General features: G+C 45.4%; 2 protein-coding genes and 1 long non-coding RNA gene across 6 annotated transcripts; 1 reads left to right on the plus strand and 2 right to left on the minus strand.

Moving 5' to 3' along the window:
* Window positions 1-219: 219 nt before the first annotated feature.
* On the minus strand, window positions 220-18,633 carry COPB1 (coat protein complex I subunit beta 1). Of its 4 annotated transcripts, none has more exons than XM_021529507.3 (22): window positions 18,503-18,633; window positions 15,905-16,056; window positions 15,001-15,230; window positions 14,218-14,387; window positions 13,914-14,028; window positions 13,285-13,377; window positions 12,621-12,758; window positions 11,585-11,704; window positions 11,042-11,149; window positions 10,805-10,951; window positions 10,224-10,369; window positions 9,122-9,218; window positions 8,405-8,565; window positions 7,754-7,874; window positions 7,174-7,401; window positions 6,818-6,997; window positions 5,863-6,007; window positions 4,334-4,453; window positions 3,870-4,015; window positions 2,560-2,649; window positions 1,669-1,824; window positions 220-555 (listed from the first exon to the last, which is right to left on the minus strand). In XM_021529507.3, the coding sequence occupies exons 2-22, from the start codon at window positions 15,993-15,995 to the stop codon at window positions 496-498; spliced, it is 2,862 nt and encodes a 953-aa protein (XP_021385182.1). In that variant the 5' UTR covers window positions 15,996-16,056; window positions 18,503-18,633; the 3' UTR covers window positions 220-495. The 4 variants fall into 4 exon arrangements, with proteins under 4 accessions (XP_021385182.1, XP_021385183.1, XP_021385184.1 ...); XM_021529508.3 differs by having other exon boundaries at window positions 18,450-18,633; XM_021529509.3 differs by lacking the exon at window positions 18,503-18,633 and adding an exon at window positions 18,123-18,379.
* A 1,974-nt stretch (window positions 18,634-20,607) lies between these two features.
* PSMA1 (proteasome 20S subunit alpha 1) lies at window positions 20,608-29,022 on the minus strand. The gene is made up of 10 exons (XM_021529510.3): window positions 28,897-29,022; window positions 27,922-27,966; window positions 25,666-25,767; window positions 25,072-25,175; window positions 24,217-24,305; window positions 23,933-24,003; window positions 22,941-23,070; window positions 22,245-22,324; window positions 21,446-21,550; window positions 20,608-20,957 (listed from the first exon to the last, which is right to left on the minus strand). The coding sequence occupies exons 1-10, from the start codon at window positions 28,999-29,001 to the stop codon at window positions 20,901-20,903; spliced, it is 888 nt and encodes a 295-aa protein (XP_021385185.2). The 5' UTR covers window positions 29,002-29,022; the 3' UTR covers window positions 20,608-20,900.
* A 594-nt stretch (window positions 29,023-29,616) lies between these two features.
* On the plus strand, window positions 29,617-40,176 carry LOC146767302 (uncharacterized). Its single transcript, XR_014955951.1, has 2 exons — window positions 29,617-32,125; window positions 36,156-40,176. It is a non-coding gene; the product is annotated as an uncharacterized LOC146767302 (long non-coding RNA).
* The last annotated feature ends 30,209 nt before the right edge of the window (window positions 40,177-70,385 follow it).

Here is a 70,385-nt window from a genome sequence, read left to right on the forward strand (position 1 = left end):
AGAATATGCAGCCTTTAATTCAGTTGGCAAATTTATATTCTCCTAGGTATATCAGAGTATTTTAAGAACCAGGATCACACATTCACATATTTAGGCCTAGTCATTATTGTAAACATTTAAGCTATTACAGATTCTCACTTTCTCAGAGCATCAAAGTACCCCAGACAAATATTCAATGCTGATCAGATATTACAGAGATTATAATTTACAACAAAACAGTACTGGTATAACTTGTTTATTGTACTGTGAGCATCAGTATATATTAGAGACAAAGAAAATGACTTCCAGGACAAAGAAAAAAAAAAAAACCTGGAGATCTAAAATTTGCTCAATATCAATCATGGAGAACCTATAAATTATCTGCTGGAATGCTTTCAGCTCAAAAGCTTGGCTTCTACAATTACAGAACACTGAAGAATATAAGATGTTCTGGATCCCAAAAGCCACATACCTAAGGTTAAACTGTAAAAGACCTGAAAAGACGTTAGGTAAAATTTATAAACTTGTCTTCTTCTGAGACAGATTGATCTTATCTCCAAGGCTCAGGGCCATTCCCTGTAAGGAAAAGGAAAACAACAATCATGACACAAATACCTCACTTGAAAATAACTTTATCTCATCTATATTAAAATGGAAGCTCCACATATAGAAATCTATTGAATCAGTGGCATGGAAATTTCTAGCTGCTCACTTCTTTGTACATTTCATAGTACTCATTTCCTTATCACTAGGTAAAGGTTAGGTCTACATATATTATTGAGACAATGAAACTTAATTGAGCTGGCAACTGTTACATGTGTTATCAACATGAAAAACAGAATAATAAAACCTATTTTAACCTTTTGACCTCCTACCAATTGAAAGAGGACTGCCAGGGGAGAAATTACAACTGCCTGTCCAGTTACTGAAATTTAACTGTCAAAAGTCCCAGTACTGATACCAGCACACTCAGTGCACCACAGCTATGGAAAATTATTTAATCACAGAGCCAGATTAATGTTGCACAGAAACTGAGGAACATTCAAAATAAACTGCATTAATAAATCCACATATTCAATAGCACAGTGATTTCAAGATGAAACCATGCTGGCATATGTAAGTGAATGCAGTTCTATGTAAAAATAGCACTGTAACACATCAGAAACTTTAATTTAAACTAGTCCAAAATCTTTATAGTGACATCACATAAATGAAATGTTTTCTTTGAATATGAAAACTCTCAAGTACTCCTTTATTGTACACTGTTTAATATTTCTATTGTACACTGGTGTTTTTGCTTTATTTATTCCAAATCCCGGTCTTTTTTTTATCAGTTGGCAAGTAGAAACTCTAAAACCCAAAGCAGACACATATATCTACAGAAAATACTCCTACTAAAAAACCCTGAGGTTTTGTTTTGTTGTTTTTAAAAAGAATCAGTGAATAGCAATTACATGCATAAAATTTCCTTGTTGTGTGACACTGAAATGTGAAATTTGGTAAGAAAAACATCATGTAACCCTGGAGCATATTTGCTGTTTATTTAAAGGCAAATAAAATATAACATCCTATTTGCAGCACTATGGACAAAATTGGGAAATCTTGGCGCAAAGGCCTATTTTATGGCAACACACCAGGAGGAAAGACTGCCAAAAAGCTGTAAATTTTTAGGAGTGCTTGGTACGTTACCTGGCTCTTGGCCCGGATCCGTATGTGGCCTGTGACAGGCGCCTCTGGTCCCAGGTGAATCGGCTTCTCAATGCTCACGTTGGCCAGGGCGTCTTCTCCGAATATGGAACGGGCGTACAGATTGGCTGCCATAAAGCCACAGTAGCCTGAAAGGGCCTGTGGAAAGCACATGGAAACTCTTAAAAGACCAAAATCCTCGAAACACAGTTTAGTTCACCCCAAGTTCTCTAGGCAGTTATCAATGTATCATGTTTACACTTCTTTCTTCATGTGCAACGTTTTGTAACATGTGAGAATCGTGCACTGGGAAACAGTTGTGGCCTTTTTCTAGAATTCATATTGGGAATCATGCAGTCTACAGAATTCATCAAGACAAGGAAGGAAGGTATTTTATGGTTTGTTTCAACCAACAGCAAAATGGCAAAGAAACTAAATAGCTACTATACTTAAGTTTGGTTACTATACATGTAAATAGCTAATAGCTATCATACATGCTATACCTTAACAGCAAGTAGCTATTCTATATATTTATTCTACTTTACAACAAAAAGGCTAAACTGGCAAAAGAAAGGTAAATTTTGTCAGAGAAGGAAGAAATATGAAGCTACTAAAGAAACCCCTTTATGTAAACAGATGGTCCCATCAAGTCTATGCAAGCTTAGCTAGTATGAATCAAAACGGACATTCAGATTTTCCAGCTTGGGACAACAGAGAATTTTGGTAACGTTTATCAGCTTTTACTAATTTCAGGGTAAAAACTTTGAGGTATATGTACTACTTCATTTTGTAAGCAGGCATTTCTAAGAATATTAACAACAAATGTTGAACAAATTAAGTAACAAGGCACAAGCACTAAAAAAGGTATCCAAAACTCTCCAAGAAATAACTCACCTTCTCTGGAGTCAGGCATTTCATATTGGTTGACTTCAGTATGTGCTGTAAGTATTCGTTTAAATCAATGATATTTGTATTCACTGTTACCTTCAAGAAGGAAAAAAAAGGCAATTACTTTAATTAGCACCTCAGGCATTTCTGAAATATCTTCTTCAGGGCTTTATAAAGGAGATCACTTCCACATTCCTCCTCAAGGAACAGCACACTCACTAAGCTGCATGCACTTCCCACTATGTAGTGGCATCACAGGAAGTCTTCCCCTCCTGCCCTCCACTTGTTAAGATGCAAAATTTCATGCTATTACCATCGTTTCTAAAATCTAATGGGTGAATATGATACTCTGTTGAACATCTAGATTCTCTACAGCAAACAGTGGACTCCTTGTCTGAATACAGTTTACACATTGCCAGAACAAGGAAAAGCAATACCTAGTCCAAAGTTTGCTTTTAACTAGTGATAAATAGTCCTTTAATCTTCCCCTTCTAGAAACAAAGCTCTCTGGGCTGCCTTGGCTTTATCATATTGCATATTATGTGCCTTGTTTAAATTGTTTTTTAACATATCCCTTAAGAGGAGGTTGCAAACTACCAAGGCTTCATGTATCATGTATTACAATGTGTTGTGCACAAGCTCCCCCTGAGATATTTAAACCTAGTCTCAAGTAGGCACACCTAGGTACCAAAGCTACAGTTGATAAAAAGTATCTCCCATTCTGGTTTAATGTTTCTACTCCACTTTTATATTATGTCCCTTAAACCATTTTTTTAGGTTTTGGCACCTTCAGTTACTGTGAAGGGTACCCACGATCTTGCTGGTCATACACAGCACCCAGAATTTTATGCTACAGCTCTACAGCAAAGTAGCAAAGTGAAAGAAAGATGTTCCTGTCCCCCTGACTAAACAACCTTTAAAAGGTCCCTTGCAACCCACAACACAATATGATTAAGAATTGGCTGAGCAGCACGAGTAATTCTGCAGCCTCAGCATAAACTCACACTTGTTGCCATCTCACCTTTGAGCCAAAATACACAGCAATCACCAGTCATCTTGGACAGCTTCCATACAGGAGGTAAAGCTCAATGCACACAACCTCTTTTGCAAACCAAAAACCCAGTTATTGCATTGCTAAGCTTGTGAAAGAGGTAAGATAGCTGTAAGAGAATAAGCTACTTGAGGCAAACATCCAATGAGGATGAATGAGGTTTATGTGGCAATAGATAATGCTGCTGTAATGAGCTGCTGCAGAACAAGAGACAGAATTGTATCTCATCAACAAAGTAGCATACAAAAAACCCCCAAAAACTAACTTTGTTTTCCCATTCAAATTCTGCCCACATCTGTCTGAACTCAGCATCTGTACAGGAAGCAGGCTGGATGTAATCCATGATATCAATGTGAATGTCACTGAGAACCACACAGTTTCTGTCGCTGGCAGCTCCAGAGACATCATACACTGCAAGAGAACACACAAAACCATTTCTGAATATTCCAAAAAGTGCATTTGCACTTAATAAGGGTGCCAAGTTACCATCTGCCAACTGTCACCCCTTGCTCAATCTCATGCTGACAATCATCCTAAAGGTAGCACATTCTATGATGTTTTAAGTAACAGTGATACAGATTTTAAAAAAAGAATAATCACAAAATATTCCTACATTGTAATTTAATTTATTCTCCCAATGTGAAAGATTGTACTTCTTTCTGAGCTCATTAAGCAGTTAAAAATGCAACTCATTTATGTTAATTTTGCACACTGAAATTGCTTACTTACCAACATTACCAAAAATTATTCCATTTTCTGTTGAAGCGACTTTGACATTAGCTTTAATGTTTGCAAAATCATGTGGAGCAAGTGTCAGAGGAGATGGTTTTTCCACAAGTTTCAAGTCACCTGTGTAAAGAAATTGGGAGATGAAATCAGGGAACACTTAGCAGTATACAATGAGCTTAGCTTTTGGAACAACAGATTTTTATTTTCTCGTCATTCAATTTTTGCATCTATAGAGCTGCACTAAACACCACTATGAAGATACTCGTTGATTTGGAATTGGTTGTTCTTTTTTTTTATAGTTTCCTAATTGCAAGAGAAATTACATTACATAGAAATTTCAGTTAAAATATTGCCCCACTGAAAACAAATGCAAATACTGAATTAAATGAGATTTGGATGGAGTTTAGTAGTAATTTTTTAACATGGAAATGGTTAATTCTACCTTGTATTTTAATCACTGACATCATCATAAGTCCTAACCCTATAGTCAAGTGCCTCAAACCCAAAGTACAATGTCCAGCACTACACGCACTAAGCTATTTATAAACAGGTCAAAAAATATCCCCTTGATTCTGAATACAATTGCTCCAAGGAAACACTAAGGGATGCATTTTTACTAATCCTTCTGCAAGCAATTGGAAAGACTCCTTAGTTCTATTAAACTGCAATTTGAGAACACAGCATGAACAGCACGAGCTCCACATGGGAGTGATGCCTCAAGCCAGCTTCTGCAGTACATCAGCTGGGAAATACAGAATTCCACCTTACTGAGCTGACAAACAGAAAAATACAACCTATTAAATAATGCATCCATTTGATTTATATCCATCATTAGTCTCATCAAATGATTTACAAAATTTTAGGAGAAAGGTTATGCCCCTCCAGTCATATTCACAACAGTGAAAAGTATGTAATGTGAGTTCTCCTAGCATATTGCAAACGTATTTCAGCTCCTGACTGCCAAAGCAGAGGACAACGAGTAAGAAACTGGTTACTGTTCTTGAATTATCTGCTCCAGTGACTCCTCTAAGAGAAGTTAATGAAGCCTCAGTACTGTCCAAGCAAGACTCTGGTACAGCTGTTGGTACAGGGAATGGTTTCAGTTGAGTAAATGCAGTATTTAAGCACTTCAGGCTGAGTGCAAAAACCACCTAGGGCAGATGGCTTTCTGCTCCACTCCAGTTGGGATTTTGACCTATTTTTATTTTCCTGTCTATGGTAGCAGCACAATGAAAAATAAGTACATCAAAAAGCCTGTCTATATCTCAGGAAAAAAGGAGAAGAGGAAATGGAACACTGTGTTTTTAGTGATAAAATCTGACTATGGTTTATATCATCAGATTGCATTGTCAGTGTCAGTACATGCAAACTTCCACCAAATATTTAAAACATTATATTTTTAAAGGCATTCAAAAAGGCGACTAACTGGCATCACTGTGGAAGTGTTTCAGGAATTCCTTACAGCAGGGTAATGCCCAATTCCCAAAAGCTCAGAGCTGCTTTGTTGGCAGCAGTGCAGCCCTCCTTACCCAGCGTGGCCAGCTCCAGGGTGCAGTTCTGCAGGGTGTCACTGGTCTGGTTGACCACGAGCACATCCAGCACAATGTCATACTGATTGACATGGACATAGGCTTCTGCATACACAGGGTCTGAGAAACCTGTCAGCTGAGTGACCTGTGACACAAGCCAAGTGATTCACCTTCTCAGAAACCAGTTTAAAACACAGAATCATTCAAACAATGACAAAAAAAGAAGAATAAAGTACACTTAAATTGATTATTCTTTAATATGGGCCTCCAAAACAAGGAACCTTCTTTCACATGTGCCCCTGCATATACACTATATGTTTATATACAGATATAAACCCTCTCCAGATGAAATGAATTCTGAGCTAATAAGTTCCTAAATATGAACTGTAATGCCATTTATTCTTAAGATGACCACCAGGACAAAGAAATGTTGATTTAAAATGAAAAGGTAATTTTCAACATCAAAAAGAATTCATCCATTCTTTCAAAGTCTGGGGGTTTAACTCTTAACTAATGAATTACTCAAGTGATTTCTTCTCTTTAAACCTCCTCAGCAGGTTCTGCTAATCTATAGAAACAAACGCCTAAAGAGTGAAATAAGGAGGCATTGCACTTGGCCATAGGATACAGCAGCCAAAGTAAGAGGATCTTAATCACTTATGGCATCCTTGCTCACTTCACTTCCCTGTGAACTTTACTGGGATTTCAAAGAAGCAAACCCTAATTTCTTCTCCACATTCCACCAGCTCAGCACTGTCCAAGTGTCCTTCTTGTTCTTCCTCTTCCCATTTGAGAAGGTGACAACTATAGAGACAAGTGCATTTTCTTTCTCCTGATCCCAACCAGGATATAACTGGGTCTTCTCAATCAAGCAGCATAGTCTGGTTTATCAGTTCCAGTCTGCAATTCCCAAAGTGATCCCACGTATACAATTAAAACACTGATTTCCCACTACCTTATTAAGTTTGGAAGCAAGAGGATCAGCAGCCTCTTTCCTCTGTGTGTTTCCCATTGCTGCAAGAAGGCTAAGCTGGAACTGGTCTTCTTTTGAGCTCATTTCATTTTTAGCAGTTAGCTGCATGAAGGAAATGGGATCATCTGGCTGAATTGTCACATTCCTCTTCTCAGATTCTTTCTGCAGGAAGAGAATAATTCAAGAATTCACAATGAATTCCGTTCCTTAGCACAGAAAAACAGTCAAAGAATGGCTGACCTACACAGAGTCAAATGGTGACATTTCTGGGACCAGCCTGGATGTGAACACCTGTAAAAACTCAAAGTGTTTATGGTTACACACTTATAACAGCTCACCTTTTGGGAAAGTTTCTCCTCTTCTAGCTTGGCTGACAGCATGTGAGAGAGGGACTGCCTGCATTCTTTGTTGAAAATGTCATTCATGAGAGGAGAACATTCTGACAACACTTTCAGACACAACGAAATACGATCCACATCATCATCTGTAATTGGCTTCTTGGGAAGAGAAGACTTTCCCAAGTGGAGAATAGTGGCCATCAGCAGCATAGCTTCAGCATTAAAGGACTAAGAAGGAGCACAAAGAGAATGGAAGAAGGTTACTGCACTTTCCACAGCTTTAAAGAAATCTTGACTTCTGACCTTTTTAGGAAAAGGTGCATATTAATCAAATCATAGCATCTCTGAACAGATTACTTAGTTTTTTAGTACGTGTTATCTGAAACCAAGCAGAATGATTTAGAGACTGTCTAGATAGGATGGCTGGAAAGCAGCAGGTCCTGTTTGTGATTAAAACTACCATTATTATCCAATCACATAACTGGCACTTTACTTTGAGCTTAACCCATTCTGCATCTTTGTAAAAGAAGAGGCAAAAAGCAGCTCTTCCTTAAATGTGAAAACCCAAAAGATGACTCACATTTTGTTTCTTCTTTTCCTGAACTAGGGACACATAACGTAAAGCAATCTTGGTTAAAGTTGTAGCAAGGGAAGCTGCAACAAAGAAATCTCCATCCAGCAGGAATCCTCGTAAGGGAGGTCTGCAAAGACAAATGATCCTCAGAAAACTACTTTTGGATGACAATCTTCAGCCTACTTTTCTTGATACCTTAACTTCCACACTGTACAAGTTTGAAACTCCTCTCAAGGTTGGGGTTTTAACTTCTCAAAGTAATTTTCTAGATACAGAGATTTTAACAAGTCACACAGTCATTTCCACATGGACTAGGGGGAGAGAAGTGTAGGAGTGCAAGGTGACATAAAGGGAAGAAAATATTTTAATCTCTGTATCCAACTAAAAATGTGAGAGATATCTATCTATAAATAAATCAGCTAGAATTTAGAATATCATAATTAATAAAGCACTTATTTATACACTTTCATTACAAAGTGCACTTTGATTACAAATCCTAAGCAATCAGGCAGCTTCCTATACTATCTAGTTGGGATAATACCTTAAAACAGGAAATTCCCTCAACCACTGAACTCTGTATGACAGGTAACACCACTCAAATAAACAAAGATAAAAATTAACCAAGTCATTCCAGGGCAAGTAGGAAATCACAAATACCTGTCTTCTTCCTTTTTGGCAGGTCGGGAACTGCTAAGAGCGCTCTGTGTTGCATAAGTGCCCATCTCTGTCACTAATTTTTGGGCTGGACCCACAGGAACCTCTTCTTCAGGTTTGAGTTCACCAGCTTCTTTCTTGATTTCAGATTCTACTATTGGGATCTAGAAATGAGCAGGAGGCAACTGTTACAATAAAAATAAAAGATACTGTTTTGTTCTGCAGAAGGTTTTAATAAAAATTTTCTGCATTACTCAAATTTTTATAAGCCAAAGGTCAGCTACAGTGTGTCGGTTTGGGGAGAATTTGAGAAAATAAGCAGATATTGAAATACATACAGAAGCTTCCCACACATGCAATAAAGCTCTCATTGATGAATTAGATTTTGTCAGAGAAATCTTTCTCTCGGAACAACCAGACTAAAAGCACTTTTTCTTTGCTACTGGATATAATTAAATCATATCTTAAAGCTGCCATAATTTTCTGAAATAAGGAATTTCCCAACTCTTCTCTTAACAGGTATAACTTATTCTTAGCTCAAGTATGCTACTTGAAAAAAATGAGTAACGAATGCAAAACCCTGAGTGCTTTTTACTTAAGATTTCCTGTGTTGCATCTTACTTGATTTTTCCAAAATACCTTTTCTTAGAAAACCCACTGCAGAATGGCAGGAAAAACCACAAAGAGCCAGTAAACACAAAACCACCAAAACATACACACCTCTCCTAGTGATCTGCGAACCTCTGTCATTACACTTTGTATATCCTCCTTTGTGCTGCAATATTCTCCAAGGATCCATAATGCTCCTCGATAAATCCTAAGACAAGAACAATAATTTAAATAATGCTTTTGTGATATACTGAAACTGGCACCAAGAAAAGTAATTTATCAGGTAGTAAAGGCCAGTCTTGACAAATTCAAAAGGACACAACTGACAAAAACAGGTTAAATCAAAAGCAATTATCCTTTAAGCCTCAGTAAACTCACAAACAAGTACATCAAAATACATCAAATTAGATATATTCTCTGCTATATATTTATTCCCATCTGTGTTAAACCTAACATACGTAAAATTAAATTTCATTGTGATCATAATTAAATACTCCACTGCATGTGAATAAAGTCAGCTCTAAATTCTCCATTTAACTGAGGCAAACTATTTTTTCCATTCTACAGGAGAAAATGAAAAAAAATAATGAAGATTAGGAAAAGAATAACAAAGCTTCAGAGGGATTTTTTGCCCCCACTTAATGAGATTACAATGGAGATGGGATTCAGAGTTTTCTGTGTATTAGGAGAATGACAGAGTGCTCTTCTGATACAGAGAAGTTCTCATAAGAAGACTTAACCTTTACATATCCATCAGCAAGCAAAGTTTTTAGAGCCCTGAAAGGTGCTAAAATAGCTCTGTCGCTTGTAAAGCTCAGTCTGTGTTAGATTATGTTTTCTGATAAATGTACAAGTTTCCACTTGCCTACAAGTGCTAATTCCTTAGGAATTCTGTTTTAATAAACATATTACTTTATGTTTGGCCTTCATCAACAACACTATTTTCTAGCAAGTGGAAATACAATTATCAAGTGCATTATAGAAATTAAAATTGAATTTATTTTGTCTATTCAATGCAACAAACACCAAATTTATCTCTTGCACAAGTAGGCAAGAAGAAAGCTGTACATAGAAATCCTCTACTTCAAAATATCTCAGCTCAGAATCAGTCTGTGTGGGTAATGTGGATTTTTGTACATATTTAATGACAATATACATTCAATGCAAGTGAGCCACAGGTGCTCCCAAGTCTGATATCAGATTCTGGACTCACTTGACAGATTTAATAGCATGAAAGACTTCAAGCATCTTCTCAACAATAAGAGGTCTGAGGTTTTCAAATCTCTGGATCGCTTCCCGCACAAACTCCAGGACATCAGCAGCTGCCGCTTCATTGTTATCGCTAAGGAATTCCATCAGCTGCCACAAAACATTGAACATCAACACAAACAGCAGCACAGAGAAGTTTGTACAATAATATTTCCCTTTTATGTTCAGAAAAATAAAACTCTTTATGTATCTCCAGTGAAAAAAAACTGAAGTCAAACAATCTGAAGTACATTCCAAACAAGTAGCAATTATAACATTTCCAAACTGTTTTTCTAGTGATATAAATTACTGCACTTTAAAAGGTTCTCTTCAGCTCATGTTCTTCAAAAATATAATAATAGTCTCAGAAGACAAATAATTACAGCATCAAAAGTCCTAATGTTTCTTTAGGAATTAAAAATAGCATTGGTTCTTGTGAGGTGCATTATGAAGCCTCTATTAGGAACACCTCAGCTTCAGCAATTCTGCAGGTGCTGGGTATAGGTGTAAGACATGTAATGAGAATATAATGAAATATTTGCATACCACTGGAATAACATTTGCAGCCATGTCTGGGAAGCGAACACTACAGGAATGCAGTGTCCGAACCAGGAGCTGTCTGTACTTGTCTGTGTCTTCATGCTCTGTCACATTATTAGTTTTAATCACTTCCTTCTTCAGAACAATCACAAGCTGCAGAAAAGATCAAATCAATTTTTTAAAAAGTGACATTTTTCAAAAGAAAGAAAATAGTGTAATGAATCAAAAGCACATATAATTTACCTCCTCCACATTTCTTGAAGACACAAGATCCAGAGCCAGCTGAAGGGTTTTTTTGCGCACTTCTAGATCTGGGGTGCTCAACACTCTGAGGATGTCCATAACTAGATCCTGAAACAACAACAAAGCAAAGTATTTCGCCATTTTAAATTACTTCCTCTTCATACAATTCTGTTTTTCAGTCCTCAATGATCTTAAAAGCCTTTCTGGATACGTAAGATATGATCTACTGACAAGCAAGCAACAGGCATTAAAACTTCTCAGTGTTCATTTACTACATTCTACATTTACATAGAAGTCTCCTGTGCAGCTACACCATTAAACCTTACAACCAGGAAAGCATTTGTCATTATTAATTCTCATGCAGACAATAAAAGCAGCCAAGTCATAAACACAGAAGTCCATCCAATATGTTTTTACCAAAAACATACCAAAAGGAAATTGAACCTTAGAAGTTCTTCTCTCCATACATTGCAAAAACCTGGGAGCTTTGTTATAGAAGGCTTTTCTTTCCTAAGGCTTACAGAAAAATAGACAGCCACATACCTGCAACACTCGTTCGTGGGAAGGATGCTCCTTCAGCTCAATCAACCGATCCAAGACAATCAGTTTCACATTATTATCACTTTCTTTAATAATCAAATCTATGTAGCATTGGGCAGCAGCCTAAAATTAAAAGGATCAAAACCATTTTTTTTAGTCATGAAGAGAATAAACTGGAAAATTTCTGACACTGGGGAAAAGACTCAAGCAGCTACTCAGAATTGGCACAGATAAACAGATTTTAAATTTTTTTGTCCAGTTTTTTTCCATGTTACAAAAATCACACCTGAAGACTCACAATGGCATTGGCTTATAATATACAGACTTCAAATTGAAAGAAAGATATAAGATAGGTTATCTAACATGCTTTGGGTCAGCTGTGAAATATGCAACAGGGTGTGAAAACCAACTTAAAAGAGTTGGCAGTGTTAGCTTATCTATAAGAGGTTTTAATAACAACTTCTATGTACAGTGTGTCTACCTAACAAAATGAGTATGACAAACCAAGAATGCTAAAATTCCTACTCCCCCATGACCTTTAGAAACTGCTATTTACAATGCTCTAAATCTATGCACAACCTATCTTTTAAATTTCCATACAAATTCAAAATTTCATAGTGATCTTCAATAATCAGTGGTAGAAATATAAAACTAAGAACCCCAGGTCAATCAGTAATCAACATGAATCTTCACTGCTTTATGCTTCTACCCTTGTCTGAAATGAATAATATTCATGAGTAAAAAATTCCAACCAATCTCTGAAATCTTCAGCTGTAATCTGCTTAGCTAACTAGGCCAAGTAGATCATAGGTTGGTCTAACAGTCTGCACAGTATTCAAGCTTGTCCCTTACCAAAGTGACATGAAATCCACTATCTCCAGGTCTGCTCAGTCTTTTTTTGTGACCAGAGATACTTTAAAAGAGTATATCACAAGAGAAGTGTTACTAAAGCCTTCCCTCCTAAGTATCAACATGCAGCACACAGTGCTCACTTCAGTGCACTAGAAGCTACTAAGAGCTGAAAACATCACTTTCATACCTTGATTGCTGTGGGTGCACTGGAGAGTGTAACCAGAGTACCTGCAGCCTCATACTTCACTGCAGGACTTGAGGACTGCAGCAGGTTGTAGATGCAGCGAATGAACCGAGCTCTCTCCGATGGATTCGCGTGACAGACCTTGATAAAAGAATGATCCACAAGTTGGCACGCAAAGAAAAGAGCAACCCTACAGCTCACCTGCTCCACTACCTTACAGAGAGGAGAAAATTAACCAAAAGGTGATGACCTTTTCTGGTGACAGGAAGTGTCATTCATGGCTGTAAAAATCTAATTACAAAAGCTCTTCAAAAGCTGTTCTTAACAACTCTGAGCAATGCTACATGGTCTTAAAATCTCCCATCAAAAGAAAGGGCAGAGCCTCTAACAGTTTCTGTAAGAGATGCCCTGCTCATGCCCACAAAGATCACTCTTGATAATACAGTCCCCATCACAGCAAATCTGGTGAGACTTATTGCTCTGTACAGTGCACACTTGAGCTGTTTATGATTTCAAAAGACAAATCTTAGTCAGCTCTGTTAAGCAATGACATATTCCTGACACGGACAAGAAGCCCGCTAAATCCCCTTCCAGCAACATTCTATCCTTTTTAAAAAACAGCCTAATGTGCATTTATTTTAAATGTGCCACAACATTTCTCTTTTACCTTGTAAATTAGTTCAACAATAACCAACTGCAGTATGTCACCAAAGGTCTGCACTTGGTCAATACAGGTACTCAAATAATCCAAAGCTCGGTCCTACACAGAAGATAAATTATTTTATGTTATTCAGAGTTTGCTCATTCTGTTGAATTTTAAATCAAAACACATTCTAACAATCAAAATATCAAAAAGCCTTCATGCAATACTTCAACAATTTAGGAAAACGCTGTAGATCTAAACAGAAAAATAATCCATCCTGTCTATAGAGGGCAAAAAGAGAGACAAACTAATGGTAGTTAGGAACAAAAGGGAATTGCTTGTAGAACAAGTAATCCAAAACACTAAACAGAAACTGCTATTTCTTACTCATGCAACTACAAAAGCTTTAGAACAGCAGATAATGGAGTGCTTCTCAGTGTGGTTATGCTCACATTTTTCAGCACCTTCATCCAATAGAGTAGTTCTCCTTTAAAATAAAGGGAGCACTAAAGACCTACATTATCAGCCTTAACACTATCATACATGAGTTTTTTATAAATACAAGTAGTTTATACTAACAATAAACTACTGGCTAGTAACCCAGCATATTTACAATTATTAAACCAAATGACTTTGAGGGCAGGTACCCTTACCTGATCTGCATGAATAAGCATCATAAATGCGTTTCTTTTGCAGCTTGCATCTTTCTCATTCACCAAGAAATCATGGATCAGTTCAGGAGCATCAGGTATAAGATGTTCAAAGTTCCTTTACAAGAAAAGAAACACAATTAAGAGCTATTGGCATGGAGTAGAACCCAAGGATGCCCATTAAACAGAGGATAAAAGGCAAACAAACCTAAATATTCTAACCCCACCCTAGGGAGTGATAAATATTTGAGTTCTCAAAAACCTCAAGGCAGTCCTGGTGTTGATTGTGGCCTGTTTGTGCACGTACCTGTAGATGGTGTAAATGGCCAGCACGGCGTTGCGGCGCACGTAGCTGTGCCGGTGCTCCAGGCACGCACGGATGGCCGGCATCAAGGGCTCCAGCAGCTCTGCTTCCTTCAGCTTGCAGAGAAAGCGCAGGGTGGAGCCTCGGATAAACTCATTTGGGTGCTGGAGGTCCTAAAAGCAACAAGAAACATAACTGAAATGCCAGACTCTCCAGATGAATACACTTACCACCTGCTCCCACACTCAGCCCTCCCATGGTACAAGTTCCCAACATCCCCAAGAACACCTCACTGTTTTCTCAAGAAATGCTTTCCTAAAGCACTCCTATCTCAGAATATTTTAAAATATGCATTTATGCGCAATAAAACTTACAAAGCCTGTAGGATTTTTTCCTGGATTGTATTTTTCCAACCCATTCCCAAAGTTGAAGTTCCTTAACATCTTTAAGATGTTTCCCAATTAGTGTCCATTTACGACCCATGGCTTGTCCCAAGATATTTGGAAGATGGCAACTATGTTACCCCTCACCTTTAATGTTCACAGACAAGGAAACAGAGCTCTAAATTTTTGTTCAGTTGTATCAGCAAAAGAACACAAAACTCCTTGGTAGTAGGCCTGCTGCTTATCTGCAGTTACCAGCTCTGAAGCACTGAGACACAACTGATAGGAAGGAAATGCTGAGCATAAACAATGTTTGGTTATATTTATTCAGTAACACAAAATGCTACCCCTTCTACAAAGACCCAGCAGAGGAACATAACCAATGAAACGAACAAGAGGCTACCTTTCTGTATGCATCACACACGAGGATCATTTCCTGCAGGAGCCTGCCATCTGGAGTGGTCTTTGGCACGATCTCCCAAAAGACGAGCAGCAGCTTTTTGATGGTATGGTCTTGGAGAGGCAGCACAAAGCGTATGATGGTCATCAGGAGCCCAGGCAGCTTCTCACCATTCAGAATCATAATGATTACTTTCTTCAAGGCCTCTGTCTTCAACTTGACATCTCCTTTTTCTGCAGCAGGAAACGAAGTGAGGAAGGCTGACATGTCACAGCTACTTTAATACTGATCCTCAGTGTCAGAAGACACAAACTCCTCTGAAGGAGTGAAATACAGCATATCAATAAAATCTATACCTTTACTTCTATTAAAGGATAAAGAGGAAGCAAGAGATATTTAAAAATAAACATGGAATCCATGGAATTATCAGAAGATCAATATATTGGAATTAAAAGAGTTTAAATTCCAAGGCTGTTTTAATGCTTAAATTTGTACCAGTAAACTACAATGTGCTCTGGTGCTACACATATATCAGATACCAACACTGCTGTTTTGGCCAGCACATTCTACAGTGCACTGAACAAGTGACAACATAATTTGTTGCTTATTCCAAAAAAATCTGCTTAAATATGCCTTAGTCCAAGCAGGTATTACTTAAAACGCTCTCAAAAAGAAAAAAAAAAATCCGATTTTGCACAGACTGGGGAGTACACCAAAGAAATAAAATTATATAATGACATTTCTCTAAACACAGCAAACAGAGGAACATACATCTAGAGCTCAACAGAAAATAAACATGAAACAGACTTGTTTTAGCTTACAAAATGTAAACAATACTCTAGGAAAGGCACAATGAGTGACTAATTCAGGCAAAATGGAGTATCCTTCAATCACTGTCAATACTTGCCTAGGTCATTTTTTAAGCTGATTTCAGAAGGTGGCTCTGAATCCATGGGAACATTGATCAACGTGTAACACACGTTCTCTGCAGCAGTCATGGCTCTTGGTTACAGGAGTTCTCTCAAGGGAAGAATTATTTTCACACAAATGTCAGACAACCTAAAAACCAAGCAAACAAAGCCATCCCAAAGTTAAAAGATTTTATTAACAAACACAAATCATTATATTATTATAACTGACTTAATGGCTTGAAGGGATTGCTGTTTCTTGAGAAGCTACATGCAAAAGGCTTCTTGCTTTGCTACCACCCTGAAATATTCCTGTGAGCACCACAAAGATGAAGTGTATGACATTTTTCAGAGACAACAGAAAAAGAACAAAATCTTTCCAATATTTTGGGCAGTCAGGGATAACAGAAGTGTACAGGGCACCTGACTGAAGGCAAATGGATGCAGCTTCTCCCTTCTGAAGTCATACCCAGGTGTATACTCCCACTACCTTCCCTACACTCCTGTGCCCCTCCAGCTGAATCACTCAAGCTGCAAAATCAGCTGAAAAACTTCACAGAAGAAAGAGAAAATGAAAAGATAAAGTTCTGAGCTCAATTAACAAACCAAATCAGTCTATGCAGGAAGCTTTGAAGATGAGCATGAGATCCAAGAGAGCAGAAACCAAGGATGGGAGAGAAGACAAAGTGAAGGAGACAGAAGCATTTTATCTGCCAGGGATCATCAAATCAGCTCAACTCTACTGTCTCCACTAGACACTAATGAGGAAACCAAGCCTTTTTATGGTGAAAAAGGACAAGAAGGCTACAGATCTATCTAAGCTGCTGTGTGCCTGGCAGTCCAGGTAATGAAATCTGCTATTAAGCTCAATGCTCATTCTCAGATTTGTTTTTCCTTATGTAATAGATATCTAGGATCAAATCAACCTTTTTGTTGTATCAATCCTCATTCTCATGTTTATTTATTCTTTATATAATAGACATCTAGGATCAAATCAACCTGCTTATTCTATTTCTTAAGTAATGAAAAATGCTCAAGCTTGAGCTTGCTTGGCTAATGCTAATGCTGTGATACTACACTGACAAAGCACAGCAAAGAAAACAGTCACTATTTATTACATGAGCAATTTTGTACTTTCTACAGAAATTGTGTCAAAAATAAATCAGCTTTTATTGACATTAATTGTCTGGAAGTCTGAGACTCCCTTTTCTCATCAAATGGGCACCCAGAGAACGTCACCCTGAACAGGGAGCAGGGAAGTTGTGCTGAGCTGGGCTGCTGTCCCTTTCTCCACAGAGGAAAACAACTCGCATCAATCAGCGCCACAACAACCACCCCAAAAAATCCTAGCAATACAAACTTTTAAGGAAACAGTCCTCTTCCTGTTATGAATTCTGTATTTTAAGTCCTAGATCACTCAATCTTGTTGCTTACAAATATCTACATAAACCACCGATTCCTGAAATGACTGGATGTGGCACTTAGTGCCATGCTCCAGTTGACAAAGGTGGCGATCAAAGGTTGGATTTGATGATCTCAGAGGGCTTTCTCAACTCTTTTCTTGCCTCAGCAGCAGCTTTTTTGCTTACATTTCCCATGCTGTTACCCAGAATTCCTGCCTCAAAGCCCTGCAGCCAGCACCTTCACCTACAAGAACAACTCACACAGACCATAAAGTAGATCCTTGTGAAAGCAGGGCAGGTATCTTTACTCAAAGACCTCAGCTGCAGAAATTTCCAAAATTACAGTGAAACATATCTCTGAAGCATGATAAATGAGTGTACTTTGGGCTCTGAAAAGCAGCAATGAAAAACAACTCTCTTAAAACACAGAGCTGGGAGATTTGGCAGGGAGAACCTGTTTTCCTCCTTGCAAGGCACAAAGACTTGAAATCAGAGAAATTGAGAGCCCACAAGGACACAGACGTAGGTGCTGCTTTAACTCTCCAGCGGTAACATCTCTGTCACCTGTGGGTAGTCACTGAATGAATGGAGTCCGAAGGGACTTTAAAGAGGAATTCATTCCAAACCCTCTGCCATCACCAGAGCAGGTTGCTCAGAGCCCCATCCAACCTGGCCTGGAACACTTGCAGGGATGGGGCACCCAAGGAAATCGAAAGTTGCAGAGTTTACAGAGGCCAGAAGACAAAAAGCCACGCCTGCTCGCCACCTACATCCCCGGGGAGCCTTAGGAACGGGGGCACCTAATGAACCAAACCTTGAGAATGCAGCGCTCCACTGAGGCACAATTATAGCACAGAGCGTTCCAAATGTTTACTAAAAAATCCGATAAATTTCCAGCCGGCTGGGGGCTATTTCTCCCTTAATGTCCCCGCTCCTACTTCCCCTCCAAACCCGGGCATTTTAAGCTATGAGGCAAAACTTCCCGCAGCACCGCGGCCGCCTGCCATTCCCCTGAGCACACGCCGAGCGCCGCAAGCCCTCCCGCAGCCGCCCCGGGGCCCTGCCGGGGGACACCGGGAAGCTGCCGCCGGGGCCCCGAGGCCTCGGGCCTCGCGGCGCCCAGCGGAGCAGCGGCGCCCACCCGTTCCCCCCGGCCCCGCGAGGCCGGCGCGGGCGGGCCGCGCGGCTCCGTACAGCGGCGGGGTCGGGCCGGTCCCGGCGGTGTCCCGGCGGTGTCCCGGCGGTGTCCCGGCGCTCAGCCCGCGGCGCTGCCGCTCCGCCGATGGCTGACGTGGAGCCGCGCCCGCCCCCGCCACATCGCGCCTACGGCGGCCGCGCCGGGACACGCCTCCCGCCAGCGCGAACGGGGCGGCGCCGCCGCGCGGGAAAAGGGCGGGGCCGGGAGGGGCTGCGCGCGTGACGTCACGAGCCCGAGCGCGCGGCGGGGTTTTCCCGCGCGGGGGGATCCGGGAAAACAGCGGGAAAGAGCGGCCGAAACCGAGATTAAAAGCGCCGCATATATCGACAGAGATTTAGATATAGACAGACATAGATTTTGATATAGATTTTGATATTAGAGAATAGATATTAGATAGATATATAGAGATGATAGAGATGATAGATACATATAGAGATAGATATTGGATATAGTTATTAGCTATAGCTAATAGATATAGATGATAGAGAGAGATATTAGATAGCTATAGATCTAGCTATTAGATAGAGATGATAGATGGTGATAGATTATGATAGAGAGAAATAGAGAGAGATGATTGGAGAGAGATCAGAGAGACAGAGAGAGACAGACAGAGAGAGACAGACAGAGAGAGAGACAGAGAGAGAGACAGAGAGAGAGACAGAGAGAGAGAGACAGAAATATAGAGATAGAGATAGATATAGACAGATATAGATAGAAAGCAATTAGATAAGTAACAACCAAAAAAAAGACAATAAAAGGGGGGCTCGGAAATGGTAAAGGGAAAAATAAATAAGAACAAATAAATGGGTGGGGAGAAAAAGTAATTGGGGGAAATCAGTAATGAACTGGAAAAATAGATTACGGGAAATGAATAAAGAAGAGGGTATATAAATAAATAAGGGAAAAGCAAAGGGAGGGAAAATGTGGGGAGTAAGCAAAGGGAGAGAAAAAAAACAATGTGGGGAGAAGCAAAGGGAGAGAAAAAAATGGGGGGTGGAAAAACAAGGGGGAAGCAAGGGGAAGGAAAAGAAGGAAAAAACCAATGGGAAAATAAATAAAGTGGAAAACATAAATAATGGTGAAAAAGTAATTAAGGGGAAAAATGAAAATGAGTAAGAGAGGGAAAAATGAGTAAAAGGTGAAATAAGGGAGGAAAGAAATAGAAAAATAGAGAAAACGTAAAATAAAAATAAATTTAGGAAAAATAAAAGCAGCTTTTTCTAACACTTAAAAACCAAATATGCAGCCCTGGCACTGCTGTTCTGCTATTTTCATGACTGAACTATTTGTATGGATTCAAGACAGTATTGAAAGCCTGTTCAAAACAGCACCATGATTTATTAATTTTTGTTTAATTAAGAAATATTAATAAATTATTAATCTGAAGGTTCCAGGCTTTTTTTTTTTTTCAAGTACACTGAGCAGGCTATCAGGGCCTATGTGGGTCCACTCCAGAAGACTATTCCTTGCAATTTTCAATGCAATCACTGGGGAGAACAATTATATTAGTGATCCAACATAGAAAAACATGAACTCTTTCTTGCTTACAATACAGCATCCCGCCCAGGTAGCACCAATTCACTGGGCTTCCCTGGCAGATGACCCTGAGGAACTCACTGTTATTCCCAGACTTCGTGGCATTCAGCCCAAATCCAAAGAGTACCAGTTGCAGACCAAGCTGAAGAGACAAAGCCGTGGAGACCTCTAATGGGAACTTCTGGTGGGTTTTTGTTAACTCCAATTCAGCCCTCAGTGAGCTAAAAGCCCTGTTCTGCCCCCAAGACTGGCTGATGGCTCTAAAAAAGACACTGACAGTTCTAAAAAAGCTGGGGTTGAGCAAATTCCCCCAAAAAAACTGACCTTTTGACTGTCAGCTTCAAATGCCTTTTCAGTTGGGACAAGCTGACACAGGTAAACGCTGTTCCCTGTTTGCTCCATGACTATTTTATGGTTTCATAGGCATTTTAAGATCCCCTCAGTTCTACATGGTAAGCAAACACTCTAACAAATGGTCAAACACAGAATGGCAGCTTGGCATGACACTGCTATTTGTGAATAGCTGTTTTTTCAGACTGAAAAAAAACCCAAACTCACAGCAGAATCCGAGAAAGTGATTTATTTCCACTTGTCCTTATGAGTTAAAGACAGTATCTTTTCTTTATAAAACAGTATCGTGTACTATTTAGAAAATGATTACACCTTTCTTGTCCAAGTTACACCCAGATATGTCCTCCTGTCTATCTTTTAAGGATAGGTGGGTTGGTTGGTTTCTTTCTTTGCGAGCAATCCTCAGAATGTAGTATCATAAAACATATAGAGGTGAGGATAAAGTTACCAGCAAATGGATAAATGTTCCTGGATAATTATACATTAACAGAGGAACTCATCCACCAACTAGTGTTCCATCGGCTCCTCTGCCTTCTCCACAGTTTCTTCAACTGGCGGGACCAGCTTAGACAGAGGGAAAAGAAATATTTTAGGAAGGCAGAAGACAACACTTGACAAATCAGCTTTATCCCCATTGGAGCACCATGAGTGGTAAATGCAGCTTGTGTAAGCCAACAGCTCACAAATTACTGTTACCCACATTAAGCACAAGCAGGACACAGTTGGTAATTAGGAAACTAGAGAGGCATCTTGCAAAGGGCATGAGAAACATATGCAACCACTTCTGCTGTAAAACTCGAAAGCTCCTACTTGATCAGAGATGAGGAAAGAAGATGACATTGGAACAGCCTGGCATAAATCCAGAATAAACTGATTTAATAAGCATCTGAATTATCAGATGATGCAGTGTTCATATAGTAACTACATATTTTAAAAATTACCTTCCTAATACTCTGGTACAGTAGTAGAGTTAAATTTATGTTAAACATAATAGATCATCTCTAACTATTGTCTTTCAACCAAGCCTATTTATTCATAACTGAACCACTCACCTTTCTCTGTGGTCTCTCCTCAAGACCTTCTAGGAATGGTGCTACATCATCATCATCATAGATGGTAAACTCCATGTCTTTGCCCACAATTCCAATTGAAACATTCTGTCAAGCAAGTGGTCAGAAGCAGTGAGAAGCATTTTTCTGCAATTAACTTTGGCTTTACAGCTTTCATTTACAAAAGCTATCAAATTTCAAACTCTTCTAAGTAATGCCATTCAAGGGTTTAAATTTCTATCATTTTCTTTTTAATAACACACACAATTTCTCAAAACCACTTATTTTCAACTCATTTTGATTTTCAGTATTTTATGACCTCTAAAAAACATGGCAAGCTAAGAATAAAAAAACATGGAAAATGGTAGATAATTGGATATACTAAGAATTTTCTTCTTCAACAGGTCCTCAATTCATTGTCAAAAGTTTGTGCAGCTTTGTGATGCTGGATGCTCTAGAAACTGCTGGTGCATAACCTCCACTCACCGCCCAGGTGAATTACTGACTGTGCTTACAATGCAAAGCTGGGATTCTACAGCCGCAGGTGATGCATCTTAACCACTGATCAAAGCTTAAGATAGAGTGAAGCCACCAAGGAAACAGTGTTTTATTTAGTGAACGCATCGTTTTTGTGAAGAAACTTAAACCTGAGATGAACACAGAACAGTAGATAAACTGGCAACCTGAAATGAAGATATTATCTAGCAGTATTCAGCTTCAAAGTTTTGGTGCCAGCCATACTTCCAAGAATTTTGTCACAGTTACTTCAGAGTAACAATGGCAAAGGAAACCTAGTCCTTACCTTGGTGGTTAGATCCTGTTCAGCAGGAAGAGTCTCTCTCAGGGCTCGCAGTCCATGTTTAACTAGCTCATTTAGATTACCTTAAAATAGGATCAGAAAGACATTGACAACCTATATGGTATTACCTCTAGACACTCATTCCGCTTCTTCCTAATCCTAGCTGACAACTCCAAAATCAGCTTGACTCCCAGACTTCCTCTCATTTCTGAGCAGAGCTGGTTATAAAAGTTTTCCTTGAGAAACCAGCCTTCCCCTATATTTGAGGCCAAGTGCACCCATTTTTGACCCCTGCCTTGATTTAAGCTTTTTCCCCCCAAGCAGGTATTAAATGGTTCCTCATCATCATCCTGTAAGAAAAATAAATTCACCACTTTAAATGCAGCACCTAAATACTTGCCCTGACATACTAACCCTGCTCTGCTATGGAAACATTTTTCCTGAGTTAAAAAGGGCAGAGGCTCTTAACGTTTTTCACAGCTTTTCTTTCCATTAGATGAAATAAACACCCACATGTTAAGACATGAAAATCTCAGCCATATTCTCTAAAATTTTGTCTTTATGCAGATTTACAGTTATGCCAAACTTGGTTCACAATATTTATCTTCATCTCACTCAATGCAAAAGAATGGAGTGGCAGCAGGAGATAAACTGCAGAATTGATGAATACCAGTGGGTAGAGAGAGCTCCACTACTCACAGTCAGTGAACTCAGTCATGTGCCTCTCCAAGTAAGTTCGTGCTGACTGTGAACGAGCACCAATGGACATTGCCTTGCAGTCAAAATAGTTTGCAGAGGGACAAGTCTGGAAGATGTGAGGGCCCATATCCTTCAAAGAGAGAAGAAAACCCCCACAGAATGTTAAACAAATATATAAATTCACACCGACTGCTGCTAGAGCATAAAATTTTTTAAAAGAGTTTTGCTTCATGGTACATCACACCTACATGTGTGCACAGAAACATGTTTTATATATACTTTATATTGCTGATCATATCACTGTTCTTACACAATTCTTTCAAAAACTGTTGTTTAAAGAAACACAACAACTATTAAAAAAACCCCAAAAACCTCTTTTCCCCCACTTCTCCCATCTGCAGCTTTTAGATGGGCAGGATGGCTGGCACAAAAAAAGTGTTTCTTTCTCTGTTCTACAAATTGCACTGTGCATAAGTAAGTTCCCTACTTCATGGCTTGCAGCAGATATTTTATACACACCTCTCATCTACAAAAAAGTAAAAACTTGCTGTAGACTAAACCACGCCATCCAAAATTTCAGACAATATCAAAATTTCCTCCAACCATCCTCATGTAAACAATCCTGAGGACAGAGATTCCGTGTGTGCTGCATTAAGCAAAATGTTGTTGCTAAACAAGTGAGAGAGAGGCCAGCAGTGATTTCCACATCCATTTTTTTACTGGAAGTTTTTAAAATAATAGTTTGTAAGCATCCAAAATCAATTGCAAAATATTTACATAAATCCCATCTTTGCACCTTAAAATACTCAGTAAGTGTAGGAAGGATTAGCTATTAACACTGTTTTAGGGTAAGATACAGAAAATGATTTCCTTATGCAGAGAATTTTGATGAGTCTGCCTCTTCCATCTTTCCCTCTCAACATCTATTTGTTACATAGTTTCCCTGAGCACATTTTCCTGCAGATCAGTAGCAGCCAGAGCAGTTTACTCACATCATAGCCTGCGATGAGCAGTCCTACTCCATAGGGCCTCCTGCCGTAGCGCTGAGTTGGAATCTGGGTTTCTTAAGAAAGCTAAGGAAACAATCTCAAAATTATATGATAATTACCCAAAAGTTTTCCTAAACCAAGCAGAGATGAACCAAAATGCATCCTTATGGGTTGTTCTCCAAAAGTATACACATACAGTGTGAATGAAGAATTGTCCAAAAAACTTTTTCAACTTTTAAGCTGTGATAGATGAAATTCACTTTATGAAGTGTATAAAAAAAGGATACTGCTTCCAATTAGTGACACTAGGCGAGAAACTGGAAGAGGTCTATCAAACACAAATCTAGAATCCAAACACTCTTGACGCATGAAATTGCTAGGGAACAAAAATATTAAAAAAAAAAAAAATTCAAATCAGTGCATGGATCAAAGACATGATGAGGTTTTGTCTCAAGGCTTGTCTGTTAAGGTTATTTTTGTTTCAACTCTCTTCATGAGGAAAAGGGTCAAAGGCTTCCCAGAATTTCATTTCTACATGACCTATCATTGTTATTGAGAAAGTTGACCACAGGTTTGATGAAGTATAAACTGGGCATTTCAGCCATACAAATGCAAAGAAAGTAGAAGTTCATGCAGGCAACAGAAGGATCCTCTGGAGAAATGGCAAGGTTAAATGGTAACATTGCCTTGTGACACTGCAACAATTAAAACTTGTTTCAGAAATCCTCTCCAGCCCTTCTGATCAGAGCTGCTAAAAGCAAGCCCCCCTGAAGCCCACACAAACAGCACTGTATGTGTTTAATGACTTTCTCAAATGTGTGTACACAGAAGCAGCTGCCAGAGGAAAAGAAGCTATAGAGTTTCTCAGACTGCTTGGAAACCCTCTCACACTGAGAAAACCAGACAGGACTGTTTTACTTGTAACAAAACCAAAGAGCAAAATTTTTGGCCAAACAAATGAGGTTTCTGCCAACTAGTTAAAAACTTGCCAGAATTTCATGCTGAGGTCTTTGGCACAATACAACATTAAGCTGCAACTCAAGACAAATCCTCAGCAAAGCAGAAAATGCCATTTGCAATAGTCTGAATGAACTTTCCCTCATTATTGCAGCACTGTGTATGTCAACAAGCAGGATACTCACCACAAGAGTCTTGCATCGGCAGTAAGTCCAGCAATGGAGATACCAATATGGTTGTCAACGTACAGGATTTTTTTCTGATGAGCTGCCAGCTCAGACTGTGCTCTCTGTGCATAAAAGGAGAAAGCTATGTGGCAAACTGAACAGTCTGCCAAGCACTGTGGAGAAATCTGCTAACATTTATAGCAAGAACTGAGTATGTTCATGAAACAATAAAAAAAATTGAATTTATAAACTTGCAACAGGAGACAAGAAAAACCTAATTCCACTTCAATTCTCTCAGAACAAAAGAAAAGAACAGATTAAAGTTTTGGGAAAAGAAAGGAATGTATTTACTGCTTAATAACAAATTAAAAGAAAACAAAAAAAAAAGAACACATCTGTTAAAGGAAAAGAAAACTTCTCTTCATGTCTTTCACCATTTTGTGCAGATCTACTTTGCATAGGTACTGGAAGTATTTCAGTCCTCATGCAAAGGGAATCTGCAATTGCATTTACATTTCATGTCTAAGTACAGACTGCACAAAATTAATTTGCCAAACCAAAACTTTTTTATGAACATTATTGTCCCCACTGAGACCAGAGTTCCGCAGTTACCTTGAGAGCCACCAGGACAGCGTGTGTTTTTGACTTCAGCCCCACAGTAGCTGAGCCTTGTTTCACTGCCTCCATGGCATATTCTATCTGATGAATTCGGCCCTGCAAAACCAAGTTGAAGGTTGTCAATCACCCTCTAGTTAATTCTCTGAATCAGCTTCCAATTTTGCATTTTCAGACTTTTGATATCCCACCCCAACGGGGACACTCACTGCACAATAGGTTAAATCAGCACATGATTCAAAGACGGAACTTCCAGCTGAAGTTGGATACTTAACTTTTAATGCAAAGCAAAATTTCTGGTTTGCTGAAGAAATGAGTCTTACACAATTGTTGTGTCTCACCAGCCATTCCCCAATAATATCTGAACAAGTTATTGGCCAACTGCAGTCAAGTCTGAAACAGGAGTAGAGGTCTCAAAGGAAATGAAGTCCCTACAAGTTCTGCAGAGGTGGTCAGGAGCTTTCGTGTGCATGTAACAGAACCACTGAGGGTTTTCCCCATTTTCAGCACTCCAGCCTATGTCAGCCAGCCAATACAGGCACTCCTATCCTGCAAGCATGACACCATGGAGCTGCATCCCATCAGCTGGCAAGGAGGGGAACACAGCAACTGTTATGGTGAATGTGCAAGGGATGATCTACAGGATACCACCTTCCCATAGGTTGTTGGGGATTTTTGGCATAAGGTTCTTTTTTTAGGTCTACTAGAAAGACCCTAATGTTGAATTTCATCCCCTGTTGTAACTGGAATTTCAGTAACATAAGATATTTCCTGCCCAAGAGCAGCACTGAATTGCTGTGACCTGTCCAACATGAATTTGTCAGCTGTCAGGAATGACATGCAAGACTGTAAAAATGAGAAACCACTTTGAGTTTTTAAATCTCCTATTTCCTTTTCTTTATTAACATATTCAAAAACATCTCCCAGTAAAGTATTATTTGCTCTTGCATTAACAGTGCCAAAAACTATTATGGCATCACATGACTGCCTCACCTGCAAGAATGGATAGAGTAGCAGTTGCATCACAGCAGCAATTTAAAATGTCTTTTTTTCAGAACAAACCCAACACTATTAATATTTTCAAGGCAACTTAAAAAAACAGAGAAATTTGTGTTGCTGATATTTTGCAGTATCTGCTAAAAATCTCAAGTGAATGTTATCATTTTAAAAGTAACTTTTAAAGTAACAGATAAAACAAAAAAAGTTTGTGATACAGAACCTGCCAGAGAAACACAACCATTAAGAAGACTGAAAACAGCTCAAAGGCATCAACACCTTCAAAGGCACCTACACCTATCATGGCATTGAGTGGAAAAAAGGGAAATATTCAAGGCTGTCTTCACGGAGAATGGAAAGGAGAGAACACTCTCTGTTGCACTGTACAGAAAATGAATCTCACATGCAATAGTGCTACATGATGAATAATTTCAGTAGCAATACAAACCCACAAACTAATGATACATTAGCTTTATATTAATACAATTTGCTACTTGCATTTTAAATAAACCTCCAGTTTTCCTGAATACATAAACGAGTCTTTTTCCAAGGCTCTGGTTTTCTGTAAGTATCCTGTCTTAAAATATCCATAGTGAGAGAAGAGGCAATATTAAACACCTCAGCTGACAGTGCCTTTTAAAATTCCAAAATATTTACTTTCAACACAGCCTGTGTAAGTTTAAGAACACACAATGTATATTTTCAGTAACAAAAAACAGTGTGAAACTGATTCATAAGTAGTAAAATTTCAAACTCAAATGTAAATCTCACTTGAACATCCCAATTATCTAGCGGACAAAATAGAGAAAGACCCAGTAATGGCCTAACTTTGGGGAGATTGCAACTGTTTCATGCTTTGTGTACCTTACCTACCAACTTATTATAGCTCTGTGAATGGATCACAGAGTCATGGAATGGTTTGGGTTGGAAGGGATCTTTACAAGATCATCTTGTCCAACCACCCGAAGATGACACCATCTCTTTTGCACCTCACAGGTACATTTAGAAAGCAACTGCCTTAAGCACCTGGAGGGAACAAGGCCCAGGTAAGCAGCACTTAGGTTCATACATCAGCAGACAGGGGTGTGCTGAGGGCTTTCTTGGTCACCTACAGCCTACAAAGGGAGAGGGGAGCAGCCTGTAGGAAGCTTCAGGTACCTGAGCACAACCTTTGTGACTGTAATACCACTGCTGTGAGGTGGAGAAAACCCAAAAAGCAAGTTAAAACCCCAGTGAGCAAGTGTATAAAGGTTTTACCTGCGGGCTCCAAACTGTGACATCATTGTCATACTGGTTGCGAAACTGGAATGAACAAAATAAAACTCATTAGTATCCCTAATAAGCTAAGAGAGTGCTCCTGGAGGAAACCCTGGTTGTTTTCACAGAATCCCAGCACTACACAATCAATAAGATTGGAAACATCTCTGATACATCGAGTCCAATCTGTGACTGAACACGACCCAGTTGTTAACTAGGCCATGGCCCTGAGTGCCACATCCAGCTTCCCTAAACCTTCAGGGATGGTGCCTCCACCACCTTCCTTGGGCAGCCCATTCCAACAACAGCCCTTTCTGTAAACAAATTCTTACTTTGTTAAATTCCTTTTGTCGAACTGTGAGGTGGAAGGGACTCTAGAAATCATCCAGGCCAACCCTACCAAGGCAGGGTCACAGGAGCAGTGACAAGGAGCTCATCCAGGTGGGTTTGAATGTCTCCAGAGATGGAGACTCCATGGCCCCCCTGGGCAGCCCTCCCAGTGCTCTGTATCAGCGTAAAGAAGATTTTCCTTATGTTGAGGTGAAACTTCTTTTGTTTCAGTTTATGGCCACTGCTCCTTATCCTGTCACTGGGCCCCACTGAAAAAGGTCTGGCACAGTCCTCTTCGCCCGCCTATGAAATATTTGTAAGCATTAATGAATCCCCTCTCCCAGACTGAACAGGCCCAGCTCCCGCAGCCTCCTCACAACAGAGGTGCTCCAGACCCCTGGGGAGATATCCGCACGCATCCTCACGGGGCTCGGAGGTCTGTGCCCCGGGGCCCAAGCAGGGCCCGCTCCCGCCGGCAGCGAGGCCCAGTCCCGCCCGCGGCGCCGCGCGGCCCGGGAACTGCTTACTCACGGGCCCGCTCCCCGCCGCCCGCTCTGCCGGCTGCCCCGCGCGGGCCGGGCAGGCCGGGCAGCGGCGGGGCTCCCTGTGCCGGGCTGTGTGCCCGGCCCGGCCCGCGGCCCTCACCATGGTGCGGCTCCCGGCGGCTCCCGGCGGCTCCCGGCGGCGGGCGGCGAGCGGAGCGCTGCGGGCGGGCGGCGGGCAGGCAGCGCCAGCCGCGCCCCGACTCATCGATGGGCCGCGCCGCGACTCATCGATGGGCCGCGCCTGCGCGCCGCCCTGAGCGAGGCGGCTCCTTGGGGGCCGGTTTAAATTGCCGAAATTGGTTTGTTATTTTTAAGCTTTCTGAATAATAATAATAATAATAATAAATAAAAAAGTTTGTTTGGTTCGGAAACTACTTCCTTTCCTCACCGTTTTTGTGTGGGAACAGGATGTGTAAGCATTTTATGAAGCAAGCTGATGAGCTTCAGGAGGTTGCAGTAAAATATTCCCGAAGCCTCTCCCTGGTGTCGCTGCCCAAAAACTTCCTACGGCAACAGGGGACTCATATTATTATACTATGCTATGCTATGCTATGCTATGCTATGCTATGCTATACTATACTATACTATACTATACTATACTATACTCCGGACGCCCCAGTAACTTCCTACGGCAACAGGGGACTCCTATTCTATTCTATTCTATTCTATTCTATTCTATTCTATTCTATTCTATTCTATTCTATTCTATTCTATTCTATTCTATTCTATTCTATTCTATTCTATTCTATTCTAATGTTTGTTATGTTATGTGTTATGTTATGTTACGTTATGTTATGTGTTATATTATATTATATTATATTATATTATATTATATTATATTATATTATATTATGTTATGTTATGTTATATTATATTATATTATATTATATTATATTATATTATATTATATTATATTATATTATATTATATTATATTATATTATATTATATTATATTATATTATATTATATTATATTATATTATATTATATTATATTATATTATATTATATTATATTATATTATATTATATTATATTATATTATATTATATTATATTATATTATAATATTGGAACTCCGGACTCCCCAGAGCTCCATCCACCCCGGCCACGGGAGCAGAGCGACATGCAGACGTTTCCTCACGTTTTGGCAAAACCGCATTAATTTGCATAGAAGGCTGAACCACGCCAAGACTCCCCATTGTTCAGTGTTTGTACGGCCAGGAATGTCAGCAGCCGCGGGTTTAGCGATCAAAAGGCAGGATTGTAAAACTTCGTGGAGAATTTTGGTAATAGCTGCAGAAATGAAGAACTTTTGGGAGCTGTATGAGCTGTCGCAGGTTTATTAAATAACAACCGAAGTATTTTCCGGAGTAATCCTTCCCCCTTTATTAGATGGATAGAACAAGATAAAGCCAAACCCGGAGCCACCAGATGTCCAGCTATTAACAATTTATTCTGAAGCGGCGGGGCTGGGGTCCCGTGGCAGCAGGAAGGGGGCAGGGGACGGGGATCCTGCAGGCGGCACAACGGCTCCGTGTTCCCAGGGCAGCAGCGCAAGGGGATGCCGGAGACAGGAATAATCTCTGGAACGGGAAACGCTTACCGTGGGAGGAAGTCATTCACTTCCTTCTGGATGCTCCTTCTTGTCCCTTAGGCTCAGGACGAGAGCTCTACAGGCAGGGCTAAAGCCAGAGGGTTGGAGGTGATTTCACCTCAATGATTTCACCTCAATGTGCTGGCATTAAAGAGGGCCCAGCCTATTCCTCGTTGAAGTATTTGAACTGAGGGTGTAAGGTGTCGATTCAGAAGGCGAGAAAGGCAAAATCAACAAGGCAAAAATCAAATGGCTGTTGCTCAGATAACAAAGGCATCACACCAGAAAGGAAGTGTTTTGCATATATTAGAAATCTAATTGCAGAGTGAAAAAGCAATCAGTATATTACATTGAGACATCACAATATAAAAGAGTACAGGACTGAAAAGTAAAGCTAAAACTATCCTCACATTTAAATGAACTACTTATTAAAAAATCTAAGGAGAAAATAATATTTTCCCCTTTTTAGTTTCACATTTGGTAACCTGATAACCAGGATGACTTCAGAGCAATGAATACACAATTGATAGCTGTATGAAAACAAGTTCAGTGCCCAGTAGTGTCCAAATTAAATGTAAGGAATGATTAGGACGGAGAACAAAACATAAAGCATTGCTGTGCCACTGTGTAAATCCATACTGCATCTGACACCGTTGAACATTGGCCATGACTCTTGTTTCCTACCTTGAAATGATGTGGCACTGGGAAAAGTAAAAAGAAGGATTCAAATTATGGGATAGCTTCATGTAAAGGATGCCAGTAAGGAGTAGAAGTCCTCAGTGTAAATAGCAGATAAAGAAGGAAAGGCTTTGAACTCTTTCCAAATCACAGCTGGCACAGAGAAGCTGAATAGATTCAACACTTCTCTCCATCCTGCAGTTCTGGTGCAGGGTGTCTTTAAAAGCAGCAGGCTCAAGCCAAGCCCAGGGGGCACTTCTGGGTCTTGTCATACCTATACTGTGGAAACCTCTGCACCTGAACACATCATGGTCTTTTGGTCACATACTGAGAGAGCAACTGGACAAATTCACAGACTAAACAACTGTCTGAGCCACCGATGCTGCTGCTGCAATGTTTGAGCTAAGAGCAGCAGTGAAAGCATAGCTATCCTAAACCATGCATATACAGTCTCAAGAGAAACTAATGAGCCTGTTTTATTCTATGCTGTGTTTCCAGCAGAGTTATAAACAGCATCTGACATCTGAGCGATGACAGGCATTGCTCTGCAGAGATTAATGTACAGCAACTGAAAGGCAAGGCCATTATGCCTCTGCTTCTGCTGATTCACGAGAGGAAACAACATTCCTGCAAGTCCCTTTTTGGGATACCACTCACTATCAGCCCACATTAACCCCTGTGTGCTATGCTCCTGTATTTAGGTGGAGTATTTTGGCAAAAGATTGGCTCCTCTGAGGTCAGTGGTGACACTCTGGGAGCACTCCCAGGGGCTGCACGTTGTGCTGCTTGGGCACAGCACTGCCAAAGGAGGAGAAGAAAACTGCTGTGCCAGAGTAAGAGGCAGACTGAATGAAGGCAGTGCCTCCATCCCCTTGGAGAAGGGGAAGAATAGATCCCAGAGAGATCACAGAGCCACTCCTGTCAGATGGACAAGTGGTTGCCCACAAATAGCAGTGCTGTCATAATGCGCTCAGGACTGAGCATTTTGACTAAGTTATTTTGAGAACTGTCTTACAGCCTTGACAATGTGAACAATCCATATTTGGATTTAATACAGGTAAGAGATTTGCTTCATTAATAGATATATGGTGACAAGACTACTCAATTAATTAATTAGAAGCCTTGGTGTATGACATATGTAGTATTTGATGACATTTTCATCAAGTAGGTTAAGACTAAAAATAAAAATTTGACAGCAAATATAAGTGTACATATTTGTCTTTAGAATCATTTAAAGATGATCTTGGAAGTTCTTACAAAGAAAAAAATATATTGCTTTGTATTAATACTGTAAATAGGAAAAAATAACCTCTCTATGTAAATTATACCAAATTTCTTTCCTATTCTTTTGCTGCCACATTAGTAGAGGTGCAGACATTTCAGTCTCTAAGACAAACTTGCATTCATGTTGCCAAAGGCATTTTTTTCCATTTTTAAACTACTGACCAATTGAGGTATCAACTACAGGCATTTTAAAGCCCACTCCTTACTTTTTTTAATCCATAGCTTTTGTGGACTGACATCAGTTGACCTTTTCAGGACAGGCCTGCAGGGCAACTAACCTTGCTTGATCATCAAAGCTGGCTAGGAAAGAGCAGGCAATGCTGAAAGCAGGTTTAAATAATCCCTGTGAAAGAGAGCTGCAGGGAAGAGTCTGGCTCATTCTGTCCAGTTCTGGAATAAACAAGGGCACAAGGTTCAACACAGCAGAGCTGTTGTAGCATATCCTGGTCATGGAAATAGCTTTTATTTGTAGGTTCTTGTTTGAATGGACCAACAATATATTTAAATTTAGATGGATATTATTGCTATTTCTTGGACTGAAATTTATTTCTTCACTCTGAGTGAGGAAGAGTTTCTGTATAATATGCTTTTATTGTACAAGAAAAATGTACTTTGAGCTGTAAATTGCTTGCTAGCCTAGAAGTTATGCTTTAAACAGCATATGTAGAATTGTTTGAGTCATCAAAATACAACTGAAGAATTATTATCATAATTTATGGATAATTATGAAAGATATTGTTGCAGTTATCAGAAAATCTGCTAAGCTTTTCATTTAAATGAAAAAGAATGGCAGTTACAAATTTTCTGTGGATAAAAGATCCATTTCAGTGGGCATATAGCTGCATAAGCTCTTTCAAATACATGAACTGCTCTGTTGATTCATATTGTTGGAACTATTTTTGAGCATTCCTGAATCAAAACCAAAATATCATCAAACCTTCAGCAGTGGATATATAAGATTTTGAGGGAGAATGGTGAACAGATTCACAAATAAATACTATCTTAGGTTCAAAATTTCTCCCTATGAAAGAATCATCACAGATAGGAAATAACAGCGTGGCACAGAAATGAAGCCATGAGACCACTAATGGATCCCATTTCCTTGCCACTAACGTTGTCATATTAAATTAATGACTAGACAAAGTATTACCTGCTTACTTATGCATTTATATGCCATAAATATTTTACAGTGAGTCCTTATATGTAGATCACACAATAAAATGTTCACAATATTTTTGCCGCATCTGCTGGTGCCAAAAATTTCTGCTTGAGAAATGGAAAACCACTTGCATACAGAAACAAATTTTCTGGAGGATATTAAGAAAAAAAAAAAAAAAAAAAAAAAAAAAAAAGAAAAAAAGAAAAAAAGAGAGAGAGAGGAAAGGCCCTAGGAATGACGTACTGTCCATGGCAAAGCATTAAGGATTTATGTGACACTTCTCTTTACAGGCATTTTCAAGTTCTGTGAGAGAGATAAACATTGTAATATTTACTGTTTAGGCAATGGTCCTGGTATTTCTAGACCACATCTTTTAAAAAGTGACTCAGCCTATTCTTACTGTGGATTCAATTTTTTTGATTAGGAAAGACATCAATAGAGAATTAATATGCAGGAAAAATAGATGTTTGAGTATGCTTTAGTCTTAAAAATCGAGCTGTCATCAGCCAGGTTTACTTTACTTTTTGCCAAGCTCCTAATTTTGCTACATGGATTTTAACAGCTTTGCTGTCATGCATATCCCACTTTTCATAGAACAAATTTTGTTTGGCACTGTCATCCTTATTGCATGTATTCCTAAACTAACAACAATGCAAGCAGAAATTTAAGCCTGTCCTGACAAATGTGAGAGAGCTTCTGGCACTGCTGTGTCCACTGAGATAATTCTGACAGATCACGGAGCTCAGACACTGCACCACACATGCCTAAATTATGAAAAAATTCCATTGATGTAAGGATAATCCTAAATCCAGTGTATTTGGCACAACTCTTGGCTTCTATGCCTGGTCCCTGGAAGGATTCAATGATGGGCCAAAAGGGCTCTAAATTAATTCCAGACCACCTTGATGTAAGCCTGCCTTGAATGTAGTGAGTGAGTATCTAAGAAAGCTCTGCATTTGTTATTAACATATCAGCACAGAGTCACACATCTGCACGTCTGGTTTTCATTTTAAGAAGTATGTATCAAATGAATTTATGACTACAGATGTCTCATTCACAACAGATTCCACAGCACAAAAATATTTTTAAGCTGTGTTTATCACGTCATCAAGCGAACAGGAATAATGATTATTCAGACAAAAGTTGTTACCAAATGAAAGGTTTCATACTTGGAGCATGGAAATTAAAAAAAAAAAAAACAAAACAAAAAAGAACAGATTGTGAAATGTGAATCAGAAGACTATTCCTGCATTTATATAGACCCTTTCAACTGTGTTATAATACATAATAAACACAGGAAGGTATTTTCCAGGTTGGAAATTGAATACATGCCTTAGGATTTTGAAGGGACCAGTGACACAGGCTATCAATTTTTTGTTATGCAATTCAAAATGCATTATATCAATACAATTACCAGAAAGCCCTGGACACTTCTTGCCTCACAGTGAGCAGTGAATATGAATGGATTTGTATTTCTTTCTGTATTGCAAAAAATCACATGGGTGAAAGTTACAAAATAATCTTTCAAAGAGAACGCTCCTTTTCTCAAATTCTTACCTTTACACAATCCCCAGCATGTTATTTAGATTTGTTTCAGACAAAAATACTCTTCTTACCACTAAAGCTAAATATTATGTTAATTTGTTTAGGATCTTATCCAAAAAATCACTTATATAATGTAATTTGAAGAATTCCCTGGGGCTGCTTCCCTATCAATAATAACCAAGTTTCACCTGTGCATGTGGCTTAGCCTTTCATATTGTAGCTTTCTTTTAAAGTGACACTAGTATATATTTCTAATGCAAATCAGACTCATTAATCATTTCTTCAGCATATATTCAACCTGGATTTTAAAATCCAGTTTCTGGGTTACACTCTTTAGAGCACTACCAATGGGTTTTTTTGACTGACTTCCTTCAGTATAGCCACAGTTTTACTTAGACCTTGAACATGTAGTTGGTATTCCCAAATTTAAATAAAATAGGAAGGCATATAAAATATATTTGATTTCTGCTTTTGTTGAAATATATTTTATTTCTACTTTTACTTAAAGCTGACGGTTATGTGATTAAATCTCCAAATTCTGTGTTGTACCATCTGCCTAGTGAGTTAAAAGGATTAATCAAGATACTGAGTATCACCCTCCAGCAACACATTTGTGAATGGTCTTCTGGGTCTTGGCCTAAATCTGATTAGCCACAAAGAAGGAAAGAAACTGAAAAATAGGTCAGGAATTGACACTATAACAACTTCATTATGCATATTTGTATTTTTACAAAGTTTTTAGTAACACAGCATTGTGCAACTGTATTATACCACTAAAACAACAACAGTGCTTCATTTTTGGGAGGGCTTTAACTCTCCTTTAGCAGACTTTTGAGTATTGTTTAGAAATTGACTGACTTTCTCTGGTTTCCAGCCAGGGATGAACTCATTATACACTCACTTCTACAAAGTGAAATGAATGTGAATTTCAGAGAATGTTTCTCAGCTCATGAAATGCCATTTCTTAATCTGCACTGCTGCATAAGCATTAGCACCATTTTAAAGTATTTTCTTGAAATAATTGGTAACTTTTTAAACATATATCTATCTTTCCATGTGTTCTTCCATACTTTCTCTTCCTTAATGCATACCCTTCTAGGATTAGGCTGGCTTATAAAGGACTGTGATGACCATTCACAAGTACTTCAAAGTTCAAGTGACATTTCTCCACTCCAAAGTGTTGAGAAGCAGAAGAAACAACTACGATTCTCAAAACCTACTTGAAAACTAGGAGATAAAGGAGAAAAATATATCAACAAACCTTTCAAGATGCAAATGCTATTATAGCAAAAAAAAAAAACAAAACAAAAAAAACAACCAAAAACCCAAGGAGGGTACTAGCATGGAAGTTGCAGTGCTAAAAGAGTAGTCAAATAGATTGAGCTGCTAGAAGAATCTAGCACCATCCAGGAAATAGAGCTGAATTCCTGACAAGGAGGACACTTCAACAACTGATTACAAAAGACTCTGGAATCCACTCTGGAGTAGAAAGACTGGCATTTCCTATTCACATCCATGGGAAGAGTAGGTCTTGGCTAACCACATTCCTTGTAGAAAAGTCTCAAGAACATTGGCATGGACTTCCTGCATGTGATATGGATGCTTGACTGACCTAATCTGTTTCCCAGCTCATTCAAGAACCCAGGCAGATTGCTAGCAAACATGTCTGATACCTGATATATTTACTTCTGGAGAGGACAGCAAACCTCCTTCTCAAGTCTCTCAGGCACAACTTCTAGCCAAAGAAGCAAAAGTCTGCCACTAATTACTGGGAAAATGGGTAGTTAGAAAAACATTAAAATAATAAAGTTCCTCAGACTCATCCATGAAAAAGTCTGTACTTTAAAAAAAGACAAAACTTGACCAAACAACCAGTAGAGAAGTAATTTCCTATCACTTCTGCTTACTTCTGATATGATGTTCCAGCTCACTCCACTTTGTGGACTGCAATGCTCCTTTGGAAAAGATGCTCAAGAATCTCTTTTTTATAGTGGTTTTATTCTTCCTGGAAACACAGAAGACAAGAAAATTGCCTAAAAAATAAGGGGGCAGTGAAAGCACAGACTGCTGTCCCTGCTGTGTCAAGTAAGGCTTGCAGGATTGTTCTAGATGATATATGACCCTCAATAATTGGAGTGTCAAACTTCTGGCAAAAATCTTTAGGCAGTAATCTGATAAAGGTCACCAGATGGTCAAAGATCGTGTGGATATAGTCTGAGAAGCACACAAGGTAGTTCCAAATGTGGAACTGAAATGAGGCTGAAGAGTCCAGTCTTTTATGGAGCACAAGTAACTCCTGAGTTTTGAGAGAAGTAGCATTGGAAAGTACTTGTGATACACTATGGGGAGCTGAAAATGTTGGTCCACAGGGAGATCTTTTCCTTAAACTATATGATAACAGGCAATATCCTGTTTTAGGGCTCTCTGGAAAACAAATAATGTGATGTTGCAGGTCTGAAAAGCTTCTCCAGTTGCTACCAGTGGAGCTGACACACTACTAAGGTTTCATTCAAGAATCAGAGTCCCAGGTACGGGGTTTTGTCTTTGGAACACTGCTCTTTCCCAATCTGATTGAAGCAGAATGCTCAATCAAACAATTCTCTAGTTATGTTGGTGGGATAAAAGGTGTTTTAATATTTGGTCCTGAAGAGCCCCAAAACTCCTGACAGTAGTGCTGATGGTCTCAGTGGGTATAAAGAGAAAATTGCCAAGGAATATTGGCTATCAATGTAAAGAGAATGATCATCTGAGATTAGGAAATTGTCAAGATCAATTGTCAAGATCAATCCACCTCTCAAGACCCCAGAGCAGATTTCAAAAGAAATACACTAAAAAATCCTCTTAGCTGTAAGACAACTGAAAAAGTTTCCAGTTTGGGAGCCAGCATTCCACAATGTATGAAATGAGGAAACATTTTGATTCAGTGGACATTTCAACTCAATTAGCAGAAATAGATTTTTGGTTATTGCCCCATTGTCATTATGCAGGGGACTGATAGTTGTGCCCTCCCCTGCTGCCATCAGTAAGATTATCTGGCCTGGAGCTCTGGTACAGATAAAGCCCTCAGGGTGAACAGAAACAGATCAGCTGATAAAGAGAATGTGGAACCTTTGCCTTATTCAAACAACGTGTCTTTAGCTTACTCCTAATCATCAAGAAAACTTTTTAAGATGTGAGCCCTTCAAGTCCTATAGCCTGAGCTCTTCAAGTCTTATAGCCTGTCTGTAAGGAAAAATGAAGTGAAAAGCAGGGGAAAAAAGGTGGGGAAAGAAGAAAAACAGATAGCATTCCATATCTAAAAATTTTACACTTGCATGTGTGAACTATTCCTGGTGATTAAGCAATTAAAAATTCATGGAAAGTACCCCATTCTACTGGTTAAGGTTCACATAAGTTAAACTTCTGCAGGTCATTTTGTCACTTAATACAAACTTTTCAAGTAACTTGAAAAGCTTGGCCTAACTTCACAAGCATCTTCTAAACCATCATGTACATTTATAAAAATAGTTTATCTATGTTTCAGGTTAATACAAACTTAACCAAATGTGCTTGTGGATACTGCTGTGGCAACTGGAACCTTAGTACCTTTCCCACAGTAATCAATTATATACTCATTTCACTTACATCCCAGGTCAATATATTTCTGTATCTACTATAAAAACAAAGGCTTTTAGCTAGAGCTCTGAGAAGCTTAGATGATAAAAAAATATTGTTTATAGGTAATTATTGTCCAAAGCCTGAGTATAAAATAGATATATATTAAAGCAGTAGTCCTGCCTATCCTCTCAAAGGTCTTTTTACTTTGCTAGGCAGTAAAGAATCAGACCTCTCAACTGAAAAGCTGGAAAATACCTCATTATCTTACATGCCAGATTAATATATTTTACAGCAATTTGAGGTTTTTCTGTTCAGAAATATGCTAATTTCACCATTAGATTTGGTACAGACCTGTTTGTGGAGGAGACCTGACTAGGGAGGGTAACTGGGTAGGATACATCTCAGGCTTTCAATTAACACCACAACTGTCTCAATGTATATTTTGACAACTAAACTATTGAGTCTGGAAAAATATCTTCTTCTCATATATCAGAAAGCAATGAAAATTTAACTAAACTTTACCTTAAAACTGGAATGCTGTTTTCCTTTTCCCCTCCAATCCTTTCAGAGCTCACATGAAAAAATACATCAATCATGGGAAGGGGACATGGTAATAAATAAAAGCAAAACTTAATTTATGTGTAGCTGATGTATTCCTCACTTTCAGCATTAAAGAAAGCAAATATGCCAAGTATGTAATATTTTAATGATCAGGACTACTTAAACAACTTCACAGTAAGAAATCAAGGCCAAAACTGAAGATCATAAAATCTTGTTTAGACCTGAATATTAACAGTACCACCTGACATGTAATGATCACTTTTTAAGATAAAAGTGCCTCAGAATTAATAGCAGCAATTTGAATATGTGATGAAAAGAACTACAGCTAAAGTGTATCACTCAGCTGCTTTGGTATCTCCTGATATGAAGCTTTTTTATAATTTTCAGACATCAAATAATGAAAGTAGTATGTAGTATTTTAAATCCCAAAGATTACATACATCTAGGAGACCTACATTTAGGGAACTGATGCTTTGCAATAAACCCTACAATAATTAAGTACTAAATACCAAAGTGGCTAGGAATCACAAACTTTCAATGTTTTACCAAGCACACACTGGTACTAGGCAGTAATTACTATGAATTTTAGAGTCTTTGTAATTAGCAGCAGCCACAGAGAAACAGACTACAAACCAGCAAGTTTTACAAATCAGTAAGTAAACAATAATAAAGGGTAATACAGGTTCATGTTCACTTCATTTACTGATTGTATTGTTTGTTCACTATGCTTTTCTCTCTAACAATATATTGGCATAATACAGTACTCATGTTTAATAAACATTCTAATTGTAGTAAATATAACATTTTCAATGTAGCAGTAAAAAATACTCAAATAAACATAGCACTGCCGTTTGTTGTGGGTCAGTACTAGTGAATACTGTAGGAGTGAAATTTACTATGTGATGTCTATTGCTCTGGAAAAAGTATTTGCATGTTGACTAAATAAAGACATCTGTAACTCATTTCATGGTCAGTGTTATGCTAGTAGTTATAAGAAAATAAGATATATGTGTTTCATATAACTTGCAATTGATATAGTATTTTTTCTGAATGTAAATAAAATTCCATCAAGTTTGAAGTAGGAAGATTTTCAGGTTATAAAAAATCCCTGAGACCGTTTTATCCATGCTTTCATAAAATCTTACATAGTCACAGAATCATTTCGATTGGAAACGACCTCTGAGATCTTGAAGTCCAGCTTTTGACTTATCACCACTGTGTCCACTATACCAAGGCACTGAGAGCCACATGCAGTCATTCCTTGAACCCCACCAGGGATGGTGACTCCAGCATCTCCCTGGACAGCCTATTGCAATGTTTGACAGCCCTTCCAGTGGAGACATTTTTCCAGATTCAGGTACAGCCTGAACCTCCCCTAGCACACTTTTAGACTGTGTCCTCTCATCTTGTCACTGTTTGGCTGGGAGAAGCGGTTGACCCCCACCTGGCTACAACCTATTTTCAGGGAGTTGTAGAGAGCTATTAGATGACACATAATTTAACAATCACAACAGGAAACATTATGGAATGGCATAAATGGTATTGCAAGTGCATGACAAATAGGAACTCAGTTAATGATGTAAACTGAAACACAGTTCTTGGCTCATACACTGTTTGAGTTTCTTATATTAGGCATCAGCCATTGCTAGCTTGTTACTACTAATTGAGCATAAGTGCAAAGATATCATAATGTCAACTTCTGGGTTTCTCTAATCAGCTCTGGTAAAAACCTATTGTTGGGTCCAGTTGGCTTCTTTTCAAGGTCTTTTCCTCAAAGGTTGTTGTAAATTCAAATACAAAAATCTCCAAAGCAACGGAAGAATCCTTCTAAATGTGTTGCTTTTGCTACTCCAGGTCAATTGTTATCCTTTCATTGCAAGGTCCAGCAGGTGCACATGGCTGATTGTTTCTACACGATTACTTCGTATACCAGCATTCTGGGCTCATTTTAGCTAAAATAAGCACAATAAAATTTAATCAACAGAAGTTAATAATTTGCATTTTCTAGATTTATAATTACACAATTTCCATAGCATACCCTTATTTTTACTTATGTAATCAGTTCTGACATGCTGTTAACAATTTTCTAAAAGACCCTACTTATTAAAAATATCAGCTAACAAAAATATGCATCTTGGAAATATTTAAACACATTTCCACATCCAACTCTTCTTCCTCTTACTGTAACATCATCCATTAGGATGATAAGCACTACTTTTGAGTGCAAAAACAGGTGAGTTAAATGATCCAGTCACTTATGTGTTAATTGACCTTGTGACACTGCTTTACCACCATTTGTTTGCCTTTGACAACTAAATACATTTGGATTATTTACAGATATTGAGGGTTGTGTCACTGTGCTGTAAAGAGGTGACAAAAGAAGCAACCCCATCAGAACTACAAAAACATTTCACTTCACTCCGTGTGCAGCTACTTATGTGGTAAATTCTGATCTGTCTTAATGTGTTCTGCTTTCAATAAACTGTGGTTCACAGAATTGGAAAGAGCCCACAAGGATCCAAGTCCAGCTCCTGGCCCTGCCCAGGACACCCCAGGAGTCACAGCCTGTGCCTGAGAGCACTGTCCAAAAGCTTCTCGAGCTCTGCCATGCTGGTGCTGTGACCACTTCCCTGGGGGGCTCTTCCAGTGCCCAAAAACCCTCTGGGTGTGGAACCTTTTCCAGATATCCCCTGGCACAACTTCATGAACGAATGGCCAGCAGGACTTTCAGCTAAGATTCCAAAAGCAGGCTGATAAATTACTGCAATTTTACACAGTATTGATGACAAATGCTAAGCAATCCTATTGTATTATATGGGGAACAAAAGTGACTTTTAGCTACAAAAGTAGACTTAAATAGGAAAGATTATTGAGCCAAGTTGTTTGAAACTGGACCGCTTTCACTGCCTGTGATGTCTTCCTGAACACCATGGAAGGCTCAGGTTATGTGTGAGGAGCAACTTGCTCTTAACAAGTTATAAAAATAACACTAACCTAAGAAATGTGGGTGCTTAGGTTTTAGAGGACAGACATAAACCAAATAAATGTATCATTTTAAACCCAGACAATTTCTGTCTCCTACCACAATTTATTCCTGACTGCTTTTTTATTCAGATGAATTCCTTCTGTGATTAGAATGACAAAATACTTCCACATTAATGAGCTAATTAGCTTAATTATATAATTTTGCTGTATTTTTAATCTCATGTGGAATCTCTTGCAGATATAATTACTAAGTCACAATTACAGGATTCTGTTACATTTTTTCCTTCTTTGGAACATGTTTTTGTTCTAGAGATTTGCTTACATAGACTGTCTTGTTAGTCCCTTGCTGCTTTGAATGCTAAAAAATAAAATTAATCTCAAACAATAGAGAAGACCAGAAGGCTTAAAAGTCCAGATTTTTTTATTCAAGAGGTGGGATACTGTACATAGTTCCACTATTTGTCAGACATCTGCAGCCTGATACCTCAAGTTGAAGGTTCCAGTTTTATTGAACTATGAACAAAACAATTAGTGACTCTGTTTATGCTGTTTTCTTCAAGGTCCAAGTTTGTCCAATACTTAGCATAAGAAAGCATTAAAGTCTGATGATTTTATAAATGCATTAAGGTCTATAAAATTTTCATGCACAAAACTGAATGGAATAATACAGCCAAGCAAAACAGTTGAGATTATATTCAAGCATGTGTTGAAACAGGCCAGACCCTGAAGAGGAATAATTCAGCAATTTTCTTTACTGGGTTGTTTTATGACTCCTGACAGTATAATGAAATTTTAGCAATTTAACAGAATTTAAAAGAATGTTAATTAACAAGGACCTGTCTTACTGATTTAAGGTCAATAAAATGGATATCTGAAAGACCTGGAAATGAGGAAAGCTCACTGAAAGACTCTGCTCATTTTTTTCTCCTCTCTCCCTCCCAATAAATGACCTGATTCAGACTGATTTTGATCTTACTAAGAATATATTTATGTATCTGATGCTCATGCATTAAGTCAAACTTCTCTGAATAAGCAAACCAGCTCCCTAGTTAGATTTAATCTTTAACTCTATTAATAAGCAGAGTCCATAAAATGCTTCTATTTCAATTCAAGACAGAAATTTCAATTAGCAAGTTAAAGACTGAATTGGCATTGAAATATTAGTATGTATTCTTAAGTTTAATGCTATTTCACTGAAGGTGCAGATTTTATAATAAAACTTGATTCAGCATAAAATAAACTTTCTATAGAAATGCTACATATTAAGAAAGTCGCCTTCTGTTTTATTATTAACCTCCAATCTAACTTATATTATAGGATGACAAATTGTACTTGAATAATTGGGTGAAAAAGTGAAATCTGGTAATGTTTGATGAATTCCTGGTAATGTTTGATGAATTCCTATAACTTTATTATTAACACCCCCCCGCCCCCCACCAAACTATACCACTATTCTCTAAATAAACTCATGTAAAAAAAATTAGTACCATAGTTAATTGCACAGTTCTCAAATATTTAAAGCCAAAACCTGGACAGCTATTTCTTGAATGTGATAGTCCATTATCTTTATTTTTGCTTGGATGTGGACATCCAAAATGATGGTGTCTTGGAAAAAAACAATTGCCAAAGACATCTGAGTTTATTTAAATGTATACTTTCTGAACAACTTCTCAATAATTTTTCAGTTTATGCTTTATATATAGCATAAAAATGTTGCTTTAAAAAATTATGCAATTCCATGAACATTTTTTGCAAAACGAATATTTTTTTTTTAATAAATAAAAGGTTTTTTTGCAAAACTAATATAAAGTGTTAGATAATTCATTTTATTTGAAGGGCCATGTAGATTATACATGGCCTAACTGTTGAAATCACATCAGCATCAATATATTCTGTTTGTAAAACATTAAAAATAATAGTTGATGTTTTTACTCTCAAAGTGAAAGCCTGGGTATGAAACATATTTCAGCTGTGGAGGTGCACCTTACTATGTTCTTATCTGGGGTTACACATGTTGGTCCATTTCCAAAGAGTCCCAGTTTGTTCAGATGAGGAGGATGATCCCTTTGATTTAAAAAATAAAATAGTGGAAGCATCTGGATACAGTACCAAAAACCAAAATGCTGCTGCTTCTTCTCATAAAAATATGAGCACAGGAAAGATTTTTGTCCTTACAGCTTCTAAAGAGAGTTTGTGTTTAATTAACTTGATACAATATTTCTGATATTCACCAATAGTTTGTCAAAGATCATCTCATGGATATTTTCCATCACTAGAAATGGGAAATCTCATCTAACAATGGCCTTCCACAGCAACTCCATCCTTACAGGGCTTTCCAGTGCACTGCCTATGCTTTTTAAACTGACAAGCACAACAACCATTAAAGACACCTTATCATACAAGAAGCAACTTACTTTTTATTACTCTTTTCCAGTTTTCTTTCACATGGGCCTGTTTTTTGAGAAATTTAACCAGAAGATGTAAGTTTTAGTAACTCGGTCTTTGCTGCTGCATCATGAAGATCACAGTATTTTAACTTACTTTGAAAGTGACTGCTTTGCTTGATGTGGAATGCAACTGAATCTCTCTTTGTCACTCTTAGACATGACAGATTAACAACACCTAATTGCAAGAATACTGACACCATGCTTAGTGAATACACTTGCACAAGAAGCTTCTTTCATCAGTATATTTTGAATTCCCCCAATAACTGCATTTTGCCATCTCCTTCCGGAGCTTGTTCCCATAACGTCTGGTGGTCTACAAACCACCACAGTTCTCTCTCAGTCTTCAACACTGCAGATGAACAAACACCTTAGCAGCTGATATAGGCTGCATTTAAGAAAGAACACGTAGCACATGGAAAATCAGGAGATGATCCAGGCAGCTCCAGTTGTTGGCTGCAGCACGTTTCCACAGAGTAACCGCAATACTTGCCACCACATGAACTTAGAAAGATAAGACACAATGCTGGTGTTTCTCCCAGCATTGAAGCTGTTCAAAACTTTTGATTTCCCTAAATGAGCCACATTTTATGGATTTTCTGGAGGCAAAATGTTTCTTTAGTTTGTTATTTGCTTGGGGTTTGTTTTTTTGCTAACTGGTTATGTTGTATATACTGCTGTTTCCCTGTTTATTTAAGCATTGATGCACAACTGATAAAAAAGTTGAAGCAGACAATTACTGCCTATGTAATCCTGTCCTTAAATGAATTGAAAAATTAATTTCTCAAACTCTAGTATTCAAAGAAAAGGCAATTCAAAACATGGTATTTGGCCATGAAATTCCTGATGGATATGAATGAAAGAAAAGCAGCAAAAGCAGTAACAACTCAGAACTTGCACACAAAGTCCTCTCCTCCCACCTTTTCTTTCCTATGCTCCACATCTCACCAGCTGTTAGGTAGCAGAGCATTATTCCCTGAACATGGCATCAATTTACTGATTCTTTGATCATACACAAGACCTTCTACACAAATTATCCAAGATTATGATGAGAAAGCCAAAAAGGAGGCTCTAGAAAGCACTAATGCGTCTCATAATTTCCTGTAGTATTACTCCGTCAAAGTTTCTGAATTAGACGACAAATTGATAATTCCTTTCCCCATGAAAAAAAAAATCAAGGATTATAGTCAGGGCAGGTTTACACGCAATAACAATCAGATCTGATTGTTATTGATTTGATGCTTAACAGTATGAAGTGCTTGAAAAGAAACTTTAAAGTGGATTTCCTAGAATTTACCTAACATATCTGTCCTGATTCAAAAGAAAGAACAAAAAGGTTTCACGAAGTGAAGAGTTGGCCAACTATGCCAAAAGTTATTAAACAGATCCAAAAGCTGTTGACACAGTGAGAAACTAAGGGAATGGAAGCACTACATTATGAAAGATAACCAATTATCTGTATTTCATGTAGGTGAAAAACCTAAGAAAAAGGTGATTTAAGGGGAAAACAATAGCAAATCTCAACAGAGTTGATCTCTGTGCATATCAAGAGTACAGGTCAATGGCAAAAAAAAAAAAAAATTGGTAGTAAAAACAAAAGGCAATAATAAAAACAAACAAAAAATTAAAATGGATGTGGCAAGATTTAGACAGCTTGTGGATGTGGGGGTCAAAAGCAATAGGCTGAAGAGGATGCCAGAATTCCAGCTTTGACTCATTGTTATTAGTTTTTCTAGTTAAAATACCCTAGAAGAAAGAACAGACAATGAAAACATAAGACAGTATATAGAAAATTAAATTATTATTAATTTAGTAATTAAAAAATAGAAAACTCAGATGTTTGTTTCTGTATAGAGATCATAAATATGTTACACAGGCTATCTATCACAACGTGCCTCAAGTACCAACCAGTTCAAGAGAGGCAGGACGTTCAAGAGAACCAAGGGCTGTCTCCTGCACTTGGGCCACAAGAACCCCTGCAGCTCCAGGCCAGTCCTTGCTTCCTGCTGGGCTCTGGGTGAGGCTCCAGCTCCCTCCTGTGCCAGGGTCACTTGCTCCAGCTGGCGCTGCCACCAAGGCCTGGGGCTCACCCCTGGCATTGCTGGGCAGCCTCAAGCATTCACTGAGCACCATTGCCGTCTCTGGGCCTGCACTGTGCTCCAAGTGCCAAGATGCCAGAGACATCAAAGAAAAAGAAGAAGCAGCCCCTTGGGATGGTCAGAAAGTTAAGCAGCAACCATGGGCCAAGCCTCTTCTCCTGCCTAGAGGCAACTTTCTGATGAGACAGTGCCAGAGCATTTGCGGAGATGAGAAGGGCAGGAGAGAGCAAATGCCAAGCAAGATTTTATGCTGTGCCAAGGGAAGTGTGGGTTGGACATTAGGAAGAACTTTTGCCCAGAGAGGGGCATCATGGATGGGAATGGGCTGCCTGGGGCAGTGGTGGGGTCCCCATTGTGGGAGGGGTTCAAGGAAAGGCTGGGCGTGGCCCTCAGGGCTCTGCTGGGGTTGCCATGTTGGGGAAGGGTCCCCAGCTGGGCTCAGTGATGTCACAGGGCTCTCCCAAGGCAATTGATTCCACGGTTCTGTGACATCACAGCCTCTGGGGCCGGCAGGGTGGCGCGGAACTGTCCCCAGCCCAGAGCAGGATCCGCAGTTGCTGCGGAGACACGGCCAGAGTGGTGCTGCGGTGGCAGCTCAAGCTACAGCAGCACCATGGCTGGCTACGGCTCCTGCTGGCTCCTGGGCGCCTGTGTGCTCCTGATGCTGGTGCAGCCCCTCAGCCCTTCCAGCAAACCTGAGGGGGACCTGGGCACCTTGAAGGAGCTTCCCCAGGTTACAGAGCAGCAGGTCGCCAGCCCCGAGACGACCCCTTGGTGGGTCACGGCGGTGGCAGAGGCTTTGGTGTCCACAGTGGTGCAGATGGTGCTGACGGCCGTTGTCCACAGCCTGGGCGGAAGGCTCTGGAGATGGTGGAGAAAGGTGAGGGAGGGGTGTCAGGCAGCTGGGATTGGGGCAGGGCTAAGCATGAAAGATGGCCTTGAATCAAGGCTGCATCGGGTGAGGCACGAGAGCCTCCATGGAGGAGAAAAGCCGGTCAGATCCCAAGAGTCCTGGCCCTCTTGGGCAGCACTTTGCCCAAGGCCCCAGGGCAGAGGGGGACTTGCGGCCCAGGGAGGGAATCAGGGCCAGGGGCTGAGCCCCAGGCACACCAGGCTGAGCTGCTCAGAGCTCTTCCCCCTGCAGCCTCAGCCCTGGGCAGCCTGGCCAGGCCAGAGTGTCTCCTGGGGCGTCCAAAGTGATGGCAAGAGGGCTCAGCCCCACGCTCTCCCCGTTCTGTGTCTTGCAGGAGAAGCGCCAGAGCCCCTCGCTCTCTGCAGGGCGGTGCTGCTGCCAGGGACGCGGCTGCAGCAAGGAGCTGCTGCAGCTGCAGAGGCAGAGCCGTGCCCTGATGCGGCTGTGCCTGCGCCTCAGCTCTCGGCAGAGGCGCCGGCAGGAGAGAGCGGCAAAATGAAGCTTTTGGAAGAGGAGGCGGCTGCACTTCTCCCCTCAGCTCGGAGGTCCCCAGCTCCAGCTCGCCTCTGGGCTGGCAGAGCCGAGCAAGGGGATGTGAGAGCAGTGCTCAGCCTGGGCACTGCCACGTCCCCCACCTTAGGTTTTAGATAAGATCCCGTTTTTTATTCATAGCCTCCCATAGTTTAGCCCTTAGTTCCCCAAAACCTTTTTCCCAAGATGTAGTTTTTCTTAGCATTCTAGTTGTTAGATGTTGTCAAGTTGTTTTAGGTATGAGGTTATCCCCAAGTAGGTTTCCCAATCCATAGCTATAGATGTTTAGAGTAGTTCATTTGAATAAAGTTCAGCTTTTATTCCACATTGTTGTTTTATTTTCTTGATATTGCATCCACGTAGGGGCAGAGTGACTGATGGTCATACGTGTTAGTTCCAGCCAAGCTGGAATGGAAAGCCTGAGTGTCCCAGCAGGGCTTGAGAGAGTATGGAGGGCATCTGGAAAGAAAAGGGGGTGGGTAGGATCCGCCTGCCTACAACTTCCAAGGAATCTTTGCTTATGCTGGGGGACCAAAAGGTAGAGGAAGGTGTGTGGGGTGGCCTGAGAAGGTGCTTGCAGGACCAGTGAATGTCTCTGGGCCAGCTTAGAAGTGGCTCCTGATCAGGCTCAGGCTGTGCCAGACATTGGTGCTGCATCCCTCCTGTTGATGCCCCTGGGTGCAGGAAGTGTTTCCCAGAGATCAGTGCAGCAGGGCCCAGTCCTGTTGCATCTCTGTCCTGAGTGTGTGGTTGAGGGTCTGAGTATCCCATGAGGAAATGGGTGAGGGCACCAATTGGGCTGGGAGCGTGGCGTGCTGGAGGGTGGGAAGGCTCTGCAGGGGCACCTGGCCAGGCTGACTGGGCCGAGAGCAGTGGCAGGACGTTCAAGAGAACCAAGGGCTGTCTCCTGCACTTGGTCCACAAGAACCCCTGCAGCTCCAGGCCAGTCCTTGCTTCCTGCTGGGCTCTGGGTGAGGCTCCAGCTCCCTCCTGTGCCAGGGTCACTTGCACCAGCTGGCGCTGCCACCAAGGCCTGGGGCTCACCCCTGGCATTGCTGGGCAGCCTCAAGCATTCACTGAGCACCATTGCCGTCTCTGGGCCTGCACTGTGCTCCAAGTGCCAGGATGCCAGAGACATCAAAGAATAAGAAGAAGCAGCCCCTTGGGATGGTCAGAAAGTTGAGCAGCAACCATGGGCCAAGCCTCTTCTCCTGCCTAGAGGCAACTTTCTGATGAGGCAGTGCCCGAGCATTCGCGGAGATGGGAAGGACAAGAGAGAGCAACAGCCAAACAAGATTTTAAGCTGTGCCAAGGGACGTGTGGGTTGGACATTAGGAAGAACTTTTGCCCAGAGAGGGGCATCATAGATGGGAATGGGCTGCCTGGGGCAGTGGTGGGGTCCCCATTGTGGGAGGGGTTCAAGGAAAGGCTGGGCGTGGCCCTCAGGGCTCTGCTGGGGTTGCCATGTTGGGGAAGGGTCCCCAGCTGGGCTCAGTGATGTCACAGGGCTCTCCCAAGGCAATTGATTCCATGGTTCTGTGACATCACAGCCTCTGGGGCCGGCAGGGTGGCGCGGAACTGTCCCCAGCCCAGAGCAGGATCCGCAGTTGCTGCGGAGACACGGCCAGAGTGGTGCTGCGGTGGCAGCTCAAGCTACAGCAGCACCATGGCTGGCTACGGCTCCTGCTGGCTCCTGGGCGCCTGCGTGCTCCTGATGCTGGTGCAGCCCCTCAGCCCTTCCAGCAAACCTGAGGGGGACCTGGGCACCTTGAAGGAGCTTCCCCAGGTCACGGAGCAGCAGGTCGCCAGCCCTGAGAAGACCCCCTGGTGGGTCAAGGCGGTGGCAGAGGCTTTGGTGGCCTCAGTGGTGGAGATGGTGCTGACGGCCATTGTCCACAGCCTGGGCGGAAGGCTCTGGAGATGGTGGAGAAAGGTGAGGGAGGGGTGTCAGGCAGCTGGGATTGGGGCAGTACTAAGCATGAAAGATGGCCTTGAATCAAGGCTGCATCGGGTGAGGCACGAGAGCCTCCATGGAGGAGAAAAGCCGGTCAGATCCCAAGGGTCCTGGCCCTCTTGGGCAGCACTTTGCCCAAGGCCCCAGGGCAGAGGGGGACTTGCGGCCCAGGGAGGGAATCAGGGCCAGGGGCTGAGCCCCAGGCACACCAGGCTGAGCTGCTCAGAGCTCTTCCCCCTGCAGCCTCAGCCCGGGGCAGCCGGGCCAGGCCAGAGTGTCTCCTGGGGCGTCCAAAGTGATGGCAAGAGGGTCCAGCCCCACGCTCTCCCCGTTCTGTGTCTTGCAGGAGAAGCGCCAGAGCCCCTCGCTCTCTGCAGGGCGGTGCTGCTGCCAGGGACGCGGCTGCAGCAAGGAGCTGCTGCAGCTGCAGAGGCAGAGCCGTGCCCTGATGCGGCTGTGCCTGCGCCTCAGCTCTCGGCAGAGGCGCCGGTAGGAGAGAGCGGCAAAATGGGGCCTTTGGAAGAGGAGGCGGCTGCACTTCTCCCCTCAGCTCGGAGGTCCCCAGCTCCAGCTCGCCTCTGGGCTGGCAGAGCCAAGCAAGGGGATGTGAGAGCAGTGCTCAGCCTGGGCACTGCCACGTCCCCCACATTAGGTTTTAGATAAGATCCCATGTTTTATACATAGCCTCCCATAGTTTAGCCCTTAGTTCCCCAAAACCTTTTTCCCAAGATGTAGTTTTTCTTAGCATTCAAGTTGTTAGATGTTGTCAAGTTGTTTTAGGTATGAGGTTATCCCCATGTAGGTTTCCCAATCCATAGCTATAGATGTTTAGAGTAGTTCATTTGAATAAAGTTCAGCTTTTTTTTCATCTTGTTGTTTTATTTTCTTGATATTGCACCCACGTAGAGGCAGCATGACTGATGGTAATAAATGGTAGTTCAAGCCAAACTGGAAAGGAAAGCCTGAGTGTCCCAGCAGGTCTTGAGAGAGTATGGAGGGCATCTGGAAAGAAAAGGGGGTGGGCAGGATCAACCTGCCTACAACTTCCAAAAAATCTTTGCTTATGCTGGGGGCCCCAAAAGGTGGAGGAAGGTGTGTGTGGTGGCCTGAGAAGGTGCTTGCAGGACCAGTGAATCTCTCTGGGCCGGCTTAGAAGTGGCTCATGATCAGGCTCAGGCTGTGCCGGACATTGGTGCTGCATCCCTCCTGTTGATGGCCCTGGGCGCAGGAAGTGTTTCCCAGTGATCAGTGCAGCAGGGCCCAGTCCTGTTGCATCTCTGTCCAGAGTGTGTGGTTGAGGGTCTGAGTATCCCATGAGGAAATGGGTGAGGGCACCAATTGGGCTGGGAGCGTGGCGTGCTGGAGGGTGGGAAGGCTCTGCAGGGGCACCTGGCCAGGCTGGCTGGGCCGAGAGCAGTGGCAGGACGTTCAAGAGAACCAAGGGCTGTCTCCTGCACTTGGGCCACAAGAACCCCTGCAGCTCCAGGCCAGTCCTTGCTTCCTGCAGGGCTCTGGGTGAGGCTCCAGCTCCGTCCTGTGCCAGGGTCACTTGCTCCACCTGGCGCTCCCACCAAGGCCTGGGGCTCACCCCTGGCATTGCTGGGCAGCCTCAATCGTTCACTGAGCACCATTACCATCTCTGGGCCTGCACTGTGCTCCAAGTGCCAAATTGCCAGAGACATCAAAGAATAAGAAGAAGCAGTGCCTTGGGATGGTCAGAAAGTTGAGCAGCAACCATGGGCCAAGCCTCTTCTCCTGCCTAGAGGCAACTTTCGGATGAGGCAGTGCCAGAGCATTCGCGGAGATGGGAAGGACAAGAGAGAGCAAATGCCATGCAAGATTTTAAGCTGTGCCAAGGGACGTGTGGGTTGGACATTAGGAAGAGCTTTTGCCCAGAGAGGGGCATCATGGATGGGAATGGGCTGCCTGGGCCAGTGGTGGGGTCCCCATTGTGGGAGGGGTTCAAGGAAAGGCTGGGCGTGGCCCTCAGGACTCTGCTGGGGTTGCCATGTTGGGGAAGGGTCCCCAGCTGGGCTCAGTGATGTCACAGGGCTCTCCCAAGGCAATTGATTCCACGGTTCTGTGACATCACAGCCTCTGGGGCCGGCAGGGTGGCACGGAACTGTCCCCAGCCCAGAGCAGGATCCGCAGTTGCTGCGGAGACACGGCCAGAGTGGTGCTGCGGTGGCAGCTCAAGCTACAGCAGCACCATGGCTGGCTACGGCTCCTGCTGGCTCCTGGGCGCCTGCATGCTCCTGATGCTGGTGCAGCCCCTCAGCCCTTCCAGCAAACCTGAGGGGGACCTGGGCACCTTGAAGGAGCTTCCCCAGGTCACGGAGCAGCAGGTCGCCAGCCTTGAGACGACCCCCTGGTGGGTCAAGGCGGTGGCAGAGGCTTTGGTGGCCTCAGTGGTGGAGATGGTGCTGACGGCCATTGTCCACAGCCTGGGCGGAAGGCTCTGGAGATGGTGGAGAAAGGTGAGGGAGGGGTGTCAGGCAGCTGGGATTGGGGCAGGGCTAAGCATGAAAGATGGCCTTGAATCAAGGCTGCACCGGGTGAGGCACGAGAGCCTCCATGGAGGAGAAAAGCCGGTCAGATCCCAAGGGTCCTGGCCCTCTTGGGCAGCACTTTGCCCAAGGCCCCAGGGCAGAGGGGGACTTGCGGCCCAGGGAGGGAATCAGGGCCAGGGGCTGAGCCCCAGGCACACCAGGCTGAGTTGCTCAGAGCTCTTCCCCCTGCAGCCTCAGCCCGGGGCAGCCGGGCCAGGCCAGAATGTCTCCTGGGGCGTCCAAAGTGATGGCAAGAGGGCTCAGCCCCACGCTCTCCCCGTTCTGTGTCTTGCAGGAGAAGCGCCAGAGCCCCTCGCTCTCTGCAGGGCGGTGCTGCTGCCAGGGACGCGGCTGCAGCAAGGAGCTGCTGCAGCTGCAGAGGCAGAGCCGTGCCCTGATGCGGCTGTGCCTGCGCCTCAGCTCTCGGCAGAGGCGCCGGCAGGAGAGAGCGGCAAAATGGGGCCTGTGGAAGAGGAGGCGGCTGCACTTCTCCCCTCAGCTCGGAGGTCCCCAGCTCCAGCTCGCCTCTGGGCTGGCAGAGCCGAGCAAGGGGATGTGAGAGCAGTGCTCAGCCTGGGCACTGCCACGTCCCCCACATTATGTTTTAGATAAGATCCCGTTTTTTATTCATAGCCTCCCATAGTTTAGCCCTTAGTTCCCCAAAACCTTTTTCCCAAGATGTAGTTTTTCTTAGCATTCAAGTTGTTAGATGTTGTCAAGTTGTTTTAGGTATGAGGTTATCCCCATGTAGGATTCCCAATCCATAGCTATAGATGTTTAGAGTAGTTCATTTGAATAAAGTTCAGCTTTTATTCCACATTGTTGTTTTATTTTCTTGATATTGCATCCACGTAGGGGCAGAGTGACTGATGGTCATACGTGGTAGTTCCAGCCAAGCTGGAATGGAAAGTCTGAGTGTCCCAGCAGGGCTTGAGAGAGTATGGAGGGCATCTGGAAAGAAAAGGGGGGGGGCAGGATCCACCGCCTACTTCTTCCAAGGAGTCTTTGCTTATGCTGGGGCCCCAAAAGGTGGAGGAAGGTGTGTGGGGTGGCCTGAGAAGGTGCTTGCAGGACCAGTGAATCTCTCTGGGCTGGCTTAAAAGTGGCTCCTGGCCAGGCTCAGGCTGTGCCAGACATTGGTGCTGCATCCCTCCTGTTGATGCCCCTGGGTGCAGGAAGTGTTTCCCAGGGATCAGTGCAGCAGGGCCCAGTCCTGTTGCATCTCTGTCCTGAGTGTGTGGTTGAGGGTCTGAGTATCCCATGAGGAAATGGGTGAGGGCACCAATTGGGCTGGGAGCGTGGCGTGCTGGAGGGTGGGAAGGCTCTGCAGGGGCACCTGGCCAGGCTGGCTGGGCCGAGAGCAGTGGCAGGACGTTCAAGAGAACCAAGGGCTGTCTCCTGCACTTGGGCCACAAGAACCCCTGCAGCTCCAGGCCAGTCCTTGCTTCCTGCTGGGCTCTGGGTGAGGCTCCAGCTCCCTCCTGTGCCAGGGTCACTTGCTCCACCTGGCGCTGCCACCAAGGCCTGGGGCTCACCCCTGGCATTGCTGGGCAGCCTCAAGCATTCACTGATCACCATTGCCGTCTCTGGGCCTGCACTGTGCTCCAAGTGCCAAATTGCCAGAGACATCAAAGAAAAAGAAGAAGCAGCCCCTTGGGATGGTCAGAAAGTTAAGCAGCAACCATGGGCCAAGCCTCTTCTCCTGCCTAGAGGCAACTTTCTGATGAGACAGTGCCTGAGCATTGTCGGAGATGGGAAGGACAAGAGAGAGCAAATGCCAAGCAAGATTTTAAGCTGTGCCAAGGGACGTGTGGGTTGGACATTAGGAAGAGCTTTTGCCCAGAGAGGGGCATCATGGATGGGAATGGGCTGCCTGGGGCAGTGGTGGGGTCCCCATTGTGGGAGGGGTTCAAGGAAAGGCTGGGCGTGGCCCTCAGGGCTCTGCTGGGGTTGCCATGTTGGGGAAGGGTCCCCAGCTGGGCTCAGTGATGTCACAGGGCTCTCCCAAGGCAATTGATTCCACGGTTCTGTGACATCACAGCCTCTGGGGCCGGCAGGGTGGCGCGGAACTGTCCCCAACCCAGAGCTGGATCCGCAGTTGCTGCGGAGACACGGCCAGAGTGTTGCTGCGGTGGCAGCTCAAGCTACAGCAGCACCATGGCTGGCTACGGCTCCTGCTGGCTCCTGGGCGCCTGCATGCTCCTGATGCTGGTGCAGCCCCTCAGCCCTTCCAGCAAACCTGAGGGGGACCTGGGCACCTTGAAGGAGCTTCCCCAGGTCACGGAGCAGCAGGTCGCCAGCCTTGAGACGACCCCCTGGTGGGTCATGGCAGTGGGAAAGGCTTTGGTCGCCTCAGTGGTGGAGATGGTGCTGACGGCCATTGTCCACAGCCTGGGCGGAAGGCTCTGGAGATGGTGGAGAAAGGTGAGGGAGGGGTGTCAGGCAGCTGGGATTGGGGCAGGGCTAGGTATGAAAGATGGCCTTGAATCAAGGCTGCATCGGGTGAGGCACGAGAGCCTCCATGGAGGAGAAAAGCTGGTCAGATCCCAAGGGTCCTGGCCCTCTTGGGCAGCACTTTGCCCAAGGCCCCAAGGCAGAGGGGGACTTGCGGCCCAGGGAGGGAATCAGGGCCAGGGGCTGAGCCCCAGGCACACCAGGCTGAGTTGCTCAGAGCTCTTCCCCCTGCAGCCTCAGCCCGGGGCAGCCGGGCCAGGCCAGAATGTGTTTTGGGGCATCCAAAGTGATGGCAAGAGGGCTCAGCCCCACGCTCTCCCCGTTCTGTGTCTTGCAGGAGAAGCGCCAGAGCCCCTCGCTCTCTGCAGGGCGGTGCTGCTGCCAGGGACGCGGCTGCAGCAAGGAGCTGCTGCAGCTGCAGAGGCAGAGCCGTGCCCTGATGCGGCTGTGCCTGCACCTCAGCTCTCGGCAGAGGCGCCGGCAGGAGAGAGCGGCAAAATGAAGCTTTTGGAAGAGGAGGCGGCTGCACTTCTCCCCTCAGCTCGGAGGTCCCCAGCTCCAGCTCGCCTCTGGGCTGGCAGAGCCGAGCAAGGGGATGTGAGAGCAGTGCTCAGCCTGGGCACTGCCACGTCCCCCACATTAGGTTTTAGATAAGATCCCGTTTTTTATTCATAGCCTCCCATAGTTTAGCCCTTAGTTCCCCAAAACCTTTTTCCTAAGATGTAGTTTTTCTTAGCATTCAAGTTGTTAGATGTTGTCAAGTTGTTTTAGGTATGAGGTTATCCCCATGTAGGTTTCCCAATCCATAGCTATAGATGTTTAGAGTAGTTCATTTGAATAAAGTTCAGCTTTTATTCCACATTGTTGTTTTATTTTCTTGATATTGCATCCACGTAGGGGCAGAGTGACTGATGGTCATACGTGGTAGTTCCAGCCAAGCTGGAATGGAAAGCCTGAGTGTCCCAGCAGGGCTTGAGAGAGTATGGAGGGCATCTGGAAAGAAAAGGGGGGGGGCAGGATCCACCGCCTACTTCTTCCAAGGAGTCTTTGCTTATGCTGGGGCCCCAAAAGGTGGAGGAAGGTGTGTGGGGTGGCCTGAGAAGGTGCTTGCAGGACCAGTGAATCTCTCTGGGCTGGCTTAAAAGTGGCTCCTGGCCAGGCTCAGGCTGTGCCAGACATTGGTGCTGCATCCCTCCTGTTGATGCCCCTGGGTGCAGGAAGTGTTTCCCAGGGATCAGTGCAGCAGGGCCCAGTCCTGTTGCATCTCTGTCCTGAGTGTGTGGTTGAGGGTCTGAGTATCCCATGAGGAAATGGGTGAGGGCACCAATTGGGCTGGGAGCGTGGCGTGCTGGAGGGTGGGAAGGCTCTGCAGGGGCACCTGGCCAGGCTGGCTGGGCCGAGAGCAGTGGCAGGACGTTCAAGAGAACCAAGGGCTGTCTCCTGCACTTGGGCCACAAGAACCCCTGCAGCTCCAGGCCAGTCCTTGCTTCCTGCTGGGCTCTGGGTGAGGCTCCAGCTCCCTCCTGTGCCAGGGTCACTTGCTCCAGCTGGCGCTGCCACCATGGCCTGGGGCTCACCCCTGGCATTGCTGGGCAGCCTCAAGCATTCACTGAGCACCATTGCCGTCTCTGGGCCTGCACTGTGCTCCAAGTGCCAAGATGCCAGAGACATCAAAGAAAAAGAAGAAGCAGCCCCTTGGGATGGTCAGAAAGTTAAGCAGCAACCATGGGCCAAGCCTCTTCTCCTGCCTAGAGGCAACTTTCTGATGAGACAGTGCCAGAGCATTCGCGGAGATGAGAAGGGCAGGAGAGAGCAAATGCCAAGCAAGATTTTAAGCTGTGCCAAGGGAAGTGTGGGTTGGACATTAGGAAGAACTTTTGCCCAGAGAGGGGCATCATGGATGGGAATGGGCTGCCTGGGGCAGTGGTGGGGTCCCCATTGTGGGAGGGGTTCAAGGAAAGGCTGGGCGTGGCCCTCAGGGCTCTGCTGGGGTTGCCATGTTGGGGAAGGGTCCCCAGCTGGGCTCAGTGATGTCACAGGGCTCTCCCAAGGCAATTGATTCCACGGTTCTGTGACATCACAGCCTCTGGGGCCGGCAGGGTGGCGCGGAACTGTCCCCAGCCCAGAGCAGGATCCGCAGTTGCTGCGGAGACACGGCCAGAGTGGTGCTGCGGTGGCAGCTCAAGCTACAGCAGCACCATGGCTGGCTACGGCTCCTGCTGGCTCCTGGGCGCCTGCGTGCTCCTGATGCTGGTGCAGCCCCTCAGCCCTTCCAGCAAACCTGAGGGGGACCTGGGCACCTTGAAGGAGCTTCCCCAGGTCACGGAGCAGCAGGTCGCCAGCCCTGAGACGACCCCCTGGTGGGTCACGGCGGTGGCAAAGGCTTTGGTCGCCTCAGTGGTGGAGATGGTGCTGACAGCCATTGTCCACAGCCTGGGCGGAAGGCTCTGGAGATGGTGGAGAAAGGTGAGGGAGGGGTGTCAGGCAGCTGGGATTGGGGCAGGGCTAAGTATGAAAGATGGCCTTGAATCAAGGCTGCATCGGGTGAGGCACGAGAGCCTCCATGGAGGAGAAAAGCCGGTCAGATCCCAAGGGTCCTGGCCCTCTTGGGCAGCACTTTGCCCAAGGCCCCAGGGCAGAGGGGGACTTGCGGCCCAGGGAGGGAATCAGGGCCAGGGGCTGAGCCCCAGGCACACCAGGCTGAGCTGCTCAGAGCTCTTCCCCCTGCAGCCTCAGCCCTGGGCAGCCGGGCCAGGCCAGAGTGTCTTTTGGGGCGTCCAAAGTGATGGCAAGAGGGCTCAGCCTCACGCTCTCCCCGTTCTGTGTCTTGCAGGAGAAGCGCCAGAGCCCCTCGCTCTCTGCAGGGCGGTGCTGCTGCCAGGGACGCGGCTGCAGCAAGGAGCTGCTGCAGCTGCAGAGGCAGAGCCGTGCCCTGATGCGGCTGTGCCTGCACCTCAGCTCTCGGCAGAGGCGCCGGCAGGAGAGAGCGGCAAAATGAAGCTTTTGGAAGAGGAGGCGGCTGCACTTCTCCCCTCAGCTCGGAGGTCCCCAGCTCCAGCTCACCTCTGGGCTGGCAGAGCCGAGCAAGGGGATGTGAGAGCAGTGCTCAGCCTGGGCACTGCCACGTCCCCCACATTAGGTTTTAGATAAGATCCCGTTTTTTATTCATAGCCTCCCATAGTTTAGCCCTTAGTTCCCCAAAACCTTTTTCCTAAGATGTAGTTTTTCTTAGCATTCTAGTTGTTAGATGTTGTCAAGTTGTTTTAGGTATGAGGTTATCCCCATGTAGGTTTCCCAATCCATAGCTATAGATGTTTAGAGTAGTTCATTTGAATAAAGTTCAGCTTTTATTCCACATTGTTGTTTTATTTTCTTGATATTGCATCCACGTAGGGGCAGAGTGACTGATGGTCATACGTGGTAGTTCCAGCCAAGCTGGAATGGAAAGTCTGAGTGTCCCAGCAGGGCTTGAGAGAGTATGGAGGGCATCTGGAAAGAAAAGGGGGTGGGCAGGATCAACCTGCCTACAACTTCCAAAAAATCTTTGCTTATGCTGGGGCCCCAAAAGGTGGAGGAAGGTGTGTGGGGTGGCCTGAGAAGGTGCTTGCAGGACCAGTGAATCTCTCTGGGCTGGCTTAAAAGTGGCTCCTGGCCAGGCTCAGGCTGTGCCAGACATTGGTGCTGCATCCCTCCTGTTGATGCCCCTGGGTGCAGGAAGTGTTTCCCAGGGATCAGTGCAGCAGGGCCCAGTCCTGTTGCATCTCTGTCCTGAGTGTGTGGTTGAGGGTCTGAGTATCCCATGAGGAAATGGGTGAGGGCACCAATTGGGCTGGGAGCGTGGCGTGCTGGAGGGTGGGAAGGCTCTGCAGGGGCACCTGGCCAGGCTGGCTGGGCCGAGAGCAGTGGCAGGACGTTCAAGAGAACCAAGGGCTGTCTCCTGCACTTGGGCCACAAGAACCCCTGCAGCTCCAGGCCAGTCCTTGCTTCCTGCTGGGCTCTGGGTGAGGCTCCAGCTCCCTCCTGTGCCAGGGTCACTTGCTCCAGCTGGCGCTGCCACCATGGCCTGGGGCTCACCCCTGGCATTGCTGGGCAGCCTCAAGCATTCACTGAGCACCATTGCCGTCTCTGGGCCTGCACTGTGCTCCAAGTGCCAAGATGCCAGAGACATCAAAGAAAAAGAAGAAGCAGCCCCTTGGGATGGTCAGAAAGTTAAGCAGCAACCATGGGCCAAGCCTCTTCTCCTGCCTAGAGGCAACTTTCTGATGAGACAGTGCCAGAGCATTCGCGGAGATGAGAAGGGCAGGAGAGAGCAAATGCCAAGCAAGATTTTAAGCTGTGCCAAGGGAAGTGTGGGTTGGACATTAGGAAGAACTTTTGCCCAGAGAGGGGCATCATGGATGGGAATGGGCTGCCTGGGGCAGTGGTGGGGTCCCCATTGTGGGAGGGGTTCAAGGAAAGGCTGGGCGTGGCCCTCAGGGCTCTGCTGGGGTTGCCATGTTGGGGAAGGGTCCCCAGCTGGGCTCAGTGATGTCACAGGGCTCTCCCAAGGCAATTGATTCCACGGTTCTGTGACATCACAGCCTCTGGGGCCGGCAGGGTGGCGCGGAACTGTCCCCAGCCCAGAGCAGGATCCGCAGTTGCTGCGGAGACACGGCCAGAGTGGTGCTGCGGTGGCAGCTCAAGCTACAGCAGCACCATGGCTGGCTACGGCTCCTGCTGGCTCCTGGGCGCCTGCGTGCTCCTGATGCTGGTGCAGCCCCTCAGCCCTTCCAGCAAACCTGAGGGGGACCTGGGCACCTTGAAGGAGCTTCCCCAGGTCACGGAGCAGCAGGTCGCCAGCCCTGAGACGACCCCCTGGTGGGTCACGGCGGTGGCAAAGGCTTTGGTCGCCTCAGTGGTGGAGATGGTGCTGACAGCCATTGTCCACAGCCTGGGCGGAAGGCTCTGGAGATGGTGGAGAAAGGTGAGGGAGGGGTGTCAGGCAGCTGGGATTGGGGCAGGGCTAAGTATGAAAGATGGCCTTGAATCAAGGCTGCATCGGGTGAGGCACGAGAGCCTCCATGGAGGAGAAAAGCCGGTCAGATCCCAAGGGTCCTGGCCCTCTTGGGCAGCACTTTGCCCAAGGCCCCAGGGCAGAGGGGGACTTGCGGCCCAGGGAGGGAATCAGGGCCAGGGGCTGAGCCCCAGGCACACCAGGCTGAGCTGCTCAGAGCTCTTCCCCCTGCAGCCTCAGCCCTGGGCAGCCGGGCCAGGCCAGAGTGTCTTTTGGGGCGTCCAAAGTGATGGCAAGAGGGCTCAGCCTCACGCTCTCCCCGTTCTGTGTCTTGCAGGAGAAGCGCCAGAGCCCCTCGCTCTCTGCAGGGCGGTGCTGCTGCCAGGGACGCGGCTGCAGCAAGGAGCTGCTGCAGCTGCAGAGGCAGAGCCGTGCCCTGATGCGGCTGTGCCTGCACCTCAGCTCTCGGCAGAGGCGCCGGCAGGAGAGAGCGGCAAAATGAAGCTTTTGGAAGAGGAGGCGGCTGCACTTCTCCCCTCAGCTCGGAGGTCCCCAGCTCCAGCTCACCTCTGGGCTGGCAGAGCCGAGCAAGGGGATGTGAGAGCAGTGCTCAGCCTGGGCACTGCCACGTCCCCCACATTAGGTTTTAGATAAGATCCCGTTTTTTATTCATAGCCTCCCATAGTTTAGCCCTTAGTTCCCCAAAACCTTTTTCCTAAGATGTAGTTTTTCTTAGCATTCTAGTTGTTAGATGTTGTCAAGTTGTTTTAGGTATGAGGTTATCCCCATGTAGGTTTCCCAATCCATAGCTATAGATGTTTAGAGTAGTTCATTTGAATAAAGTTCAGCTTTTATTCCACATTGTTGTTTTATTTTCTTGATATTGCATCCACGTAGGGGCAGAGTGACTGATGGTCATACGTGGTAGTTCCAGCCAAGCTGGAATGGAAAGTCTGAGTGTCCCAGCAGGGCTTGAGAGAGTATGGAGGGCATCTGGAAAGAAAAGGGGGTGGGCAGGATCAACCTGCCTACAACTTCCAAAAAATCTTTGCTTATGCTGGGGGCCCCAAAAGGTGGAGGAAGGTGTGTGGGGTGGCCTAAGAAGGTGCTTGCAGGACCAGTGAATCTCTCTGGGCTGGCTTAAAAGTGGCTCCTGGCCAGGCTCAGGCTGTGCCAGACATTGGTGCTGCATCCCTCCTGTTGATGCCCCTGGGTGCAGGAAGTGTTTCCCAGGGATCAGTGCAGCAGGGCCCAGTCCTGTTGCATCTCTGTCCTGAGTGTGTGGTTGAGGGTCTGAGTATCCCATGAGGAAATGGGTGAGGGCACCAATTGGGCTGGGAGCGTGGCGTGCTGGAGGGTGGGAAGGCTCTGCAGGGGCACCTGGCCAGGCTGGCTGGGCCGAGAGCAGTGGCAGGACGTTCAAGAGAACCAAGGGCTGTCTCCTGCACTTGGGCCACAAGAACCCCTGCAGCTCCAGGCCAGTCCTTGCTTCCTGCTGGGCTCTGGGTGAGGCTCCAGCTCCCTCCTGTGCCAGGGTCACTTGCTCCACCTGGCGCTGCCACCAAGGCCTGGGGCTCACCCCTGGCATTGCTGGGCAGCCTCAAGCATTCACTGAGCACCATTGCCGTCTCTGGGCCTGCACTGTGCTCCAAGTGCCAAGATGCCAGAGACATCAAAGAAAAAGAAGAAGCAGCCCCTTGGGATGGTCAGAAAGTTAAGCAGCAACCATGGGCCAAGCCTCTTCTCCTGCCTAGAGGCAACTTTCTGATGAGACAGTGCCAGAGCATTCGCGGAGATGAGAAGGGCAGGAGAGAGCAAATGCCAAGCAAGATTTTAAGCTGTGCCAAGGGAAGTGTGGGTTGGACATTAGGAAGAACTTTTGCCCAGAGAGGGGCATCATGGATGGGAATGGGCTGCCTGGGGCAGTGGTGGGGTCCCCATTGTGGGAGGGGTTCAAGGAAAGGCTGGGCGTGGCCCTCAGGGCTCTGCTGGGGTTGCCATGTTGGGGAAGGGTCCCCAGCTGGGCTCAGTGATGTCACAGGGCTCTCCCAAGGCAATTGATTCCACGGTTCTGTGACATCACAGCCTCTGGGGCCGGCAGGGTGGCGCGGAACTGTCCCCAGCCCAGAGCAGGATCCGCAGTTGCTGCGGAGACACGGCCAGAGTGGTGCTGCGGTGGCAGCTCAAGCTACAGCAGCACCATGGCTGGCTACGGCTCCTGCTGGCTCCTGGGCGCCTGCGTGCTCCTGATGCTGGTGCAGCCCCTCAGCCCTTCCAGCAAACCTGAGGGGGACCTGGGCACCTTGAAGGAGCTTCCCCAGGTCACGGAGCAGCAGGTCGCCAGCCCTGAGACGACCCCCTGGTGGGTCACGGCGGTGGCAAAGGCTTTGGTCGCCTCAGTGGTGGAGATGGTGCTGACAGCCATTGTCCACAGCCTGGGCGGAAGGCTCTGGAGATGGTGGAGAAAGGTGAGGGAGGGGTGTCAGGCAGCTGGGATTGGGGCAGGGCTAAGTATGAAAGATGGCCTTGAATCAAGGCTGCATCGGGTGAGGCACGAGAGCCTCCATGGAGGAGAAAAGCCGGTCAGATCCCAAGGGTCCTGGCCCTCTTGGGCAGCACTTTGCCCAAGGCCCCAGGGCAGAGGGGGACTTGCGGCCCAGGGAGGGAATCAGGGCCAGGGGCTGAGCCCCAGGCACACCAGGCTGAGCTGCTCAGAGCTCTTCCCCCTGCAGCCTCAGCCCTGGGCAGCCGGGCCAGGCCAGAGTGTCTTTTGGGGCGTCCAAAGTGATGGCAAGAGGGCTCAGCCTCACGCTCTCCCCGTTCTGTGTCTTGCAGGAGAAGCGCCAGAGCCCCTCGCTCTCTGCAGGGCGGTGCTGCTGCCAGGGACGCGGCTGCAGCAAGGAGCTGCTGCAGCTGCAGAGGCAGAGCCGTGCCCTGATGCGGCTGTGCCTGCACCTCAGCTCTCGGCAGAGGCGCCGGCAGGAGAGAGCGGCAAAATGAAGCTTTTGGAAGAGGAGGCGGCTGCACTTCTCCCCTCAGCTCGGAGGTCCCCAGCTCCAGCTCACCTCTGGGCTGGCAGAGCCGAGCAAGGGGATGTGAGAGCAGTGCTCAGCCTGGGCACTGCCACGTCCCCCACATTAGGTTTTAGATAAGATCCCGTTTTTTATTCATAGCCTCCCATAGTTTAGCCCTTAGTTCCCCAAAACCTTTTTCCTAAGATGTAGTTTTTCTTAGCATTCTAGTTGTTAGATGTTGTCAAGTTGTTTTAGGTATGAGGTTATCCCCATGTAGGTTTCCCAATCCATAGCTATAGATGTTTAGAGTAGTTCATTTGAATAAAGTTCAGCTTTTATTCCACATTGTTGTTTTATTTTCTTGATATTGCATCCACGTAGGGGCAGAGTGACTGATGGTCATACGTGGTAGTTCCAGCCAAGCTGGAATGGAAAGTCTGAGTGTCCCAGCAGGGCTTGAGAGAGTATGGAGGGCATCTGGAAAGAAAAGGGGGTGGGCAGGATCAACCTGCCTACAACTTCCAAAAAATCTTTGCTTATGCTGGGGGCCCCAAAAGGTGGAGGAAGGTGTGTGGGGTGGCCTGAGAAGGTGCTTGCAGGACCAGTGAATCTCTCTGGGCTGGCTTAAAAGTGGCTCCTGGCCAGGCTCAGGCTGTGCCAGACATTGGTGCTGCATCCCTCCTGTTGATGCCCCTGGGTGCAGGAAGTGTTTCCCAGGGGTCAGTGCAGCAGGGCCCAGTCCTGTTGCATCTCTGTCCTGAGTGTGTGGTTGAGGGTCTGAGTATCCCATGAGGAAATGGGTGAGGGCACCAATTGGGCTGGGAGCGTGGCGTGCTGGAGGGTGGGAAGGCTCTGCAGGGGCACCTGGCCAGGCTGGCTGGGCCGAGAGCAGTGGCAGGACGTTCAAGAGAACCAAGGGCTGTCTCCTGCACTTGGGCCACAAGAACCCCTGCAGCTCCAGGCCAGTCCTTGCTTCCTGCTGGGCTCTGGGTGAGGCTCCAGCTCCCTCCTGTGCCAGGGTCACTTGCTCCACCTGGCGCTGCCACCAAGGCCTGGGGCTCACCCCTGGCATTGCTGGGCAGCCTCAAGCATTCACTGAGCACCATTGCCGTCTCTGGGCCTGCACTGTGCTCCAAGTGCCAAGATGCCAGAGACATCAAAGAAAAAGAAGAAGCAGCCCCTTGGGATGGTCAGAAAGTTAAGCAGCAACCATGGGCCAAGCCTCTTCTCCTGCCTAGAGGCAACTTTCTGATGAGACAGTGCCAGAGCATTCGCGGAGATGAGAAGGGCAGGAGAGAGCAAATGCCAAGCAAGATTTTAAGCTGTGCCAAGGGAAGTGTGGGTTGGACATTAGGAAGAACTTTTGCCCAGAGAGGGGCATCATGGATGGGAATGGGCTGCCTGGGGCAGTGGTGGGGTCCCCATTGTGGGAGGGGTTCAAGGAAAGGCTGGGCGTGGCCCTCAGGGCTCTGCTGGGGTTGCCATGTTGGGGAAGGGTCCCCAGCTGGGCTCAGTGATGTCACAGGGCTCTCCCAAGGCAATTGATTCCACGGTTCTGTGACATCACAGCCTCTGGGGCCGGCAGGGTGGCGCGGAACTGTCCCCAGCCCAGAGCAGGATCCGCAGTTGCTGCGGAGACACGGCCAGAGTGGTGCTGCGGTGGCAGCTCAAGCTACAGCAGCACCATGGCTGGCTACGGCTCCTGCTGGCTCCTGGGCGCCTGCGTGCTCCTGATGCTGGTGCAGCCCCTCAGCCCTTCCAGCAAACCTGAGGGGGACCTGGGCACCTTGAAGGAGCTTCCCCAGGTCACGGAGCAGCAGGTCGCCAGCCCTGAGACGACCCCCTGGTGGGTCACGGCGGTGGCAAAGTCTTTGGTCGCCTCAGTGGTGGAGATGGTGCTGACGGCCATTGTCCACAGCCTGGGCGGAAGGCTCTGGAGATGGTGGAGAAAGGTGAGGGAGGGGTGTCAGGCAGCTGTGATTGGGGCAGGGCTAAGTATGAAAGATGGCCTTGAATCAAGGCTGCACCGGGTGAGGCACGAGAGCCTCCATGGAGGAGAAAAGCCGGTCAGATCCCAAGGGTCCTGGCCCTCTTGGGAAGCACTTTGCCCAAGGCCCCAGGGCAGAGGGGGACTTGCAGCCCAGGGAGGGAATCAGGGCCAGGGGCTGAGCCCCAGGCACACCAGGCTGAGCTGCTCAGTGCTCTTCCCCCTGCAGCCTCAGCCCGGGGCAGCCGGGCCAGGCCAGAGTGTCTTTTGGGGCGTCCAAAGTGATGGCAAGAGGGCTCAGCCTCACGCTCTCCCCGTTCTGTGTCTTGCAGGAGAAGCGCCAGAGCCCCTCGCTCTCTGCAGGGCGGTGCTGCTGCCAGGGACGCGGCTGCAGCAAGGAGCTGCTGCAGCTGCAGAGGCAGAGCCGTGCCCTGATGCGGCTGTGCCTGCGCCTCAGCTCTCAGCAGAGGCGCCGGCAGGAGTGAGCTTCAAAATGGGGCCTGTGGAAGAGGAGGCGGCTGCACTTCTCCCCTCAGCTCGGAGGTCCCCAGCTCCAGCTCACCTCTGGGCTGGCAGAGCCGAGCAAGGGGATGTGAGAGCAGTGCTCAGCCTGGGCACTGCCACGTCCCCCACATTAGGTTTTAGATAAGATCCCGTTTTTTATTCATAGCCTCCCATAGTTTAGCCCTTAGTTCCCCAAAACCTTTTTCCCAAGATGTAGTTTTTCTTAGCATTCTAGTTGTTAGATGTTGTCAAGTTGTTTTAGGTATGAGGTTATCCCCATGTAGGTTTCCCAATCCATAGCTATAGATGTTTAGAGTAGTTCATTTGAATAAAGTTCAGCTTTTTTTTCATCTTGTTGTTTTATTTTCTTGATATTGCATCCACGTAGAGGCAGCATGACTGATGGTAATAAATGGTAGTTCAAGCCAAACTGGAAAGGAAAGCCTGAGTGTCCCAGCAGGGCTTGAGAGAGTATGGAGGGCATCTGGAAAGAAAAGGGGGTGGGCAGGATCAACCTGCCTACAACTTCCAAAAAATCTTTGCTTATGCTGGGGGCCCCAAAAGGTGGAGGAAGGTGTGTGGGGTGGCCTGAGAAGGTGCTTGCAGGACCAGTGAATCTCTCTGGGCTGGCTTAAAAGTGGCTCCTGGCCAGGCTCAGGCTGTGCCAGACATTGGTGCTGCATCCCTCCTGTTGATGCCCCTGGGTGCAGGAAGTGTTTCCCAGGGATCAGTGCAGCAGGGCCCAGTCCTGTTGCATCTCTGTCCTGAGTGTGTGGTTGAGGGTCTGAGTATCCCATGAGGAAATGGGTGAGGGCACCAATTGGGCTGGGAGCGTGGCGTGCTGGAGGGTGGGAAGGCTCTGCAGGGGCACCTGGCCAGGCTGGCTGGGCCGAGAGCAGTGGCAGGACGTTCAAGAGAACCAAGGGCTGTCTCCTGCACTTGGGCCACAAGAACCCCTGCAGCTCCAGGCCAGTCCTTGCTTCCTGCTGGGCTCTGGGTGAGGCTCCAGCTCCCTCCTGTGCCAGGGTCACTTGCTCCACCTGGCGCTGCCACCAAGGCCTGGGGCTCACCCCTGGCATTGCTGGGCAGCCTCAAGCATTCACTGAGCACCATTGCCGTCTCTGGGCCTGCACTGTGCTCCAAGTGCCAAATTGCCAGAGACATCAAAGAAAAAGAAGAAGCAGCCCCTTGGGATGGTCAGAAAGTTAAGCAGCAACCATGGGCCAAGCCTCTTCTCCTGCCTAGAGGCAACTTTCTGATGAGACAGTGCCAGAGCATTCGCGGAGATGAGAAGGGCAGGAGAGAGCAAATGCCAAGCAAGATTTTAAGCTGTGCCAAGGGAAGTGTGGGTTGGACATTAGGAAGAACTTTTGCCCAGAGAGGGGCATCATGGATGGGAATGGGCTGCCTGGGGCAGTGGTGGGGTCCCCATTGTGGGAGGGGTTCAAGGAAAGGCTGGGCGTGGCCCTCAGGGCTCTGCTGGGGTTGCCATGTTGGGGAAGGGTCCCCAGCTGGGCTCAGTGATGTCACAGGGCTCTCCCAAGGCAATTGATTCCACGGTTCTGTGACATCACAGCCTCTGGGGCCGGCAGGGTGGCGCGGAACTGTCCCCAGCCCAGAGCAGGATCCGCAGTTGCTGCGGAGACACGGCCAGAGTGGTGCTGCGGTGGCAGCTCAATCTACAGCAGCACCATGGCTGGCTACGGCTCCTGCTGGCTCCTGGGCGCCTGCGTGCTCCTGATGCTGGTGCAGCCCCTCAGCCCTTCCAGCAAACCTGAGGGGGACCTGGGCACCTTGAAGAAGCTTCCCCAGGTCACGGAGCAGCAGGTCGCCAGCCCTGAGACGACCCCTTGGTGGGTCACGGCGGTGGCAGAGGCTTTGGTGTCCACAGTGGTGCAGATGGTGCTGACGGCCATTGTCCACAGCCTGGGCGGAAGGCTCTGGAGATGGTGGAGAAAGGTGAGGGAGGGGTGTCAGGCAGCTGGGATTGGGGCAGGGCGAAGCATGAAAGATGGCCTTGAATCAAGGCTGCATCGGGTGAGGCACGAGAGCCTCCATGGAGGAGAAAAGCCGGTCAGATCCCAAGGGTCCTGGCCCTCTTGGGCAGCACTTTGCCCAAGGCCCCAGGGCAGAGGGGGACTTGCGGCCCAGGGAGGGAATCAGGGCCAGGGGCTGAGCCCCAGGCACACCAGGCTGAGCTGCTCAGAGCTCTTCCCCCTGCAGCCTCAGCCATGGGCAGCCTGGCCAGGCCAGAGTGTCTTTTGGGGCGTCCAAAGTGATGGCAAGAGGGCTCAGCCCCACGCTCTCCCCGTTCTGTGTCTTGCAGGAGAAGCGCCAGAGCCCCTCGCTCTCTGCAGGGCGGTGCTGCTGCCGGGGACGCGGCTGCAGCAAGGAGCTGCTGCAGCCGCAGAGGCAGAGCCGTGCCCTGATGCGGCTGTGCCTGCGCCTCAGCTCTCGGCAGAGGCGCCGGCAGGAGAGAGCAGCAAAATGGGGCCTTTGGAAGAGGAGGCGGCCGCACTTCTCCCCTCAGCTCGGAGGTCCCCAGCTCCAGCTCGCCTCTGGGCTGGCAGAGCCGAGCAAGGGGATGTGAGAGCAGTGCTCAGCCTGGGCACTGCCACGTCCCCCACTCTAGGTTTTAGATATGATCCCATTTTTTATCCATAGCCTCCCATATTTTAGCCCTTAGTTCCCCAAAACCTTTTTCCCAAGATGTAGTTTTTCTTAGCATTCTAGTTGTTAGATGTTGTCAAGTTGTTTTAGGTATAAGGTTATCCCCATGTAGGTTTCCCAATCCATAGCTATAGATGTTTAGAGTAGTTCATTTGAATAAAGTTCAGCTTTTTTTTCATCTTGTTGTTTTATTTTCTTGATATTCCATCCACGTAGAGGCAGCATGACTGATGGTAATAAATGGTAGTTCAAGCCAAGCTGGAATGGAAAGTCTGAGTGTCCCAGCAGGGCTTGAGAGAGTATGGATGGCATCTGGAAAGAAAGGGGGGTGGGTAGGATCCACCTGCCTACAACTTCCAAGGAATCTTGGCTTATGCTGGGGGCCGCAAAAGGTGGAGGAAGCTGTGTGGGGTCGCCTGAGAAGGTGCTTGCAGGACCAGTGAATCTCTCTGGGCCGGCTTAAAAGTGGCTCCTGGCCAGGCTCAGGCTGTGCCAGACATTGGTGCTGCATCCCTCCTGTTGATGCCCCTGGGTGCAGGAATTGTCCCCCAGGGATCAGTGCAGCAGGGCCCAGTCCTGTTGCATCTCTGTCCTGAGTGTGTGGTTGAGGGTCTGAGTATCCCATGAGGAAATGGGTGAGGGCACCAATTGGGCTGGGAGCGTGGCGTGCTGGAGGGTGGGAAGGCTCTGCAGGGGCACCTGGCCAGGCTGGCTGGGCCGAGAGCAGTGGCAGGACGTTCAAGAGAACCAAGGGCTGTCTCCTGCACTTGGACCACAAGAACCCCTGCAGCTCCAGGCCAGTCCTTGCTTCCTGCTGGGCTCTGGGTGAGGCTCCAGCTCCCTCCTGTGCCAGGGTCACTTGCTCCACCTGGCGCTGCCACCATGGCCTGGGGCTCACCCCTGGCATTGCTGGGCAGCCTCAAGCATTCACTGATCACCATTGCCGTCTCTGGGCCTGCACTGTGCTCCAAGTGCCAAATTGCCAGAGACATCAAAGAATAAGAAGAAGCAGCCCCTTGGGATGGTCAGAAAGTTGAGCAGCAACCATGGGCCAAGCCTCTTCTCCTGCCTAGAGGCAACTTTCGGATGAAGCAGTGCCTGAGCATTATCGGAGATGGTAAGGACAGGAGAGAGCAAATGCCAAGCAAGATTTTAAGCTGTGCCAAGGGAAGTGTGGGTTGGACATTAGGAAGAACTTTTGCCCAGAGAGGGGCATCATGGATGGGAATGGGCTGCCTGGGGCAGTGGTGGGGTCCCCATTGTGGGAGGGGTTCAAGGAAAGGCTGGGCGTGGCCCTCAGGGCTCTGCTGGGGTTGCCATGTTGGGGAAGGGTCCCCAGCTGGGCTCAGTGATGTCACAGGGCTCTCCCAAGGCAATTGATTCCACGGTTCTGTGACATCACAGCCTCTGGGGCCGGCAGGGTGGCGCGGAACTGTCCCCAGCCCAGAGCAGGATCCGCAGTTGCTGCGGAGACACGGCCAGAGTGGTGCTGCGGTGGCAGCTCAAGCTACAGCAGCACCATGGCTGGCTACGGCTCCTGCTGGCTCCTGGGCGCCTGCGTGCTCCTGATGCTGGTGCAGCCCCTCAGCCCTTCCAGCAAACCTGAGGGGGACCTGGGCACCTTGAAGGAGCTTCCCCAGGTCACGGAGCAGCAGGTCGCCAGCCCTGAGACGACCCCCTGGTGGGTCACGGCGGTGGCAAAGTCTTTGGTCGCCTCAGTGGTGGAGATGGTGCTGACGGCCATTGTCCACAGCCTGGGCGGAAGGCTCTGGAGATGGTGGAGAAAGGTGAGGGAGGGGTGTCAGGCAGCTGTGATTGGGGCAGGGCTAAGTATGAAAGATGGCCTTGAATCAAGGCTGCACCGGGTGAGGCACGAGAGCCTCCATGGAGGAGAAAAGCCGGTCAGATCCCAAGGGTCCTGGCCCTCTTGGGAAGCACTTTGCCCAAGGCCCCAGGGCAGAGGGGGACTTGCAGCCCAGGGAGGGAATCAGGGCCAGGGGCTGAGCCCCAGGCACACCAGGCTGAGCTGCTCAGTGCTCTTCCCCCTGCAGCCTCAGCCCGGGGCAGCCGGGCC

The sequence above is a fragment of the Lonchura striata genome, chromosome 5, assembly GCF_050655825.1.
Source record: "Lonchura striata isolate lonStrDom1 chromosome 5, ASM5065582v1, whole genome shotgun sequence".
NCBI lineage: Eukaryota > Metazoa > Chordata > Aves > Passeriformes > Estrildidae > Lonchura > Lonchura striata.

Excerpts from the sequence above, each read along its gene's own strand:
- COPB1 (XM_021529507.3), bottom strand. The coding sequence starts at position 15,995 with ATGACTGCTGCAGAGAACGTGTGTTACACGTTGATCAATGTTCCCATG. Across the intron at positions 6,008-6,817 it reads TTGCTTCCAAACTTAATAAG|GTCACTCAGCTGACAGGTTT; the intron begins GTAGTGGGAAAT and ends CTTGTGTCACAG. Across the intron at positions 4,016-4,333 it reads AATAATTTTTGGTAATGTTG|TGTATGATGTCTCTGGAGCT; the intron begins GTAAGTAAGCAA and ends GTTCTCTTGCAG.
- PSMA1 (XM_021529510.3), bottom strand. The coding sequence starts at position 29,001 with ATGAGTCGGGGCGCGGCTGGCGCTGCCTGCCCGCCGCCCGCCCGCAGC. Across the intron at positions 25,176-25,665 it reads CTGTCCTGGTGGCTCTCAAG|AGAGCACAGTCTGAGCTGGC; the intron begins GTAACTGCGGAA and ends TTTTATGCACAG. Across the intron at positions 23,071-23,932 it reads TGCTCATCGCAGGCTATGAT|GATATGGGCCCTCACATCTT; the intron begins GTGAGTAAACTG and ends CTCTCTTTGAAG.